The 72089-nt window shown below is 35.6% G+C and overlaps 1 protein-coding gene and 2 long non-coding RNA genes across 7 annotated transcripts; all 3 read right to left on the reverse strand.

The window, feature by feature from the left end:
• Positions 1-28793: 28793 nt before the first annotated feature.
• Positions 28794-31006, reverse strand: LOC113318871 (probable serine/threonine-protein kinase PBL7). 4 transcript variants are annotated; one of them, XM_026567153.1, is made up of 5 exons: positions 30841-31006; positions 30128-30300; positions 29823-29963; positions 29354-29745; positions 28794-29236 (listed from the first exon to the last, which is right to left on the reverse strand). In XM_026567153.1, the coding sequence occupies exons 3-5, from the start codon at positions 29941-29943 to the stop codon at positions 29018-29020; spliced, it is 732 nt and encodes a 243-aa protein (XP_026422938.1). In that variant the 5' UTR covers positions 29944-29963; positions 30128-30300; positions 30841-31006; the 3' UTR covers positions 28794-29017. The 4 variants fall into 4 exon arrangements, with proteins under 4 accessions (XP_026422938.1, XP_026422937.1, XP_026422936.1 ...); XM_026567152.1 differs by having other exon boundaries at positions 29823-30008; positions 30841-31005; XM_026567151.1 differs by having other exon boundaries at positions 29823-30012; positions 30847-31004.
• An 18869-nt stretch (positions 31007-49875) lies between these two features.
• On the reverse strand, positions 49876-52699 carry LOC113319147. Its single transcript, XR_003345160.1, has 2 exons — positions 52406-52699; positions 49876-50066 (listed from the first exon to the last, which is right to left on the reverse strand). It is a non-coding gene; the product is annotated as an uncharacterized LOC113319147 (long non-coding RNA).
• Positions 52700-67517: 14818 nt separating this feature from the next.
• Positions 67518-70366, reverse strand: LOC113316954. 2 transcript variants are annotated; one of them, XR_003343122.1, is made up of 3 exons: positions 70085-70366; positions 68216-68300; positions 67518-67632 (listed from the first exon to the last, which is right to left on the reverse strand). It is a non-coding gene; the product is annotated as an uncharacterized LOC113316954 (long non-coding RNA). The 2 variants fall into 2 exon arrangements; XR_003343121.1 differs by lacking the exon at positions 67518-67632 and having other exon boundaries at positions 68119-68300.
• Positions 70367-72089: the final 1723 nt, after the last annotated feature.

The following is a 72089-nucleotide window of genomic DNA, read 5'->3' on the forward strand; positions in this document are numbered from 1 at the left end:
AGCTTTGCTGGAGCCATTTCTCTAGATGCTAAGATTAAAGCTCTTCCAGAAGAGGAGGCTTTGAATGAAGAACAAAGAATTGCTTTGTATAGGAGTCCGTTGGGGAGTGTAGCCAAAGTATTTCTGGAAGAGGAGATTATTGCTACTGAATGGAATAAGTCATTACCTACTGTACAAGTTATTTGCAATTCACACCAGTTCATTCCTGAAACAAAGGATCATATGTTCGTTTTCAAAGTATGGAAAGAAGCATATGTGCTAAGATCATCACATGAAAAGTTGTCGTTAGTGTTTGGAATACTATGTATTCCTGGAGGTGGAATATAAGAATCTTTCTTGGACTCTAAAAAAGTAGCTAACTACACTACTGGAAGGTTCTATAAAACCTACAAATTTGTTCTACCAAAAAAGAAACTTTCTAATATAAAGAACACAGAATTGAAAGAAAAAAATCGTTGAGTTGGTTAAGAATAGAGGATCTGTTGAAGATCTTATAACCATGTATAAGCTCTTTCTATTGTTTACTATTTTTCTTACTACTGGTGATGGAGGTTCCATCCATACCAAGTACCTAGCTTTCCTAGAGTCAATTGATAGAGTATCTCTGTCGCATCTGATACACAATCATTTGATGGAAATCTTGAGAAGAGGTTCTTATGAAGATGTTGATGGTGGATTTTAATTCAGGGCTAAAATTGTAAAACCAAAATTAATATGTTGACACCCTGCAAAGGGTAAAGCCATTTGATAAACTATGAGCGTAGAAAACCTCTCGTTTTATTTATTTGAAGCAATTCAATAAATATACAAAATTCACTCAGAATGGTGCATGTAGCAACAATCCCAAATATTCTGTGTATTTATAGCATTATTAATTGATGTATGAGTTGCCTTGTATTTCCTGTGATGTTCTCAGCAAGACTCTCATTATTGGTGCGGCATGACGACTGAGTGTTTACTCTCAGCAGAGTAACACGAATATCCAAGTGTCAATGATGAGGCATGCACGAAATACCCGTAGACCCTACCATTCTCTAACAAAGAGAATCTCGTATCGTCATGCTTATATTAGCCTGATCGAGCGTGTTTAATTCCTCAAGGGAAATCTGGACTGTCCATGTCAGTCTCAAAAAACGATCACGGCCACGCAAGTTGGCCACATAATTTAACCAGCCTAGTCGAACCCTAGCAGGAGCAGGCAATCACCGCAATGACCACCAGCGGGCCCGTTTATGCCATGTCCAGTCGAATGCATGTTGCGCCCCCAAACAGCTACTGAACGCTAGCCCAAAGTAGGATGGTCGAGCTGGTATGAAGCGGCTTGGAGGAAGCTCGTACGAGCAAGATCGTCAATGGAAGTCTCAAAACTATCCATGGTCGTCCAACTTCGCCGGCATGCTTGGACGGCGTGGATTATCCCATGTCCGGTCGATCATGTATTGTTATACACTCCGGTGAGCCCATTCTCTACCTACCTGACCGACTCTCTTACGGACTAGCCATGGAGCATCCAATGCTTGCTCGAAGTATGGCCGGCGTGATGCTTAAGGGTCGCGGAAAATTTCACTAGTGTCTTAAATCGATCGCAACCATCCAACTTCATTGGCATGTTTGGATGGCTTAGATCAATCCTATGACCATGGGACAGGTACCAACACGCTCACTGCCGGCCCAATGTGGCTCCCACACAGAGGAGGATGGCCTGTCAAATCGGCCGTCCGAAGTAGCATGTGCATGACCGGTATGAAACCCTAATTAGGGTTTGCGACATGTTACATATGTCGTAAATCGATCACGAACGTCCATCTTCGCTAGCTTGGATGAAGGGTGTATATATAGACTAAAGAGGCCCATAGAGCGTCAACATGATCACTGCGGACCCACCTATGTCTATGTCTGATACACTAAAAAAAGCAGGGTCGGATGCCTCGAATCGCACGCCCTGAAGGTGGCATGTCGTGGCCCCTTTTAGAATCCTTTGCGGCATAGGATTCCTGTCGCAAATCGATCTCGGTCACTCCTCTTTGCCGGTTAAATTGAGTGTCTTAGATCGCACCTTCACGAGACAAAGATGTGCGGACATGCACATCGGCAGGCCGTCTACACGCATGCCCGGTCGGTCCCGCCAAAATTTTCTCCCATGCTTGATTTCGGTCAAGTTGAAGAGTGATGCTTGCACACCTCTTCAAAACCCTAAAACTCTACCAACGGTCGCAGATGGGCGTCATAGATCATCTTGTCCATCCAACTCTACCCGCTTGATCGGGCAGCCCAGGCTAAGAGTTAAATAGCTAATGAGGTGTCATGGTGATCACCATTCGTCACTCTACCACATGGAGTGGTAATCCAAGGGAGGTCTTGCCTATGCAGCCTCCAAACGGTCACTCGAAGATGGCTAGGCATGCAGCTGCTTTAAGAAGCTTAATCCGCGACTTACTCCGTTAAGCTTTAAAACAGCGATGCTTCATACATATTGATTATATCCGATGCATTACATAAATAAAGTACACACGATATTTCATGTATATCGATTTCCCAAATAACTCAGTTATTTGATCTAGCACCGTATGCTACTTCCTGTGGGTCCCATAATCCACACACTCGATACATCAAGCATGTCACAAACTGGGGGATACTTAATAGGGTATTGGTCTGGCGGTTTACAGCGTGCAACGTTCCATCACAAGAACGTGTCAAGAGGCATGGAGGGTTAAGATGATGAGGGAAGTGGGCTAAGACGAGATCGTGTAACCACTCACACGACTCCACTAATCCATCACTCAAATTCCTCCACTTCCTATGAGATGAAGGTTTACGCTCAATGATTTGTATAAATAGGTCCTTCACCTATTTTCAAACAACACGAACAAGCACAGAAAAACCAGGTGTTGTCATTCGTATCCATAAAACATCCAGAGATGATTGTTTATATCCTTGCAACCCAGTTCGATATTCTGATACAAGTCATAAACAGCCAACACCTTCACAATCTCAACACCTTCTTCGCTTCCCTTCCTAAGATCAACTCCATCTCTTTCACTTTGTGAACAAAGCAAGTCTGGAACGACCATTTCTTGGTTTAGGCCAGAATTGTATATATTGATCTCTTGAATCATAAAGCACTCTCGTGCAGTGCATTTGTTTAGGATTTAGATTCATTTCTCATCCACACACACCCAAAATTACCAAAACCAGCAGAAATAGTTTTCACCCATAAACATAAGGGTGTTACCTTTACTTGTTGGTGAGATGAAAGGTTGTTCATAATTATGGTTCTTCATTTTGTCATTTTGAGGTTTGATGTTGAAATGAATTCTTGTTGATAACTGACCAGTATAATTCTTCTTTTTACAACCTTGGTTTGATGAGCATTCAAATAATTTAGAACCCAAGTGGCAGGTGAAGGAAATAGTAGACTACCGTCCAAGATTTGCAAGTTGGAAAATCGATACCATTTGCAAACACCTAACGTCCAAGATGAATTTTGATGATTTTGGAGAGGTAAAAATCTAGTTTAACATGGTACCATTATATTGTATTCAATTTCACATAATGAACTATGCTACTTTAAGATAAACTGGTAATTCATTCAACAAAATGAATTCTGACTGTTAACGTCGATTCCTCTGACGTTCTGGTTCATTCTCCTTGTAATGGATACCCAGAATGAATGTTTAATGAGTATGTTGTTGTGTGCTCATTGTGTGAAATGAACTTAATTTTTTTGTGTGTGTGTGCAGATGTCAGATAAATTCTTTGAAGAATATACTGATGCTGAAAACAAGCTTATGAAAAAACAAAAATCCAAGACAAAAGCAACCTGAAGTTGATGCATTGCTAGCTCAAGGAGGAAATGTGGCGAAATTTATGGCAGACCAAGAATCAGAGTACATGCATACTAAACTTTTTCACTGATGATCATAAGAGTGCATTGTCGAGCGATCAAATAAACATCATATTGAATGAACCAGTGGAAGCTGGTGTTGGAAATGAAGATGTTGGAATGCACAGTGCTGCTGAAGATATGCAATCAGTACCAGATGCTGGCGTGGATGAATACTAGGAAGTTGGTGTTGTAAACGTGAATGATAATGTTGGAATTCCAAACCCAGATTCTGCTGGATGATGGAATGCAAGAAATACCATATGTCGTAAATGAAGCTGCTGGAGGTTCTGATCATATCTTTCCCGTCTTATCTGTTAGAGATCCTTCTGTAGAAGTTGATGCAAGTGATATTCAGCAACAACTCCTTGATGAGATGACTGGAGTAGAGTTTCCTTAAATTACAATAAATAACACCACAACTCATTTAAGTATTGTTCAATGTGTAAACCTGGGTAAGAATTCTAATTTTTTTCTTCCTTCTTCAAATATTTTAGTTTTACAGGTTGGAGTTCATTGTGTGAAATGAACTCTTACTTTTCAAGCAGATGATGGAGATTATTCTCATGGATGAACTCTGGATACAGTACATAAATTGGAGTTCACTCTGTAAATGAACTCTGACTTTTCAAGAAGAGGTTGGAGTTCATTCTCATGGATGAACTCTGGCTACAAATATAGAAGTTGGAGTTCATTCTTCTGAATGAAGGTGTATATATGTTTGATGTTTGATGAATAATACCATATTTACTTGACTTCCTTTCTAGAATGAAGTCTAGAAAAATTGTACTGAGTTTGATGAATAATACCATGATGATTGATGTTTGAGTTCATTCTTCTGAATGAAGGTGTATACCATGTTTTATGAGTTCCTTCTTTAGAGTGAAGGTGTATATCAATTTACCTCTTTTATGTTTGGTGGACTTTATTTCTAGAATGAGGTCTAGAAAATTATAAAGATCTCATTCCTACAGTGAAACATGTTTCCCCTTTGATGTTTCATGGACTTCATTTCGTAGAATAAAGTTAGTAGATATATATGATGAAGTTGAATGAAGTTAGATATATTTATGAGTTCATTCTTTAGAATGAAGGTGTATATCTGTTTGATTTATGCTTCTTTTCATTATTTTTAAAAGCATGTAACAAAGATGATATATTCATGAGAGAAGAGCATGTGAGTCTGCAGCTTATTGATGAAAAGAATGAGAAGAATGAAGATTTGAATGATGAAGAAGCTGACACCATCATCGAAGATACAGTAAAGGCGATCAAAACAATTGTAGTCCTCCTAGTTTCTCAATTTGGATGTCACAGTACCAGCCCAACCATGTGTCACAAGAAGCAACTGGAGTGGTTAATAGGTCAAAGAAAGCAAATAAAACTTCCGCAGATGTGGAGACATCTTCGCAAATAGTTTCATAACTGAATAAAACATGCCTTGGTTCATCGATGGAGCAGACTCAGCAAATACCTGTGAAAAAGTACCGGAAGAAAATAGTAGAATGGCTACTAGATCAAACAAACTAGTGAAAGGAATAGGGAATGAATTCATATCGGGATCAGATTACAGTTTAAAGAAAACAAGAATCAGACTAACGATGAACAAAGAAAGAAAGGTAGTGACAAAGAAATCACCTGAAGCTGATAGAGATAAAGAAGAGAAGAAGAAGAATGTACAGAACCCTGTTGGTAAGAGGAAAAGAGGATCCGATCCTGCAAATGTTCAGGGAGCACCACCACAGGCGCAAAAATAAGATCGAATTCAAGAAATAGCAGCACAGTCTCTTCGAAGAGTAAGACAAGAAATCAAGCCAAATCTACCAGAACTGAGAGGATCTCCTTTGTACCACATATTTGATAATGCTTCGTTGGTGGTATTTCGTGATTTCTTCTGCAAAGCTATGACTACGTATATTTCTCTTACTAACTCTTTATATGTTTCTCTTCAACAATTCTTTTTTGGTATAAACTTTTGACAGTTCATTTTTTGTTTGTATTATTGCAGTCAAGCATCTTGGAAAGAAGATAATCACAAGAAAATTCCAATTTCAGTTCAAGGTAGTGAAATCGTTTCTCTGTTGTTCAATGATTACTTGGACACCACCTTGTTGGACTACTATATATACAAAAAGTATAAAGCTGGAAACAACGATAAAATGCTCAATGATAGCGAGGACACTGGGACTCGAAGAAAGTATATAAACTTCGAGATTATGAATTCAACAGCATTCGTAAGTGTGTTCTTCCTATTTATTGATAAAAGTGAACTGTATTTAGAGAAAAATGCATGCCTATGAAGGTTAGTTGATTTTTATCTATTTGAACTGTATAATGAACTGCATAATCCAGCATGCATAAAATGAGCTGCTTATCTAATTCATTTCTCTTTTTGTTTTCAGATATTTTTTAAGCAGCACAATGAACTGAAGAGAACAGAATAAGTTGATCAGTTTATAAGAGGCATGCCTGATAAAACCGAAAAAATGCTCATTCCTATGAATACTGACCCAAACAGTGGTAATGCGAAATCAAAAAGGTCTCTAGGTGAACACTGGCATCTGCTGGTTTTTGACGCCGGCAACTACACATGGGAACATTACAACTCCATAAAAAGGGGAGATCTTGGTAAGCAATGCAAAGATGACGCAAACAGAATGGCTATGTACTGCATGAAACACATCAACTTGTGGCTACAAGCCCATGGTAGGGTGAGATGCAGCAAATTCAACTCTGAAAATCTGCCAGGAGTGCCAGATCAAGAAGCATATCCAGATTGCCTGTTGTACACCTACTATTAAATCAAGAGAAGTGTCAAGCCAACCACAAACAAGTCGCAGAGTGTGATGAAGAAAGCTGACATGATAGAGAAGATGCAAGCAAGAAGGGTTGGGATGGCCTTCAAATTTCTTACTGCATCAGGAGATGAAGAGAGCTGGGGTGAATATTCCAACTCAGAATTCCTTAGCAATTGCTTAATTGGAACAGATTAAACAGACAAACCTCTTTTTGACTATAGTATATTGTACAGTAAATCAATTCTTACAGCAACAGAAAACTCTTATGTCTAATATCACCTGAATTAGATTCTAATATAATTGATACTCTAGTACGTTTTATATTTTCATCTATCATATTTTGAATAGTAGATAACATCAATGTTATATCTTATGCCTTGTCTTAGTCTAATGGACACCTGTTCATTCCAGTAATGAACTTCTGTAGCGCCCCCCAAGCTAGCAGCTGACTAATCCAAGAGATTAACTAACTAAAGATGCACTAAGAAACTAAATCATTTACCTAACATACAATTAAGAAATATGCTACATGACTTAACCCAAAACTAACCCACTATGAAATATATATATATACAAACGCTTCTCTCATATGACAAATTAACAATAGTCATTTCGATTACAAATAGAATACACAACATAACAATCATAGCAGAAGTTAACCAATTAGCGAACTCAAGCGTTGAAGCTTTCGCTGCGCACTCTGATCTGTCTCTGAAAACTGAAAGTGGGAATAATTAACATTTAACTTCTAAGTAATCATAAGCAAGATTAAGAAAAGCAATAATGTTTTCCTAGACATTAAATAGTGACCAAGTCACTGAGATACACAAACACGAATATGGACAAGCTATTTCTTCAAACAATATATATTATTCGTGATAACCACACTCATTAGCTATTGATATAACCAAGACCATGATGACCCACTCTAAGCGTAAAAGCTGAATTCATGTAGATATAAATATGAAGGAGCGTATCCTATATACCACACGTGGAAATTCTCGTTTCCCGTAACAATTCATATGACAAAAAAAACAATTCAACTCCTTTCCAAACCATGGAAAGTTTAACAAAATCAACAGAATTATCATAATGCAATTTAAATAAAGCATGGAATGCATAGACAGACAATGCATGATTTGTTAAACATAAACTTTTGTAAAAGAAACAACAATGGTTACAAAAGAGTCGAATGTATTCCCACATCTTTTGATGACAAGCCACACCTACCTCGAAATCCACGATCCGCTGGTTCGTCCTTTGAATCGACTCGTTGTTAATATAAACTAACTGTTAACTACACAAGAAGTCTAAGAATCTATCCAAAAGCTCATATAAAAATCATACAAGTCTATCTAATGTTTCTAAGCCCATTTGTGGTTTAACACATCTTCATTATCCATCTCTTGCATATCTAAAGGTTTACCAATTCAATTAGGTTGGTTCTATAGTCGAAACACTAAGTCTTATGAATATCTATAACTTTGTAGAAGGAAACAAATGATGATTCAGACCATGAAGGTCCATTACATCAAATACGAACACTAAACCTAAGCCCAAGTACACTAAACAACCCATTAAACTAAGGTACAGTCCATCTGAGTCAATTAACAGTCACTAACAGTCAAAGAGCCAACTAACAGTCACCATCCAAGGTTAGGTCAAAGTCCAGGGTCAAACGAGTCAAGACTGAGTTAACTCAGTCACTAAGATTAACTAAATTGAGTCAGTTCATCTGACTAGGCTTAATGGCCTAAGACCATGGTTCTGTTTTAGCAGCAAAACCTTCATCAGTTGATCGCTGACCTTCTATTACAGATTTCATTTCAATAACAATATATTAATTCATTTTAAATGAACTTCAAAATCAGACTACAAATACGACAATAATTTACTTGCGAAAATGCAGTTCCAAGCTTTCACAGGGATCACTATCCCAATTCTCTCCATCTAAAACCTAATTCAACAGATAACCTTAACTCAACTTGCTCTGTTACAGTTTACATTTCCACCTGCAACAACTGTTATTCATCTCTAACTCAATTCATAAACTTGTTCCAAAATCATCACTTGTATCTCCATCTCATCTTACTTGTACAACTTAATTGTGACTCATCCAATAGTTCATCTTTAACTCATCTCTTTTCTGCAAGCTCTGCATTTCACTTTCCTTACCACCTGGAACTCAAATAACCTCAGCTCCTACATCATACTGAGTTCATCTAAAAACATACACTGTCTAAACCACTATCCAATCTGAACTTCACTAGTCTTCATCAACTCATACATGTTCAAACACAACTTCATTACAGCCATACTGCACGAGTCCATATCTCACCCAGCACATTCATCTAATCCAACTCATCATATTACAGCTCTATTCCTAATTACATCTGTTGTAGCATCTCATAACTCAATATCATCTCAGCTTATAATAACTCTGCGCCTCCACCAGTTCAACAACACCAACGACAGTTGAGCCTAGCTCAAATACACAACATTCAATTAACACCATTCACCTTATTACCAATCCAGCTCCATTTCTATACACTGAACACTAATAGTTCACTCATAATCTTCACCTGCATCAATTCAGATTCATCTCTAAACACACCCATGTTCTCTAACTCAATTTATAACTGAAATCTTAGATAACATTCATCCATGGCTCACTAGCAAGATCACCAGCTCAATTCCATTACCACTCCATAAACTCCATACGGTCAACATCAGTACCAACACCATTTCATACAGCTTCCTAACTCAAACATCACCATAACCCAGCCATCAGTAACACAACCTTTTTGTCTAACTCAACTGTGAATCCAATAACAGCACACAACTTCAAAACATGAATCAAACAACTTTATTAAATTATTGATGAAAGCAATTACCTCAGATTAGTTTCATTCCAGCAAATAAAATTCAACTCCTCTTCTTGCTTAACTGGATTATGCGATTCCTCTTAAAGTTACAACAACCCGCCAATACAGTTCATCCAACACCGCCTCAATCTTCATCCTCTTTACTGATTCTCAGAAACCCTAAAACCAATTCTCAATCCTCTATTTCCTAATTCTGAGTTCAAAATATAATTCTAACTTCTCATATCAACCATACCCAGCCTATAATTTTTCCTTAATCAACTCTACTATAATTTTCCGAAGAATTCAGAAACCCTAACTCAATTTGGGGAAAAACACGAGGAACTGGAATCGAAATTAAACTCATACAACCATTAATATTTCATACCTGATCAAAACCCATCCCAAATCTCCCCTTAAAAACCTCTATTTCGACTCCAATTTCTTCATACAATTTCTTCAAGAAACACTAACTTTAACTTCTTTTATTCTCCATCCAAAAAACTTCCAAACATCAATTGATCAACAACCCTTTTACCCTACATCCATCACCAACTCAGTTTAAATATCAATCTGTCACAAACCCTAACTTCAGATTATAACTACATCATCTCCTTCCTTTCCCGAACTCAATAAACATCAACAGCACGACAAAAAATCAATTCTTAGCATAACTCCTACGATGATCGATCTCACATACCCAGGAAACTCTCAAAATCGCCGAAGAAGAAAATAAGAGAAGGGAGAAAGAAGAAGAAGAAGAAGAAGAAGAAGAAGAAGAAGAGTTATGAGTTATCTGCTCGACACGAGTAGAGATAAGGCCAGACAAGATTGTTAAAGGCATCCAACCAACAGATAAGGGAAACCAGGTGGGTCTAAAGAATAATACAAATACCCTCGTACTAATTTGATGATATCTTCTTCCTCTCGTTGTTAGATTAATTTCTATTAATTAGCGTTCGTGTTAAGCTAATCGAGTTATTATCGGCTAATTCGTCACTTGACCATCGCTAGACCAGTCAGATAGCGTTGACGAGCTTGAGGGTCTTTACATCCTCCCCACCTTATACATTTTCATCCTCGAAAATAGAACCATCTTCTAGTCTTCAAAACTCCCCACTTTATAGAGAAATACTATCGCTCATCTAAGCGCAAAACAACATGAAAGAAAGCACAAATCTATATGGCTTTTTACAACTATCTTTTTTGGCTCTAGGTTCAATAGACTAGTTCTATAAAATAGGGAAGTCTAAGTTTCTGATACTAATTTCTATAATGGAAGCTTATAAATTTAGTCTTTATGCTCTTTACACTAATTGTTATTTTATAAAATAGGTGTCTCCAATTACAAGGAAGAATCATACAAATCTTTCTAAGTGAAATTATATCTATCGGTTTCCTAAAGAATTATACCAAGCTTCTATGATCAGTCATCTCTGAATGCATTTTCCCTGTCAAGATTGGCCAAGCCCAACAATGCCTTCCTACGAACAGAGAGAACACAACCTTCATGCTTCCCCAGTGCTGGATTAATTAACTATTAATTTATTAATGTCAATTAGTCTCTAAACTTTTATCATAATTGGTGTAAGTCTGATAAATTTACTTCGTAAAATATATAAATAGTTTACATCATTTTAAACAATTTAGTCATCTGAATTTATTTATTTTACATTATAAGTGAACTCAATTCGATTTTACTTCAATTTATAACAATTTGATAGTTTTAACTTTACAATAATACCACATATAAATTTTCCAAATATTATATGTTATAATTTTAACTCGAATACTATTACCAATTGTGTTATTATTCTCATCTTAAGTTGCTAGTCCAGTTGGTATACTTAGCCTTAATCTTCTATATAGAATTCTACATTCACGTAAAGACGATAGCATAGATTTTATTTATTCAGATTGAATCTGTATATTATACCTTGTTAAATACTGACATTGGTAATTTAATATGATTTAAATTTGAGTCTGCATAAAACTTTAATATGTCTTAGGTTTTGGTATTAATAATAAGTATTTTATTTATAAGCATTTTTTTCTCCTTTTTAGTCTTTAGATTATGTTATTAATACATAATATCCTATTGAATTTATTTTCTTCTAACTCTAATATTACACTAAGCGTCAAAATTTTATTATTACCACCTCCTGTATACTTGTTTCATTTTAAGATTTACTGAATTATTCGTTAAACTAAAAATAATTTCGGTGCAAGGTTACTAAGAAGTTGAGTCGTTTTATTCTCACCCTCTACGTCTTACGCCTGATAAGTATTATATTAACCGTCTAGTTTAAACGTAAAACTTATATTCTTAATTTGTCATTAATTTAATTTGCAAAATTTAGTCGTAGATAAGCGTTAATAATTATTATTCTTTATTGAAATTTTAGTTAAGTTCAATATGATACTAATTGATGAATACTAATCATTACTTTATTAAAATTACTATTACTATTATTTTCATCTATAATTACTATACCAGTATTTTTATTATTAACATTGATGGTTGAACTATATTATTCTAACTACTCTTACAAACATTATTAAGTCCCAACAATATTATTAACATTTATATGATTATAAAGTTGACCCTATATATAAGTCAAGGTATTCAATAATTTTTCTATGCGTCTTTCAAGATCTATCAATAATGTTAATCTCATTATTTTTCTGATATTAGATTATTCTGTGTTCATACTTTTTAGACTAATTATTCTCTAATCTTAATTAGATAAGTTATTGGTGTATCCTACAACTTTTACTTCACTACATATACAAACAAACAAATAAATGAATTAGGTAAATATTTTTTTAATTATTGATAACTTTTAGTGATTAAGATTTATCTCACAAACCCAACGCAATTCTAAATTAATCTATTTCACTAACTAGCACTGGCTATTCCTATTGTTTCCCATATAAGATCTAATAATGATCTCTTATACCAATATTGTAGCGCCCCCAAGCTAGCAGCTGACTAATCCAAGAGATTAACTAACTAAAGAGGCACTAAGAAACTAAATCATTTACCTAACATACAATTAAGAAATCTGCTACATGACTTAACCCAAAACTAACCGACTCTGAAATATATATATACAAACGCTTCTCTCATATGACAAATTAACAATAGTCATTTCGATTACAAATAGAATATACAACATAACAATCATAGCGGAAGTTGACCAATTAGCGAACTCAAGCGTTGAAGCTTTCGCTGCGCATTCTTATCTGTCTCTAAAAACTGAAAGTGGGAATAATTAACATTTAACTTCTAAGTAATCATAAGCAAGATTAAGAAAAGCAACAATGTTTTCCCAGACATTAAATAGTGACCAAGTCACTGAGATACACAAACACGAATATGGACAAACTATTTCTTCAAACAATATATATTATTCGTGATAACCACACTCATTAGCTATTGATATCACCAAGACCATGATGACCCACAATAAGCATAAAAGATGAATTCATGTAGATATAAATATGAAAGAGCATATCCTCACAAAAGTAAACAAACATGTATATGGACAAATTCCTTCTTCAAACAATGTATAATATTTGTGCTAACCACACTCATTAGCTATTGATATAACCAAGACCATGATGACCCACTCTAAGCGTAAAAGCTGAATTCATGTAGATATAAATATGAAGGAGCGTATCCTATATACCACACGTGGAAATTCTCGTTTCCCGTAACAATTCATATGACAAACAAACAATTCAACTCCTTTCCAAACCATGGAAAGTTTAACAGAATCAACAGAATTATCATAATGCAATTTAAATAAAGCATGGAATGCATAGACAGACAATGCATGATTTGTTAAACATAGACTTTTGTAAAAGAAACAACAATGGTTACAAAAGAGTCGAATGTATTCCCACATCTATTGATGACAAGCCACGTCTACCTCGAAATCCACGATCCGCTGGTTCGTCCTTTGAATCGACTCGTTGTTAATATAAACTAACTGTTAACTACACAAGAAGTCTAAGAATCTATCCAAAAGCTCATATAAGAATCATACAAGTCTATCTAATGTTTCTAAGCCCATTTGTGGTTTAACACATCTTCATTATCCATCTCTTGCATATCTAAAGGTTTACCAATTCAATTAGGTTGGTTCTATAGTCGAAACACTAAGTCTTATGAATATCTATAACTTTGTAGAAGGAAACAAATGATGATTCAGACCATGAAGGTCCATTACATCAAATACGAACACTAAACCTAAGCCCAAGTACACTAAACAACCCATTAAACTAAGGTACAGTCCATCTGAGTCAATTAACAGTCACTAACAGTCAAAGAGTCAACTAACAGTCACCGTCCAAGGTTAGGTCAAAGTCCAGGGTCAAATAGTCAAAGTCTAAAGTCTAAATATTCTGGTCAAACGAGTCAAGACTGAGTTAACTCAGTCACTAAGATTAACTAAATTGAGTCAGTTCATCTGACTAGGCTTAATGGCCTAAGACCATGGTTCTGTTTTAGCAGCAAAACCTTCATCAGTTGATCGCTGACCTTCTATTACAGATTTCATTTCAATAACAATATATTAATTCATTTTAAATGAACTTCAAAATCAGACTACAAATACGACAATAGTTTACTTGCGAAAATGCAGTTCCAAGCTTTCACAGGGATCACTATCCCAATTCTCTCCATCTAAAACCTAATTCAACAGATAACCTTAACTCAACTTGCTCTGTTACAGTTTACATTTCCACCTGCAACAACTGTTATTCATCTCTAACTCAATTCATAAACTTGTTCCAAAATCATCACTTGTATCTCCATCTCATCTTACTTGTACAACTTAATTGTGACTCATCCAATAGTTCATCTTTAACTCATCTCTTTTCTGCAAGCTCTGCATTTCACTTTCCTTACCACCTGGAACTCAAATAACCTCAGCTCCTACATCATACTGAGTTCATCTAAAAACATACACTGTCTAAACCACTATCCAATCTGAACTTCACTAGTCTTCATCAACTCATACATGTTCAAACACAACTTCATTACAGCCATACTGCACGAGTCCATATCTCACCCAGCACATTCATCTAATCCAACTCATCATATTACAGCTCTATTCCTAATTACATCTGTTGTAGCATCTCATAACTCAATATCATCTCAGCTTATAATAACTCTGCGCCTCCACCAGTTCAACAACACCAACGACAGTTGAGCCTAGCTCAAATACACAACATTCAATTAACACCATTCACCTTATTACCAATCCAGCTCCATTTCTATACACTGAACACTAATAGTTCACTCATAATCTTCACCTGCATCAATTCAGATTCATCTCTAAACACACCCATGTTCTCTAACTCAATTTATAACTGAAATCTTAGATAACATTCATCAATGGCTCACTAGCAAGATCACCAGCTCAATTCAATTACCACTCCATAAACTCCATACGGTCAACATCAGTACCAACACCATTTCATACAGCTTCCTAACTCAAACATCACCATAACCCAGCCATCAGTAACACAACCTTTTTGTCTAACTCAACTGTGAATCCAATAACAGCACACAACTTCAAAACATGAATCAAACAACTTTATTAAATTATTGATGAAAGCAATTACCTCAGATTAGTTTCATTCCAGCAAATAAAATTCAACTCCTCTTCTTGCTTAACTGGATTATGCGATTCCTCTTAAAGTTACAACAACCCGCCAATACAGTTCATCCATCACCGCCTCAATCTTCATCCTCTTTACTGATTCTCAGAAACCCTAAAACCAATTCTCAATCCTCTATTTCCTAATTCTGAGTTCAAAATATAATTCTAACTTCTCATATCAACCATACCCAGCCTATAATTTTTCCTTAATCAACTCTACTATAATTTTCCGAAGAATTCAGAAACCCTAACTCAATTTGGGGAAAAACACGAGGAACTGGAATCGAAATTAAACTCATACAACCATTAATATTTCATACCTGATCAAAACCCATCCCAAATCTCCCCTTAAAAACCTCTATTTCGACTCCAATTTCTTCATACAATTTCTTCAAGAAACACTAACTTTAACTTCTTTTATTCTCCATCCAAAAAACTTCCAAACATCAATTAATCAACAAACCTTTTACCCTACATCTATCACCAACTCAGTTTAAATATCAATCTGTCACAAACCCTAACTTCAGATTATAACTACATCATCTCCTTCCTTTCCGGAACTCAATAAACATCAACAGCACGACAAAAAATCAATTCTTAGCATAACTCCTACGATGATCGATCTCACATACCCAGGAAACTCTCAAAATCGCCGAAGAAGAAAATAAGAGAAGGGATGAAGAAGAATGAAGAAGAAGAAGAGTTATGAGTTATCTGCTCGACACGAGTAGAGATAAGGCCAGACAAGATTGTTAAAGGCATCCAACCAACAGATAAGGGAAACCAGGTGGGTCTAAAGAATAATACAAATACCCTCGTATTAATTTGATGATATCTTCTTCCTCTCGTTGTTAGATTAATTTCTATTAATTAACGTTCGTGTTAAGCTAATCGAGTTATTATCGGCTAATTCGTCACTTGACCATCGCTAGACCAGTCAGATAGCGTTGACGAGCTTGAGGGTCTTTACATCCTCCCCACCTTATACATTTTCATCCTCGAAAATAGAAACCATCTTCTAGTCTTCAAAAACTTCCACTTTATAGAGAATACTATCGCTCATCTAAGCGCAAAACAACATGAAAGAAAGCACAAATCTATATGGCTTTTACAACTATCTTTTTTGGCTCTAGGTTCAATAGACGTTCTATAAAATAGGGAAGTCTAAGTTTCTGATACTAATTATAATGGAAGCTTATAAATTTAGTATTTATGCTCTTTACACTAATTGTTATTTATAAAATAGGTGTCTCCAATTACAAGGAAGAATCATAAAATCTTTCTAAGTGAAAATTATCTATCGGTTTCCTAAAGAATTATACCAAGCTTCTATGATCAGTCATCTCTGAATGCATTTTCCCTGTCAAGATTGGCCAAGCCCAACAATGCCTTCCTACGAACAGAGAGAAACAACCTTCATGCTTCCCCAGTGCTGGATTAATTAACTATTAATTTATTAATGTCAATTAGTCTCTAAACTTTTATCATAATTGGTGTAAGTCTGATATAAATTTACTTCGTAAATATTATAAATAGTTTACATCATTTTAAAAATTTAGTCATCTGAATTTATTTTTTTACATTATAAGTGAACTCAATTCGATTTACTTCAATTTATAAAAATTTGATAGTTTTAACTTTACAATAATACCACATATAAATTTCCAATATTATATGTTATAATTTAACTCGAATACTATTACCAATTGTGTTATTATTCATCTTAAGTTGCTAGTCAGTTGGTATACTTAGCCTTAATCTTCTATATAGAATTCTACATTCACGTAAAGACGATAGCATAGATTTTATTTATTCAGATTGAATCTGTATACTATACCTTGTTAAATACTGACATTGGTAATATATGATTTAAATTTGAGTCTGCATAAAACTTTAATATGTCTTAGGTTTGGTATTAATAATAAGTATTTTATTATAAGCATTTTTTTCTCCTTTTTAGTCTTTAGATTATGTTATTAATACATAATATCCTATTGAATTTTCTTCTAACTCTAATATTACACTAAGCGTCAAAATTTTATTATTACACCTCTGTATACTTGTTTCATTTTAAGATTTACTGAATTATTCGTTAAACTAAAAATAATTTCGGTGCAAGGTTACTAAGAAGTTGAGTCGTTTTATTCTCACCCTCTACGTCTAACGCCTGATAAGTATTATATAAACCGTCTAGTTTAAACGAAAACTTATATTCTTAATTTTTCATTAATTAATTTGCAAAATTTAGTCGTAGATAAGCGTTAATAATTATTATTCTTTATTGAAATTTTAGTTAAGTTCATATGATACTAATTGATGAATACTAATTACTTTATAAAAATACTATTACATTATTTTCATCTATAATACTATACCAGTATTTTATTATTAACATTGATGGTTGAACTATATTATTTTAACTACTCTTACAAACATTATTGTCCCAACAAATTATTAACATTTATGATTATAAAGTTGACCCTATATATAAGTCAAGGTATTTAATAATTTTTCTATGCGTCTTTCAAGATCTATCAATAATGTTAATCTCATTATTTTTCTGATATTAGATTATTCTGTGTTCATACTTTTTAGACTAATTATTCTCTAATCTTAATTAGATAAGTTATTGGTGTATCCTACAACTTTACTTCACTACATATACAAACAAACAAATAAATGAATTAGGTAAATATTTTTTTAATTATTGATAACTTTTAGTGATTAAGATTTATCTCACAAACCCAACGCAATTCTAAATTAATCTATTTCACTAACTAGCACTGGCTATTCCTATTGTTTCCCATATAAGATCTAATAATGATCTCTTATACCAATATTGTAGCGCCCCCAAGCTAGCAGCTGACTAATCCAAGAGATTAACTAACTAAAGAGGCACTAAGAAACTAAATCATTTACCTAACATACAATTAAGAAATCTGCTACATGACTTAACCCAAAACTAACCGACTCTGAAATATATATACAAACGCTTCTCTCATATGACAAATTAACAATAGTCATTTCGATTACAAATAGAATATACAACATAACAATCATAGCGGAAGTTGACCAATTAGCGAACTCAAGCGTTGAAGCTTTCGCTGCGCATTCTTATCTGTCTCTAAAAACTGAAAGTGGGAATAATTAACATTTAACTTCTAAGTAATCATAAGCAAGATTAAGAAAAGCAACAATGTTTTCCCAGACATTAAATAGTGACCAAGTCACTGAGATACACAAACACGAATATGGACAAACTATTTCTTCAAACAATATTATATTCGTGATAACCACACTCATTAGCTATTGATATCACCAAGACCATGATGACCCACAATAAGCATAAAAGCTGAATTCATGTAGATATAAATATGAAAGAGCATATCCTCACAAAAGTAAACAAACATGTATATGGACAAATTCCTTCTTCAAACAATGTATAATATTTGTGCTAACCACACTCATTAGCTATTGATATAACCAAGACCATGATGACCCACTCTAAGCGTAAAAGCTGAATTCATGTAGATATAAATATGAAGGAGTGTATCCTATATACCACACGTGGAAATTCTCGTTTCCCGTAACAATTCATATGACAAACAAACAATTCAACTCCTTTCCAAACCATGGAAAGTTTAACAGAATCAACAGAATTATCATAATGCAATTTAAATAAAGCATGGAATGCATAGACAGACAATGCATGATTTGTTAAACATAAACTTTTGTAAAAGAAACAACAATGGTTACAAAAGAGTCGAATGTATTCCCACATCTTTTGATGACAAGCCACGTCTACCTCGAAATCCACGATCCGCTGGTTCGTCCTTTGAATCGACTCGTTGTTAATATAAACTAACTGTTAACTACACAAGAAGTCTAAGAATCTATCCAAAAGCTCATATAAGAATCATACAAGTCTATCCAATGTTTCTAAGCCCATTTGTGGTTTAACACATCTTCATTATCCATCTCTTGCATATCTAAAGGTTTACCAATTCAATTAGGTTGGTTCTATAGTCGAAACATTAAGTCTTATGAATATCTATAACTTTGTAGAAGGAAACAAATGATGATTCAGACCATGAAGGTCCATTACATCAAATACGAACACTAAACCTAAGCCCAAGTACACTAAACAACCCATTAAACTAAGGTACAGTCCATCTGAGTCAATTAACAGTCACTAACAGTCAAAGAGTCAAAGAGTCAACTAACAGTCACCGTCCAAGGTTAGGTCAAAGTCCAGGGTCAAATAGTCAAAGTCTAAAGTCTAAATATTCTGGTCAAACGAGTCAAGACTGAGTTAACTCAGTCACTAAGATTAACTAAATTGAGTCAGTTCACCTGACTAGGCTTAATGGCCTAAGACCATGGTTCTGTTTTAGCAGCAAAACCTTCATCAGTTGATCGCTGACCTTCTAATACAGATTTCATTTCAATAACAATATATTAATTCATTTTAAATGAACTTCAAAATCAGACTACAAATACGACAATAGTTTACTTGCGAAAATGCAGTTCCAAGCTTTCACAGGGATCACTATCCCAATTCTCTCCATCTAAAACCTAATTCAACAGATAACCTTAACTCAACTTGCTCTGTTACAGTTTACATTTCCACCTGCAACAACTGTTATTCATCTCTAACTCAATTCATAAACTTGTTCCAAAATCATCACTTGTATCTCCATCTCATCTTACTTGTACAACTTAATTGTGACTCATCCAATAGTTCATCTTTAACTCATCTCTTTTCTGCAAGCTCTGCATTTCACTTTCCTTACCACCTGGAACTCAAATAACCTCAGCTCCTACATCATACTGAGTTCATCTAAAAACATACACTGTCTAAACCACTATCCAATCTGAACTTCACTAGTCTTCATCAACTCATACATGTTCAAACACAACTTCATTACAGCCATACTGCACGAGTCCATATCTCACCCAGCACATTCATCTAATCCAACTCATCATATTACAGCTCTATTCCTAATTACATCTGTTGTAGCATCTCATAACTCAATATCATCTCAGCTTATAATAACTCTGCGCCTCCACCAGTTCAACAACACCAACGACAGTTGAGCCTAGCTCAAATACACAACATTCAATTAACACCATTCACCTTATTACCAATCCAGCTCCATTTCTATACACTGAACACTAATAGTTCACTCATAATCTTCACCTGCATCAATTCAGATTCATCTCTAAACACACCCATGTTCTCTAACTCAATTTATAACTGAAATCTTAGATAACATTCATCCATGGCTCACTAGCAAGATCACCAGCTCAATTCCATTACCACTCCATAAACTCCATACGGTCAACATCAGTACCAACACCATTTCATACAGCTTCCTAACTCAAACATCACCATAACCCAGCCATCAGTAACACAACCTTTTTGTCTAACTCAACTGTGAATCCAATAACAGTACACAACTTCAAAACATGAATCAAACAACTTTATTAAATTATTGATGAAAGCAATTACCTCAGATTAGTTTCATTCCAGCAAATATAATTCAACTCCTCTTCTTGCTTAACTGGATTATGCGATTCCTCTTAAAGTTACAACAACCCGCCAATACAGTTCATCCAACACCGCCTCAATCTTCATCCTCTTTACTGATTCTCAGAAACCCTAAAACCAATTCTCAATCCTCTATTTCCTAATTCTGAGTTCAAAATATAACTCTAACTTCTCATATCAACCATACCCAGCCTATAATTTTTCCTTAATCAACTCTACTATAATTTTCCGAAGAATTCAGAAACCCTAACTCAATTTGGGGAAAAACACGAGGAACTGGAATCGAAATTAAACTCATGCAACCATTAATATTTCATACCTGATCAAAACCCATCCCAAATCTCCCCTTAAAAACCTCTATTTCGACTCCAATTTCTTCAAGAAACACTAACTTTAACTTCTTTTATTCTCCATCCAAAAAACTTCCAAACATCAATTAATCAACAACCCTTTTACCCTACATCCATCACCAACTCAGTTTAATTATCAATCTGTCACAAACCCTAACTTCAGATTATAACTACATCATCTCCTTCCTTTCCCGAACACAATAAACATCAACAGCACGACAAAAAATCAATTCTTAGCATAACTCCTACGATGATCGATCTCACATACCCAGGAAACTCTCAAAATCGCCGAAGAAGAAAATAAGAGAAGGGATGAAGAAGAATGAAGAAGAAAGAAAATGAAAGAAGAACAGTTATGAGTTATCTGCTCGACACGTGTAGAGATAAGGCCAGCCAGGATTGTTAAAGGCATCCAACCAACAGATAAGGGAATCCAGGTGGGTCTAAAGAGTAATTTTTTTAAAAATTGGGTCAAAGCCCAAAGGTTATATTAAAGTTTAAACCTCAAAGAGGTTTACTACCTACAAGCCCCAGTAGTTAGGAAAAGAAAGAAGAAAAATCCCTCCACCCCGATGCTGACGAGTTTCAAACTCAGGTCGTTGGTATCATCGCCAAACGACTTTACTACTGTACCACAATGACATCTGCATCTAAAGAGTAATACAAATACCCTTCATATTAATTCGATTATATCTTCTTCCTCTGGTATCCGATTGACACATTCGAGTAGTCTGTTCTTCGCAACTTTTCGAGATCTATCTAATGATACTAGTTTCGTATATATATCGTTGTTAGATTAATTCCTATTACTTGACGTTCGTGTTAAGCTAATCGAGTTATTATCGGCTAATTCGTCACTTGACTATCGCTAGACCAGTCAGATAGCATTGACGAGCTTTAGGGTCTTTACAAGTTCATTCCAGAAATGAAGTGGTTTTCATTCCAGCACTTCAGTGTTTTGTCTTGTTGTCTTATTTATACCAATTCATTTACCAAATGAACTATATGGAATGCAAGTTCATTCCAGTGAAAAACCTGATTCAAAAATCAGTACACATCCCATTGAATAAACATTATCATTTCAGTAAAAGTTCTAGGAAAAGTTGTGTTCATTCCGGAAAATAAAGTTCATTTCAGTAAATGAACTGATAGAGTGGCAGTTCATTCCAGATAATGAAATACATATCCCAAAGAAAATCACATTTAAAAAGGTAAGAAAAATACCATAACCTGCTACAAAAATATCAGTACAAACATATCCCATTATACCATCAACATTTCAGTAGCATATTCATTACATAAAATAATATAAACTAGAAATAAAAATTCAGGCATACTACTGCAGCATTAATACACGACAAGTATCTTTGTTGTGGTTCCCAATTTCCTGCAATTTGAGCACTCCATTGGCCTCCTCTCCTTCTCATAGGCACTGCGAATATGCTTATTTGGTGGTCTCCCTAGAGGTGTCCTTGGAATACCAGGAAGGACTTTCTCTTCAGGTTCATACACTTCTGGCCTATCGTAGTTGGGAATGGGTCGAATTGCAGGAGCATAAGAATTGCGAAAATTGTTCGACCCAAAGTAAGGCTGAATAAACCTCAACATATCAGTACCATTCATAGTAATAGCAGCAGTGGCGTGAGCACGGGGGAAACCAAACACTTTTCATCTTTGGAAAGTGCACGTCATCTGCCTCAGATCAACAACATGAGAGCTGGGAGAGTGAACCTTATATATATCATTTCCTGACTCGGTAACATTCCATGGACGACCTATATCGACATGTGAATTGAGTGAAGCTTTATATATGGGAGTCAAACTATCATGATAATTTCTACCGAGCTCACGCCTTTCTGCACTCATCCTCATAATCTTTATCCTAATCTCATCAACTGAAGAGCAGCTGGAGGAAGATCCCTTTCACTATAAATCCAGTTATTTATGAGTGTGTCCCATACCTACATCCTATGAAAAAAGCATTTTCCCAGTGCTTTGGATCGATATTTCTAAGGTAATTGACAACCCAACCACATCCTATGATGCACATCTCATTCAAAGCAGACTCATATTTGGAAACGCTGTAGCAGTATGCAGCTTTATGGAGAAAATACAAAACTTGTTTATAATTTTCATGTGATTTCTTGATGGGGAGGTTATTCTTCAAATGATAGAAACACTAACTATGATAAGATTTGGGAACACTTTATTTTAGACCTTCATGACGATCAGTGATAAAGGTGATAGAACGAGAGTCGACACACAAGTTTTCCATGAACCACTCCCACCCTTCAATGTCTTCTCCAGGAACTAAAGCATGCGCAAAAGGAAAAAATCCAACAGAATGAAAAGAACACAAAAAAAACTAAAAGTGTCAGTTTATTAAGAAATCAATGCATAGAAAAACTTAAACAAAAAAATGAAGGTTTTATTCCAGAAATGAAGACCTTCTTCTTAACAAAATAAAAAAGTAACAGATAAGCAAACAACATGAATACATCTTAAAAATCAAGACCTTGACAAAAGTAAAAGATAACACAAAGCAGCAGGAGTTCATTCCCACTTATGAACAGCTAAAAACTTAACAAAAAAAGGGTTCATTCTTAAAATGAAGACCTTCTTCTTAACAAAATAACAAAGTAACTGATAGGAAATACTTATTCTTTAACAGAAAATGAGTTTATCCTAAAAAGTGAAAGCCTTAATAGAGAAACTTCATTCGTTCACATTGCTCTTAAAAATCAAACAACAAACTAATATGAGTTACACAGAAAAGAAAGGAAATTTATCTTGGTTTCCATTCACACCAGTGACAGCCATCAATGTTCCCTTGAATCTCCCAGTGGGAAATGTTGCATCACAGTAAAACATAGGGCGCATGAACTGGTATCCTTCCATACAGGCAACAAAACATATGAAAATCCTCTGAAAACGTTTAGTCTATTTATCATACTCAAACTTAATATAACTGCCAGTATTGGTAGCTTTTATTGCTTCAACATACCAAACAAGATCTGTAAAAGTTTTTACATCATCACCATATATATCTGCCTTAGATGATTCCTTCCCTTTATAAGCATGATGGTATTGTATGTCAATATCGTAACAACTCTTCACCTGAGCAACCATATCATTAGGCTTTCTCGACGGATTTGACTATATTTGCTCCTTGAATAGATGTTTAATCAATTTCTTATTCACAGGGGGGTCCTTCAGTTTATAAGCACCACCACATTTATGCTCCCCATTGAATTCCTTGATAGCAAAGACACTTTTAGCGATATCGATTGGAATACAATGCAGATACCAAGGACATTTTGTATCCCTACCGCACCTGCCTGTAAACCGAAGTCTGTCATTCTTAACCTTTGCAACAGTATAACCAGACTTAATGCAATATTTGTTGATAGCTAAGGGAACCTCATCAACACCACCATGAAAAACTTGACCAACACCTTTAAAAATATCCTCTCAACCTTCAGATAAAAGAGGTTTCAATTTCTCATGACCTTCCGTCAGGTATTTGATTTTTGAAGTCTCAGTGAACCTAGTATATGATTCATCGTCACTGAGCGACTACGTTGAAATACCAGAAGAATAGCTAGAAGAAACACCATTACAAGCCTCCTCAACAAACAGATCAAAACTTGACAAATTTCTCGAACAAGTAACATCAATTAGACCCTGAAGAGAATAATCACAATTGATGAGAGTTTTATCACAACCTTTGCCACTAATAAATCTTATTCTCCGAGGAGTCAAGTTTCTCCAATAATCACAAACATAGATTTTAAAGTCACGAATCATAGTATCTAAAGAAACTTTCAACGGAATACCATCCCCTTTGTAGTACACAACAACATAACAACTGGAGAGGGCCATACTGAACCTGAAAAATGAACACACACACAAAAATAGTTCATTATTGGAATGAAGCTGAAACAAGATATCTTCATTCAATAACATTCTAACAGATAAACAAAGCATCAACACTACTTTTTCCTTAACAAAATAAAGAGTTCATTCCACGAATGAAGCCATAACAGAATGCCTTCATTTATTAACATCCTAACAGATAAACAAAGCAACAACAATACTTCTTCCTTAACAAAATAAAGAGTTCATTTTCGGAATGAAGCCTAAACAAAATGATTTTATTCGTTAACATCCTAACAGATAAACAAAGCACTAACAATACTTCTTCCATGACAAAAGAAGAGTTCATTCTCGGAGTGAAGCCATAACAGAACAACACTAATAGCTTTTTCCTTAACAAAATAAAGAGTTCATTCCAAGAAATGAAGCCTTAACATAATGACTTCATTCATTAACATCCTAAAAAAGATAAAAAAAAATCACCAACAAATACTTATTCTATGATAAAAGAAGAGTTCATTCTTGGAATGAAGCCGTAACCTATTAATAGCTTCTTCCTTAACAAAATAAAGAGTTCATTCTAACAAATGAAGCCTTACAGAACCACTTCATTCGTTTTAATCAAAGAAAAACTTAGCTGATCTGTAATTCAAGGAAATGATTAGCGTGAAAACTCACCAGCAATAAGAAGAATACAAATCAAACTCCAAAAAAACACCGATCTACGAATCTGTAATTCCAAAAAATCAACTCCAACCGAATCAATCTTCAAAAATCCTCAATCAATCTTCAAAAATTCTCGAATCAAATCTCCAAAAAGCCTCGAATCAATCTTCAAAAACCCTCGAATCAAATATTCAAAAAGCCTCTAATTAACTCCAAATCGAACTCCGTAATCAAGTTCACTATGTAATCAAATCAACCTTCATAACCAAGTTAATCTGATGTAAATCGACTCGATCTTGGTATCAAAAACGAAATCGAGGAAGATTTCGTAAACCCTAGAAGAAGAAAAAAAATGCAGCAAAAGAAGAAAATCGACAGATCAGAGTAGGAGAGAGAAAATTTTCTGAAACTGATTCTTGCTATTTCTTGTTTATATATGTCGGTAAAAGGACCAAATAATAAAATTTAGACCAAACGATAATTTTTTTGCACGTGCAGAGGTGTTTTGGTAACAGAAAAAGAATATTCTGTGTGGGTGGACAAAACCCTAGGACTAAATGATATTTTCTAGGACCAAACTATAATTTATATTACCAAATAAGACCAAACGGACAATTGACTAGTTCAATTGGACTAGACTGTCTCTAATATATTATTTGTAGGACCAATTGGTATTTCCTACTAATATTATTTTCTTTTTTAGAAAATCTTAAATATGGTTCACCAAATATTCATTCCCTCGGTCTCTCTTGTTTTCACCAAATATTTTCGTTCTCATCTCAGAGAGTTTTTCTTCCGAAAGAAAAACGAATGAAACCCAATTTTTCTCTCAGAATCGAAGCCCAGGGATCTTTTTATCTTTACTAACCAAATCAAAATCTTACACTTAGTAATCAAAACCCAGAAAACTCGATATATTCTCTAAGAGCAACTGCAATGGTGCGCTCAAAACCAAAGATCAAAGAAGAAAAACGACCAAATTTGAGTTTAGTCTGTGGTGCTACGCTACGGTACCAGAGTATATTTGGTCGAGCGTGGATATAACGTTGATTTTCTAGTGAAGCGTGGATATAATGCTCGTCTGAAATGGGCGTACATATAACCAACGTCTTTCATAGGGCGTGGATTAAACGAACGTCTGTTATGGGGCGAACATATAGCTCACGCCCGATAACAGACGGATATATAGTTAACGCCTGGTGGCGCGGAGGTGAAACATACGCCTGATTTCAGGCGAACATATTAGACTATCCCAAAATCACACACGTACATCACACGTGTTCTTCTATTCTCAAACATGACAAAGCAATAAAAAATTAACCCTGCTATTTCGTTCAATGAGAGGTATGAATGGTTAATTTAACAAGTTCAAAGAATCCAATTACTGGGACAAATGAATAAGAAAATATCTTACAGTAGCTATGATTGTTTCTTACTTGTCTTCATCGACGAATCAGGTCATTTCCGCCTTAGATGCAGATCATGATGTAGCTATATTAGAAAGCTAAAAGATAGAGGGTGAGAGATAGCAGCTAGTTGTAGGTCGGACCTGGTCACCAAGTGTTGGAAAAAATTGGGTTTCACAAAGGATGAATGAATCAGAGAAGAAAGTGTTGCACTCCAAAACTTTCAAGGCTTGTATAAATTTCTTTTAGACAAATATTTCTACCCTCCCAATAACAATTGGCGATTACAACAGGTATGCGAAATATTGCCTTCAGGATACAATGAAAGCCCTGCAACGAAAACTGAATTCAAGGTTTGTACCCCTTGATTCAATCAAGAACACACAAAGAGATTTCTGATTTCTGATGATGCTTTTTGAAACAGAGAAAACAGATTGATTTTTCTTATATGTTAAACGAAACTGGGAGAAGCTATTTATAAAGGGTTTTGCACCTGTTGGGAATAGGTTTTTATTCGCCAACAGGTTTCTATTCACGAAACGTCAGGTTCCTTCATCAACAGACATCAATGGTGTCTTTTGGATTCGAAATTTTCGAACAGGCTTTTATCGACCAAATAAAACCGTCAGTTCAAAAAATTCTTCCGGGGGCGTTGCCCCCTTGAAACCCCCACCAGGGGCGGTCTCCCCTGGACCCCCACGACCTGACCTGTCAGGTCGACCACAGCCTGGGGGGCGATGCCCCCCAGGACCCCCTTTGGTTAGCGGCGTTGAAAATATTCCAACATACAATAGTTCACATACTACAGGAATCCTTTTGGGTTGGACTTTGTAGCCTTAGTTATATGTATGTACTGATATTATGGATTATTTATATGGATTATGGAAAAAGATTTATCATGGATTTTGGATGCCGAGATGCATCAGCGTTAAGACACCAGGAAATACGATCGACGAATCTTTGAGAATTGTCCCAAGGTTTTAATTTTTCTCTTTCATCCTTCAACGAGGTCCTGAAGACACAGTATATAACGATGAGATGGGAGACCCTTCTACTTTACTTTATGGTCGGATGAAAAATTGTTTTGATGATCACCTTGGGACATACCTCGGTGATGTCGAGAAAAAAGACCCCAAAATGGTGCCAATCACTGTCAGAAGTTGGTTGATTGTCCATTGCCAATAATAGAGAAAACCCTAGGCCTCGCTGTAGTGCCATGTTTAAGAATATGCACCACGAAGCATTTGTGGGAATATATTCATCGTCTAAAATTTCCTGTAGTTATGTGTCTACAAGTTTCTGTTCTTAGGTGAATCACATTTTTTTACTATAACCATACAAAGTCTTTTACGGATTAAGTTGGGAAATCCTGTCTTCCTGGATTTTTTTTTCTTCATACGAATACACCATAAGAATTACCCAAACAGTTGCATCCTACATTCCTACGTGTATACAAGATCCTCAAACTTTATTTTGGGTTGCCCAAGTACAGACTACAATGGCCAATGAAACATCCTTCTGTCTCTGATAATATATGACTACTTCTTTCTTTACACAAGGTCAGGCCAAACAGCATCCCAGCTAAGGAAAATGAATTGAGTCTATCTTAGATCTGAGGTGACTTGGTTGACTGTATGCAGTCTGGAACTTGGAGATGGATCAGCCATTTACAATGGCGTTCAGCCAGCTTAATGTTTATGCTAGAACAAAAGAGTATTACTATGCGATGATTCAAACTCCTTCAGTAAGCTATAAAACTTCAGGAAACATTCCCATTCACCAACCCAGCCAGACCGAGTTCAATCCGAGTGTATCAAAAAACAAAAAAAAGAAGTATTTATCTAAAACATAAAAAGTACTGATTACCTACAGAAAACCTTCCAGCATACCGTTATGACCGGATGAGAAAAAAGATGAGCAAATTTACTACAGGAAAGGATGTTTGAATGTATCAAGCTTCTTTTTTATCCCATGATTCACCTTCATCTTTTGAGAGTACATCTGAAAGAAGAGTCACAATTTTTGCTATAGGAGGTCTCTTGCTAGCATCTTCTTGTATACACATTTCGGCGACAGTAAGAGCTGCAGCAAGTCCTTCTCTTGGATAACATCCTCCCAAGACTGGGTCAGCAATCTGTGAGAAGTTTTTAGTCTCAAGAAATGGTCGTGCCTGCAAAGTCAACAAGGTGATAAATTAAAGAAATGCAGAAGAACAAACATGTGTTCCACTTTTTAAAAATTTGAAAATGAAATAAATGAATAGTGGACAAAGGGTGAGAAAAGTTACCCATAAAACAACAGCGCGCTCTCGAGAAGCCAGGTTTTTTTGAATTGCCTTCCGCCCAGTGATCAATTCGAGCAAAACAACACCTAATCTGTAGATATCACATTCCCTAGTGAGCATGCCGGTCATAACGTGTTCTGGAGGACCATAACCTAATGTGCCCATCACCTTTCCAGAAGCACCGCGGCAATTCCAAGCAGGACCAGGTTTTGCAGTACTAAAATTGGACAGCTTCGGATTAAATTTTTCATCGATTAAAATATTAGATGGTCTAAGGTCTCCATAGATTATAGGAGGATCCTTTTGATCATGCAAATACTTTAAAGCCTTGGCAACACCCTCTGCTATCTTCATCCTGGTCTTCCAGTCTAGAGGCTTCTTGCCGATTTCATGCTCTACAACCCAGAAGATCAAGTTAGTTAATATAATTGTTTTACCATGTCATTATGCATAAGACGGTGAGAAACCTAACCATATAAATGAAGATCCAGCGACTGTGACGGCATTAGCTCATAAACGATAAATAGAACGCTCCCTTTATCATGGTAGCCAATCTGCTTGCCGATGTTAGAATGCTCAAGTCCGCTGAGCATTTGAATCTCAGCTCGAAATTCTGCACGTCCTTGTTGGGTATTCTTTGTAAGCTTTTTCACAGCAACTTTCTAAAAGGGCAGTTTACCAGATAATAAACAACCATGTATGTACTAATTCTTCTCTTTTCTTATTTTTCTTATGAATATAGTATAAATATGCAATTAAGAGGTGGTGACGACTCACCTGGCCGTCTTCGAGAATACCCTTATACACATGTCCCAATCTTCCTTCCCCTAAAAAATGCTCTTGATTGAAGTTATCAGTGGCAGCAATTAGCTCTCTTAATTTGAATTTACGAGCATTGGCAACAACATATTGAGGAGATTCCGGTTGGTCTGCCCTAACACCTTGAGTTCCTGAAAGCAAAATATATACACAGGAAACATCTTAAGATTTTCACCATTCCATTGTTGACGATTAGCTGCTCCATAACTATCAATCTTGTCATAGAACAAATTTTCCCACAACAACACTGACTTATTACCCTTAATTACCCATGATTTAATTGAGAAAATAAGAACAAAAGACGTTAATGGCCAACCTTTCTACAATGTTTACTTACAACCGAACCACAAAGTCATCACAGAAACAAAGGTGTACATTTTTTTCCTAACTACCCTTAAACCAAAATTTTCAAACAATAAAAACCCATTTCAAGATTTCTACAAGCTCAATTTTGTTATAAGCATCCTTTAATTTACAAATAAAAACTAGTTCGACGTAATCATACAAAGTGAGTCCCCAGATCTTCTGAGACAAAATCTAAAATACCAAGAAGATGGAAAATCTTCTATCGAAAGAGGCCAATACGAGAACAAAGGTATGCGACTGATCAAGACTGAAAAATTAGAGAAATATCGGAACCATTTAAACTATGAATATAGAAGATAGAGCACCTGTACCATCAGCACCTAGCCATACCCAGAGAAAAAGAAGAGCAATGAAATTGGGGGAAGTTTCTTATTTTAGACCGCGTCTGAGCATTTCTACATGAATATGAACAGTCGCGTGACCAGAAACTGCTTTTTTCTTCTGTCCTGTAACAAGGGCTCAACCCGTGCCGGGGATTATATTTGTTGGTATAATCGTAAGATTTGACTTTCGCCTACCAGAAATACGGGCTTTTCTTGAAATTTCTGTTTAGTAGGGGCTTGGTGAGGGAGTGGTAACATCTTTTTTATTTTTTATTTTTTTTATTTTTTAAGAACTACAAATAAAGATTAACTAACTAAAACGATGCCATCATCAAACTAAAATCAAGAACACCAGATTACATGCAAACTACTTGCAAAACCTGTAATAGACCACATCAGGCATTTCAATACGTTTCAAAAAGCGAGATCTCCCAATATGAATTTGTCTTTCACCAGGTCCGTTTATCAATTCCTTGATAGTTCGTGTATCCTGATCTTACTTTTATGTTATTGAGGTTTTCGTAACCTCTTTCAGGCAAGATAGACAGTAATCACAAAGTTTTTTTCACTCGGACTTTGTGATTCCTCAAGATAGATATCTGAAAACTGATCTTGATTGATCTTTTAAAGATTTTTCTTGAGAGGTGGTTAAGAATCTAGGCTGCTGTCGGGAGTTGTAAGTTCCGGATTTGTGAGGTTTGCTAGCTTTGTCTATAGCAAACAGATTTCCATACCCTGATCTTTGATCTAAACGGAAATCAAATAGACTTATCTGTTAGAGGCAGATTGGTATCAAAAGTCTTCACTTAGGTTGAAGCAACTTTTAGGATGTAAAGGACGTCAGCTAAGGGAATTAATAATGTAGAGCCTTGCGAGGTTCAAGAGATGTAAATATCGCGACTCTAACTGAATCTTTTGGTGGGTGGATTCGGTCTCAACTACATTCCATTCCGAAGTGTGATAGTAGGCTAGTGTTAGTAGCGGCTTAATACAGTTTGGTGTTCAAATGTGGACGAGTTCCCGAGGTATTTCTGCTATTGCGGTTTCCTCGTTAACAAAACTCTTGTATGTGTGTATGCTTTTACTTTTCCACATCTTTTGATTGTTAAAAATACTATACGAGTTCATACTCTTATCAAAACGAAAAAGTTGGGTGTGTACTTGGTACCCCTGCGTTTTTAGGCCTAAAGTGTTGGGGTCTACTAGATTCATGTCCTTTTGGAATCAAGCTGATGAAAGAACAATTCATATTCCAGCCTGTGCAATCAAAATACTAACATCCCAAACATCCGCCATTAAATCTTTTTTGATGATATGCCAAGTTGTCTTGAAAAACTCCATAGGATTCCCATCAGGTCCCGGAGATTTGAAATTTTTGCAACTCATAGCGCAAATTCCATGGGTAGTGTCACTCCTTAAAAACGAATAAGAGAATACCAATTAGCTCAAATTAGGTCCTAGTATACACTCTTTCACCCACCCACGCCGCCTCCCCCGCCCAGAAGTCTTTCATACACTCCTTTGGTTAAACATTTTTACTCCAACTCAATATTAATGAATATTATATCTCTAACCAAATGAAGGAATTAATTCATTATGTGTTTCTCAGTATCCATGAAATATCAATAAAAAAAATAAGTGTGCAAACTCTAGAATTTGTAAAGATAAACTTTGAACTCCCAACCTTAGCTCAGTATTCTCTTTATGTTGTAAAGTATGTTTTGATTCTTCTGAAGGCTCAGGACGTCTTCGTTGTGTCGAAACCCATTCCTTTGATTCCTAATGAGACCATGTTTTCGATAACCTTGAACCAATAATGGTAGTCCGGACGTCCCTATCATGAGTACTTTAAGGTTTTACTATCCAAACATAAAGTCCACATGGCTTACGCTAGCAAAGATAACATTATTTGAAAACAATATAAGAAAAAAAAATATCATTCTCATATTAATGGATATTGAATTCAGAAAATGAAACAAGTTTTATCAATGTTTCAACTTGAAAATCTTCGCAAAATAATACTCAAAACAAACTCTCATTAAGGTGATCAAAGAACCAGTGTCTCTCTGTAGTAACCTTACTGAGAATAAGGGGAAAAAATATGTAAAAATAAATCACGACAAGGAAGATATCCTACTTCTTTTCACACTCTGCAGCGATAACTTTGGAAAGACTCTAACTAACTCAATATTTACTCTATTACCTGAAAGGAAAATCAACACAAGGTTAGATCCTTGGAATCGCAGGTTCATTTTTAAACCATAAATTTACTGTTAAGTAAAAGAGTTCAAATTATTTTTAAGTTTTTTTCTTTAAAGTTTATTCTTGAACATCAACAACCGCTACCAAATCGTTTTTGATAATATTCCGAGTTGTCTGGAAAAACTCCATAGGATTCCCATCAGGTCCTGAAGATTTGAAAATTTTCCAACTCTTATAGCAAATTCCATGGATAGTGTGTCACTCCTTCAAAACGAATAAGAGACTACCAATTAGCTCAAATTAGGTCCTAGTATACACTCCTCCACTCACCCACGCGGCCTCCCCTCCCCGAAGTCTTTCATTTACTCCTTTGGGTGAAAGAGCGGTTGATAGTCTTCACTACCCGACAGACTGTTTAATTGGGCTAATCCAAGTATAAACTATTGAAATCATTAATCTCTTAAATTAGGATAGTCCGAGCGATCTAACATAAGAGCCACTCCAATTTTACCTAGGTTGCGCTTCTACTCATAGTCGCGTGGCAACATCTTGTCGTTAAAGAAAATGCCATGCTAGTACTTGTAATAAGGATCTTTCGGAATTTTTGTATGTCAAATCTTAATCTTGATGTCGATATAAACATATGCTTAACTAATTCCCTACTTAAACAACTGATCATTCAATCATACTTGGTGATATTACTAGTAGAGCATAAACAACATGCATTAAAGAGATCATGAATATCAAGAAAGAATACATCAATTGATAAACATTTTTGAGATTTTGGATTATATCTCTAACCAATAAGAAGGAATTAATTCATTATGTGTTTCTCAATATCCATGAAATATGAATAAAAAAAACAAGTGTGCAAACTCTATAAATTATGAAGATAAATTTTGAAATCCCAACCTTAGCTCAGTATTCTCTTTGTGTTGTAAAGTATGTTTTGATTCTTCTGAAGGCTCAGGAAGTCTCCGTTCTGCCGAAACCCATTCCTTTGATTCCTAATGAGACCATGTTTGCGACAACCCTGAACCGGTAATGGTAGTCCGGCCGTTCCTATCATTAGTAATTTAAGGTTATATTATCCAAACATAAAGTCCACATAGTTCACGCTAGCAAAGATAACATTTATTTGAAAACAATAAAAGGAAAAAAAACATCATTCTCATATTAATGAATATTGAGTTTGACTAAAAACATTTAGCCAAAAAAAGAAACAAGTTTTATCAAGGTTTCGACATGAAAATCTTTGCAAAATAATACTCAAAAAAAACTCTCATTAAGGTGATCAAAGCACCAGTGTCTCTCTGTGATAACATTACTGAGAATAAGGAAAAAAAAACATATGTAAAAAGAAACCACGACAAGGAAGATATCCTACTTCTTTCCACACTATGCAGCGACAACTCGGGAAAGACTCTAACTAACTTAATATTTACTCTATTACCTGAAAGGAAAATGAACACAAGGTCAGAGCTTTGGAATCTCTAGTTCATTCTAAACCATCAACTTACTGTTAAGTAAAAGAGTATCAAAGTGTTTTTAACAATATCAAGGAAGGTTACGAGAGTATATAAGAATGGCTCAAACGCCCAGTAAAATTACCGCTTACCTTTAGTCGTTAACACTTTGGGAAAGACACACACACATAAATGATAAACATTCACATTTATCTACCCACGTCACTCACAAGCGTAATTGCTATTATGTCCATGTTCACAGGTGCTCTCAAGCATGATAGCTATGGGGGACTTGACCTCTCAACAAACAATTCAACGCGGAATAACTTCGACGAATAACAAACACTCAAATAGAAATTCATCTATTAAATAACTATTACTTGTAATACTATCTTGGAGAGGAGAGTAACCTACTTAGGCGAAATCTCTTACATTCGCTAGTTTAAAGACTTCTTTGGGATCAAGATGCGTCTACTAATACCATTGGTGGGAATCTAGAATCTGCATTTTTTTTTTAGTTTTGACTAATGGTTGTTAACTCTTGATTGCACCTAGTTTGATTATTCTTGAGAGCCTTCTCTTCTAACATAAGGTCACTGATATAACTTTTACGTGGGTGGTTGCGTCCCATTGGTTTCTAGCTGATTAACTGATATGAGATGTGATTATAAAGGGAACTCAGGTTGGAAATTTATGATTTTCAACCGATGTGGGATTATACAAACACGGTTTTCACTAACTTAAAAAAAGCAATATCTTACCTAAAACAGAAACAATTCGCCTTTTCCTTCTGGAAGTAAAGTAAATACTGCTCGAACCCTAATTTCCAATTTCAAAACAGAAACCCTAATTTATTTCCAATCTTCATTCAAGTCTGTAATTGAACTACTAATTATTCTTTTTCATACTGTGTTCTCCAAACCCATCTCTAATTACTCAATTTCCTAATCGATTCACAATAAATCAATCATCAATTTAAAGAAACCCTATATTATACTCTCTGAATCTTCTCTTTTAATCAATCAAATCAACACCTCCTTCGTCAACCACTCCTTGATCTTTCCCTACCTCACTTGATCTCAGATTTGTTCCTCTCTAATCATACACAGGTGACGAACATGAAATGAAAGAGGAGAAGAAAAAAGAATGGGTTTCAGGTGACCAGCCAGAATTCATGAAGGCACACATTCGTCAGGATATGCTGGCTCTTGGTTGCCTTAAAGCGCTTGTATATACAGAATGACTATTATGCCCTTTATGTAGATTGAGTAACTTTTTCTTCGTCGAGTATCCAAATGACACGTTTAAGTAGTCCATTTGGCGTAACTTTCTAAAATCTATCGAATGATGCTAATTCCATGGCTAAATGATACATGTGTATCTTTCCTCATTTAGGAATTTAGTAATCCTCAAATTAGATTGAGGGTAGAATTGTACTTTATGTCATATTCATACCATTATAATCATTATATGCAAAATCCTAAATGGTTGTCTCAATATATAAATGGATCACCTAGCCAGTTGAGGGAACAAAAGATAAATTCTTCTCGGTGAGAATAAAAAGTCTATGAAGATCCGCTTGTGTGAATTTGGGGAGATGAGTTTGTTTCAAGTAAGAAATATGGTATAGCTATAAACAACATGCATCAAAGAGATCATGAATATCAAGAAAGAATACATAAATTAACAAGCATTTATTAGACTTGGGGTTATATGTCTAACCAATAAGAAGGAATTAATTGATTATGGGTTTCTCAATATCCATGAAATATTATCAATTAAAAAAAAGTATGCAAGTCCAGGAAATCGTGAAGATCAACTTTGAACTCTTAACCTTAACTATGTGTTCTCTTACGTTGTTAAGTATGTTGTCTTTCTTCTTAAGGCTCAAGAAGTCTTCTTATATAGTTCTCTCAAAACCGATGTCTTTGATTCTCAATAGGACTATGTTTTCTCAATTTAGATGTTGGAAACGTTCTAACACGAACTGCAGAAGTTTTCCACAATCGTCCGGGTCGATTTCCACACCCTTGATGACTCTAAAGACCCATATATAACCCAAGTGTTTGTCTGAAAAAGTCCAACAGTGACCATGGTTCATGACTCTACCGACTCTAAACTTGAGCAACCTTATTTTTTGTTTATTAGTTATTTTTCTCATAATTTATTCCTCCGATCTCGTAATGACCTCATTTCGTCCCCATATTTTTATTATCTTTATTCTTTAAGATAAAAGTGGAGAAATTAGGATTTTAGTTCATATCCTTTATTTTGTCCTCGCTTAATTTTTCACTATTTTTTTGCTTCTTGTTATCGTATTTATTTGACTTCTCTTTGCTCTAAGCACTTATATAGGTGCTTCATACTTTGCTTCCTATATGTTTTTGATCCACTTTTACTTTTTTTGGGATGATACTTATGATCTTTATACCTTGCTGACCATTATCACAGAGGCAGAATTCTGAATAATAATAGAGAGAAACTTAGAAAACCGAACACAATGGAAGTAATTCGAAGAAATATATCTTCTTTAGATTATTAACAAGAAAACGATTACAATTATCCTTTAGTTACGCTCATAATCTCTCTAAACAGTGGATATACCTTAAACTGTTTTCTAAGCTTGCAGAAGTATTTGTTCTACAAGTTTTCTTCAGGTTTTCTGTCCTTAGCCTTCAGCCAAAGCTCCGTATTTATAGAATTTCATCGTACTCAACCGATCAAGGACTTTTATTAGGAATCTATTTCCTAAACTAAGAGTATTGCTTAAAACAATACTCTTTCCAAATTAAATATTCTGCTTAAATAAGGATCCCTTCCTAATATAGGATTCTTCCCTCAACTTAGCTTAAGGTTTATTAAGTTATCTAAAGGAGTACAAATACACTTGTATCATGGGAACTTGAACTCCTGTGAAAGATAAAAATGAAGGTTAGGGAACTCGAGAGTCCCTTTTTCCTTGTTAAACCACTTGGCCTTGCTGGGAAATTGACATTTGCATCCAATTAGAAAAGCTTCTTTCTCTCCTTGTCGTGTTTTGATCACTCTTTGCTCCAATATGCAGTCTTCCTTGACTGGTTCCTCTTTATCAAACCATAAGTATTTTACTCGTGGTAAGATCATAGTGTCGTCGCCGTCATCATCTAGTAACGGTGGTTCAAATAACTTCAAGTATTCGGTATTTATAAACGAGTACATTCCTAGATAAGGTGGTAAATCCAGACGAAAGGCATTGTCACCAATCTAATCGAGAACACGAAACGGTTCATATCTCAATGGCTTCAAATTCTTACCTTCCCCCTTCAATCGTTCCTTACCTAATTTTAACAATACCAAGTTACCAATACCTAAATTACAAGGAAAAAGATGCTTGTCATGTTTTGCTTTGTATATGGCTTGTGACTTGTTTAATTGTGCTTCGACAGTTGCGTGAATCTGAGATATCTTCTTCAAGAACTTATGTGTTTTTTGTCGTTTACTTCCTTCCTTCCCCCCCGTTGAGGTGTCACTAGAAAATACTAGATCGAAAGCGCTAGGTAGTAAGTAACCATAGCACGTCTCGAAAGGAGATTTCCCCGAAGAACTGTGAACTTCTCTATTGAAAATATGGTAAACTCTCATCTCAAGTTTTAGGATGCTTGGAATTGTATCCCCTTAACATGTGAACCATAGTCTCGTTTACCACTTCTGTCTGTCCTTCTTGTTTGTATGTGGATGAAAAGATGTACTCTTCTTCAACCTAATGTCCATCATCTTCCATAAAGAATCTCAAAAATGACCGACTGACTATCCCTATCAGAAATAATCGAAGTAGGTAACCCAAAATGCTTCCACGCATACTCAAAGAAAAGCTTTGTTGCACCAGCTCCCGTTACCGTCCTTGTACATGGAGTTAATGCGATCATCTTGCTGAATCGGTCGACCACAACGAACATATAATCATAACCAGACTTGGTATTTGGTAACCCTCCAAGAAAATCCATAGAAATACTCTCCCAAGTCCTTGATGGTATTGGTAATGGTAGATATAACCCATGTTTTCTGTTGGAAGGTTTAAATGTGCTACACAACTTACACCCTCTAACTAACTTAGCAACATCATCTTGCATCTTTGGCCAAAAGACATAACAACGAAGGTTAAGCTGAGTTTTATTCATCCCAAAGTGTTCAACAACTCGGGACGTGCGTGCTCTGTAATGCAAAGTAATTGACCTTTGTATAACAATCCATCTCGGAGGTCAAACTCGCATTTTAAACCACTCTTTGTACCTTCTTACACCTTCTTGAAATCTTTGTTCGATGCGTATGACTCTGCATACTCTTGAGGAACAATCGACTGAATTCTCATGGCCATCAATAATGCTCGGACTGGTAGACGAGACAACATATCTGCCAATTTGTTTGTTAATCCCTTCTTGTACCTAATAAGAATGTTGAAAGTCATCAAGTAAGACATCCACTTCATGTGCCATACTTTTTGTAATTTCTTCTGTGCGTGTAGATAATCCAATGGTTTGTGATATGAATGTACCACTACTTCTTTACCTAATATATACACTCTCCAATGCTTGAAACATTGATATAAAACATAAAATTCTTTGTCATAAGGCGCATAATTCTTAATAGCACCTGAAAATAATTCTAAATGGTACTCTACTGGTTTACCATCCTGCAACAACACTCCTCCCATTGCATAGTTAGAGGCGTCGATTTCAACTTCAAAAGTACGTTGTAAGTTAGGCAATGACAATACCGGTGCTTCTGAAAATCTTCTTCTTTAGTAAATGAAAAGCGTCTTCATGGGTTTGTTGCCATTCAAACTATGCTTTAGCTCCCATCAAACTATGTAGTGGTCCTGCAATAGTCGAAAAGTGCCAGATAAACTTACACAAATATGTGCAAGCTCCTAAGAAACTCCTGATTTTAGTTATCGTGCTAGGTCTAGGACACTTAGTGATCACTTCAACCTTACTATGATCAATCTTCCGTTGTCCACCACCAACAATGAATCCAAGATACACGAACTCCTGTTTTCCAAACTCACACTTATTTACGTTCAATTTCAGCTGGCCTTCATGTAATACATTAAATACCTTCTCCATATGAAAAAGATGCTTTTACCAAGTTCTGTTGTATACAAGGATATCATCCAAGTATAAAATCACAAAATCTTCTATAAAAGGCCGTAATAAATCCTTCATCAAACACATAAACGTCGTTGGAGCATTACACAAACCAGAAGGCATCACCAACCATTCGAACAAGCCTTGTTTGGCTTTGAAAGCGATTTTCCATGTATCATCTTGTCGGACTATCACTTGATGGTATCCGGATTTGAGATCTAACTTTGTAAAGACTCGAGATTTTACCAACAGATCTATCATGTCTTCTATCCTAGGTAAAGGGTAACAATTCTTGATTGTGATCTTATTCAATTTTCTAAAATCAATACACATACGCCAACCTCCATATTTCTTTGGTACCATAACACTGTTGAACTACAAGGTGAAGCACTTGGCACTACCTAGACTTGGTAAGGACTACCTAGTACCTCATGTGAAGAGTTGCATCTCTATCCCATAGGTAAGGACTACCTAGTACCACTTGAAAAACATCCAAAGGAACTACGTTGCATGTAACTTCGTAAATGTAGGAATCATCAAAATCAAACTTGAATGTACACTCCTCCGAATCTGTAGCCCTCCTTCCTTTTGAAGTCACCCTAAAGGATAAGGTTTCAGTTGTTTGAAAGTATTCAAACCCAAGTTCTGTACGAAAGAATGTGAAAGTAAATTCTTCTGACTTCCCCGGTCAATAACAATATCAACTAATGATGTATTAATCTGCATCTACATTGTGAACAGTAGTTTGATAAGCACGTAAGCGCGACGCATTTTCACCCATAACTATATTAGCTATGACTCATTTTATCACTAATAAACATTTTTTAATTCTTTTCAAGGAAATAAGCTCTTGTGGAGAAATCGGCTCGAAAAGTTGTTAAAGGCACCCCCCGGAGGAAAACTGCTAAATGGACCCCGATTTTGGATAAGGGACACCTCAATTACCAAGGGGCACATCAACTGATAAGGGGCACCTTCTTCTTCATTTAAAAAAAATCAGTTTTGGCAGGAAATTGTGCAGACACGCATGCAAATTTTTGTTCGAAGTTTGGATGTGTTTGGGTTAGACTGAACGACTGAAATCGTTTGGGTAGGTTTGATTGAGTTAAACAAGCGCGGTAGAGTCGTTTTAATGGATCAAGTTGGGCTGGATAATCGTTTGAAAGCAAAACAGGGAGTGAGTAAAAACTTGAGTTTTCCTGCAATTAAGCTGTGAAGATTTTTGGAGATATTTGGCGAGAACTGGATTAGTATTGATCCTTGATATAGGGAAGGCTTGCGTCCCGGAATTGAAGAATAAGGGAAGAATTCTTGTGCAAACGATGAAACAGAGCTGGAGAGTTTTTCGAGATTCTGTGGAGATATTTTTGGTAGTTAGCGTGAGTTTCTCAGAGTTTTGACACTTTCTAAACTATGCCTTCACGTGTTTGGAGAGTGTAAATGCGAGTTAGCAGCAAGATAAGATAAAATAGGGAAGAAATTCACGTATCCTGCATGGAGATTAGAAGAAGATATTTTTATTGATTGCTGAAATATTTGGAACCCAGTCGAGTATAAAAAGGATGCTAGAGGAATCGAAAGTTAGGGGAAAAAACATAGCGTAGAATAGGAAGTTGTAGATTTTTCTCTACTGTTGCATGAAGAAGAAAACACGAAGAACATCATTGTACTATCCAAGACAATCGTAAAAACACTGTCGTATTTTCCCTTCAGTTGCAACAGTTTTTCAGCGAATGTACAACAGTGACTGTTGCCCTTATCCTTTATCGTTCTTGGTAACAGTTTGATTTGCAACGTTAATTTCCGTTGCAATCTTTTGTTTCATTATATATTCACCTCTTGTAAGCACTTTTGAGCAATGACAGATTCTTTTGAGCGTGTTTCCAACATGAGGAGTTAAACCCCATCACTGGGACGATGGAGGAAACCAAATTTCACGAATGTGGTAATTCTATCCAAGATAATCGTAAAAACATTGTCGTATTTTCCCTTCAGTTGCAAAAGTTTTTCAGCGAATGTACAACAGTGACTTCTGCACTTATCCTTTATCGTTCCTGGTCACAATTTGATTTGCAACGTTATATTCACCTCTTGTAAGCACTTTTGAGAAACGAAAGATTCTTTTGAGCGTGTTTCCAATATGAGTAGTTAAACCCCATCACTGGGACGATGGATGAAACTAAATTTCACGAATGTGGTAATTCTATCAAATATTTTTATGACTATTTTCACTAGTATTTAATTGAATTATGATTATCGTTGAATTGAATTGTAACGATTTCAATTGAAGGGTCATGCTTAGCTTAAATGTTTTGATGTTCCATGCTCTAGATTTACATCCATTACTTTCGAAATCTAAATTAGGCAACAAATTATAGTCAATGAAACTTTATTTTATGAGCTCTTATTGTTTAGAATTGATATTTGAACTACAAGAAATTGGAGTTTGGTGGAATCCTGAGTCCTGGTCATCTCTTCATCCTGTGACCATATTTTGTATATATTTTCTTTATTTCTAGCATTTTCTATTATTTAAGTCTAAAATCAATCACATCAAGCCCGAGTGAACGACTATTTACCACTATCTAAAATTTGATCAATTTTTGGCGCCGCCGACACGAACTTGTTTTTAGATTTTTTTATTTTTGTTCTACGCATTTTGGTATTTTTTTTGTTTGCTTTCAGATTTGGAGCGGAGCTAAAGAAAAAGAGAGTGCTGAAAAGAAAAGAAAATCCAAAGAAAGAAAGAAAAGAGGAACCCAAAAAGAGTGAAGAAGAAGATTTTGTATATAGTTTATTTTTATTAGACTTTTTTTTTTAGATTTTATTTCTTTTTATTTTTGGACACTGTAGTTAAGATTTATTTTTGTAATCTTTTATTTTTGGATACATTTTGAACTTTATTTTTATAAAATCTTAAGGAAAGGTTAGTTTAAATATAAACCGCATAGGGAAGGACGACGGCTACGATACTGTCTCTGCCCCTCGGGTTCGTACACTGATATAGGAGTCGGCGGCCCGAGTCGACTTCAATGGTTCATCCCTCGTCTGGAACGGGAGGTAATTAGTTTTTCTAAATATCCGTGAATCCCCTGTCAGCGGGTTTACTAGAGTTTTCATATATGTTGTGGACCTGAATACGTTTTAATTTCTAGTAAAGGGAAAGGTCGGTCCAATACAAGATAAGGACTCGGAATTCATCACAATTTCCTTCTTGCCAGCCTTAGGAACACGTAACCTATGCGAACCTAAGCCTTAAAATTTTGACTAGAACGAGACCGATAAGGTAACGATCTTAATAGGAAAGTCGTTCAAAAGACATATTGGTTGTTCTATTAAGCGCATCTCGAAGTTCAAGATGATTATTGTAAGTTGGGCGTGCCTCCTTGTAACCCAAGGAAATGTTGCCGGTGAGGCTAGGGGTATTCAAGCTCCCTTGAGATTCTCCTTCTCTATTTAACTTACTTTAATCTAGATTGATTCCAGAGAGGTTTGCTGAAATTCTAACGAATTGCATTTCGCAAAAAGAGAAGCTTGTCTAGAAACAATCTAAGGGAGCCATCATGCTTTTTGTTTGCTGGATTAAATAGGCTTGTTTTGGTCGAGTTAGCCTTATTTGTGCTCGTGTAGAATTCCCTTGCAGTTAAGATGTCAAACTGGTATTACAGTAGCCAGTACAATGAATATCCAAATGAGCAACATGGGCATTATTATTCTTATGACCATAGTGTGAACAGTGGTTGGGAACACCGAACTTTTGAAGGTTATGGTCCATACCATGGTGAGCACAATTACTATCCACACGCCCACTGGTCATACGAGCAAAATTCTTCTACTTCCTCTCTACTAGTGTCGACTCGTAAGTTAGCTGAGTCGACACGTAAATTACTTGAGTCAACACGTAGTTCAGCTGAAATGAATAACTTAGTTATAGAGGAAAGAACTACAACCATGAGTGAACCTTTTTTCTTAGATACAATCAGAAAGTCATGTGAGTCGACTCATAAAATTTTGTTAGAGGCCCAGAAAAAAAATGCTCGAAATAATCTTAATTTCCAATGTTACCCTTGAGAATGAAGATAGTTATTCACATAATCAAGATGACGATGTTAGAATTGGTAACACTACTTGTTTAGATAAGGTTCAACCATTTTCATGTTATGATGATTGTGATGAGGATAGTGTTGATGAAGAATCTGAAATAGGTAGGGATAGTGATCAGGAAATTGTCACTCCGGATGATCTTTATAATGATAGTGTTATTTCTGGTTCAAATCCAAATAATTTTAATGATTATTCACCTAATCAAAAAGATGGAGATTTGAATAGAGATATCACTATTTTAGATGATATAGTAATTCCTAGTTACGAAGCCGATAATAGTTTAGAAAAACGGGTTTATTCTGAATATATTGTTTTAGAGTTTAGAGATATAGAAACAATAGTCCTAGACAAAGAAGATGAACCCTTAGAGATGAGTAAGGATGCACTACCTGATAACAACTTAGAAGAATCAATTGACCATTTGCAGGAATGTGATGATCTCGAAATTAGGGAAATTGTGACTAGTCTATCTAGAGACACTGAAAACTCTAAGTTTGGGGGTGATTATCACTTTCCTAGTGCCTTACCTTTAACTTTTAAAAGTTCCCTCACTTGGGACTTGATATTTGTGCCTCAACCATTTTACAAGATTATCTTCATACACGTTTTCCCAAACCTCATGATGTCTAGAAAGAATCTCAGTTATTAGAAACCCATCCTCTGGTTGATGTGGTTAACCCAGGCTATGATACCAAGATTGTATTTGTTTTCCCAAGAAAAACTTTTCTTTCAATTGTGGGAACATATGAGTTACAAATGTTTCAGTTATTAAGTTTTGATACTAAACCTAATTACTTTAGGAGATTAGGGTCGACACATTTGCTTAAGAATGACCACCACTGTGGTTAACTGTGTGAGTCACATATGATTGACTTAGAGGATCCCTAATTATTCAAGTTATTGTTATGTGCCTCTAAGTTTTTATTTGAGTATTTTCAGACTCTACAACTCGATCTTCGGGATCTTACCTTTGAGGACATCCAGTCCAAGAAAACATTTTATCAAGACTTTTATAGAGCCTAAACCTGAACCACAACTAGATGTAGTCGTCTTACACAAAAAATTAGATAAGGGTATGTTCGATATCTTCTTGGTCTGTTGCAATTTCCTCTTCTTTTGGGTAACACTTATTGATTCAGATGACCCACATTTATTCAGGTAACTGCTTTATGATTCTACAAGGTGACTAATCCTTTCCTAGTCTGGCTGAAGACTTTAAACTTAGCACTTGCTGGGAGGTAACCCATGTTTTCGACATTCTAATAATATCCTTCCTCACTTCCTTTAAGTAGTAACTGTTTCTCCTTGTTCATCTTTTTTAATCTCATCTTTAGAACATTGAAGACAATATTAGATTTAAGTGTTGGGGAGTGGTTAACTTTTTATTTTATTTTTTCAGGAAAATTATGATCAGCTGTTGAGTAGGTCTATTTTTGGGAATTTTCTTATCATTTTATGATCAGCTATTGAGCGGGTCTTTGTAAAAATAAAATAAATAAATTATTATGATCAGCTGTTGAGCGGGTCTATTGTAGGGCATTTGGGAATTTTCTTATCATTTTATGATCAACTGTTGAGCGGGTCTATTTTCTTTTTAATCATATTATGACCAGTTGTTGAGCGGGTCTACAAAAAAAAAATTATGATCAGCTGTTGAGCGAGTCTATTTTTTGTTTTGCTCGAGGACTAGCATAATGTAAGTGTGGGGAAATTTGATAAGCACGTAAGCGCAATGCATTTTCACGCATAACTATATTAGCTAAGACTCATTTTATCTGTAATAAACTTGTTTTTAGTCTTCTTATGGGCTGGGCCACACTACAATGGCAATTACAGTGGGAACGAGCTCTCAAGGATGTTCAAGTAAGTAACCCCATAAGATCAACTCCATTCAACAAATTAGAAAAAGTAGTTAAAGAGGGGGTCTTTCTTGTACTTAAAAGTTATATCTTAAAAACGAACGACGATAAAGTGATCACATCAAGGAAATAAACTCTTGTGGAGAAATCTGATCGAAAAGTTGTTAAAGGCACCCCCAGAGGACAATGTTAAATGGACCCCAATTTTGGATAAGGGGCACATCAATTACTAAGGGGCACCTCAACTGATAAAGGGCACCTTCTTTACTATTTACACCCACTGGTTATTTGGTACCACTGATTTTGTCAAGGGGCACCTTCTTCTTCATTTAAAAAAAAAAAGTTTTGCCGGGAAATTTTGCAGACACACAACCAGATTTTGGTTCGAAGTTTGGATGCGTTTGGGTTAGACTCAATGACTGAAATCGTTTGGGTAGGTTTGATTGAGCTAAGAAGGCGTGGTAGAGTCGTTCTGATGGATCCAGTAGGGCTGAATAACCGTTTCGAAGCAAAACAAGGAGTGAGGAAAAACTCGGGTTTTCCTGCAATTAAGCTGTGAATATTTTTGGAGATATTTTGCGAAATATTTGGCTTGAACTTGATTAGTATTGATCCTTGATGACTATATAGGGGAGGCTTGTGTCCCGGAATCAAAGAATAAGGAAAAATTCTTGTGCAGACGATGAAACAGAGTTGGAGAATTTTTCGAGATTTTGTGGAGATATTTTTGGTAGTTGCGTGAGTTTCTCACAATTTTGACCCTTTCTAAACGGGTGAACTTTCTATCCCTTTTTGTTTTTGTTTTTTATGAGTAGTACACCGTTAAGATTCATAATATGTGAAATCCAAATCAATACTAGTTCACTAAATTAACCTTTTAGAGTCCTATTGTGACAAGGTCACCCTCGTGACAACTATTGTAAAAGTGCGCTTCCTGGCCCTTAGTTATTACATCTTAGATGTGCGCATATCCCAAGACAAATTTTAGAAAATAATTTATTTTTTATTATATTTATTATCTACTTTTTTATTATGTAAAATGATAATCATACAAAGCTTTTTGTTGGTAACCTAGCAACAAGCTGGGCTCCAACTCCCCTTTGAATAGCAACACCTAATATATAAAAAAATAAAACTTCCTAAGCCGCTACTAGCATCATTGCTAACTAGACAATTCTTCAGACGCTTGAAAAAAACCAAAGTATCCTCGTCAAGTTCCCTAAGGTAGAGAATTGCTCTTTAATCCCTATATTTTATGATAATTGCTCTTAAATCCCTCTGGTACTTACTTTTTGGCCGTGAGTAGAAAACCCACATCTTTCTTCTTCTTTTTGCTTCCTAAAACCAAGAATCGCGATTTATTTATTTTTCTTCTCAACTTTGATATGACGGTTTAAAGGGATTTGGGGAGAGATTGAATGGTGCAATAGATTAATGATTCTGAAACACTAGTGGGGTTTTATCCCTTTCTACATGACATATTGTCATTTTTCTTTGATCTGGTAAACGATAATAATTAGGGGATGATTATGCACACCCCGAACAATTTTCATGGTAGTCTTGCTTTCTGTTTTGATTTCTTTCTAGTTTTTATTTTTGGTTGAAGATGTTGATCATATAACAAGAGGAAGGAATAAAAGTAGAACTTAATTGATTATGTTGAAGATGTTGATTATGCATGGATTCATTGATTCTCTATCACACAATTCATGATCGTGTTGACGGAATTGATCATATTTCATGTTCAAGTTTAGCAAAAACAAGTACTAATTAAAGGGCTTTATTATACTTCGTTTTTTTTTTCCAATCACTGTTATTGTAAAGCCCTTAGGATCCAAATATATCAAATTTTTTTCCGTATTTTGAGGGGGAAAAAAAGAAGAAGCCGGTCTAGAAAAATAAAAATTATTCCCAATGTTAAAATTTCATTGATTTATTTCATGGACTAACTTAAAAATATAATGAAATTTTGAAAGATAAAAAAAAATATTTTAAATTATAAGTTTTGTCTTAAGATGTGTGTACATCTAAGATGTAATATCCAAGGGCAAAAAAAGCGCATCCTTATAATAGTTTCCACGAGGGTGACCTTGTTACAACATGATCCTAACTTTTTATCCTATTAACTAATTTATTATTTGACATTTTTTTTCCCTATCAAACTAACCTAGATTAACTCCATCTGTTATTTACTTGTTTGACTTTTTCCTAAAACAACTCACTAATTAATTCCTTAAAATTCTCATCGCCAACTATTATCAATATTAAAAGCCTAGTTATAATTCAAATTAAGTTTAATGGTAAATAATGCTTAAATTAGCTCTTTAAAAGTCTCCGTAAAATTTTCTTTACTTCTTTTGTTTACCATGCCGGTTAACATGAAATTTTTTGTTTTCACGATTTAATTAGTGATAACTGAGTGTGAAAATTCTGGTTTTCATAATTTAGCGATAACAACAATTTTAACTTGTTGGAAGTATTATTTATGAATATTCCAATTATAAAAAATTCCGCATGTCAAATTTTAGTGATAATTACAAATTTCCACCCATTATAATCAGTTTGGTTTTGTGAAAATCACAATTATAAACGGGTCTTTGATTGATAGATGGAATTATCACAGTTTATTGATGTGAAACGTGTACTTATCATCAGTGAAAATCAGAGTTATCACTAGCTGAGATAATTGCACTTATCACCATTATCAAGACAAACTCAAAAAGAAAAAAAATTAAGAGAGAAGAAGAATCCATAATCAAGATCTAAAATTTCTTTAAACATCTTCGCATCATCCGAACCACTCATATTCCAGTAAAGAAAAATCACAAATAATATGAAGCAAAGCATGCCATGTAGCATATATGTACAAAAATTTTATAGTGTAGTGACTCTGCAAGAAAAGACAAAAACCAAAACCGAGATGTCCCTATTTGTTTCCAAACACAACTATATGCAAGTAGTTGTGCTTCTCTCCCGAGCCAATAGCGTTTCATAGTGTAGCGCCTTATAATATGATGATTCAAACTAAGTATGTGAAGAGTGAATAATTTGAGAAGAAAAAAAACATCTGTAACAAAAACAAACCAGTTGAAAATGGAGATGAGTAGAGACTAACAACGGAGTCGTGTAGCTAAAGAATAAAAAAGCGGACGGAAGAAAAGGTAACGTGGAATTCAAAGATCTAACAAAATTTAAACTGACTTTAAATAATGGTAACACATTTTATATTTCCCATAAGAATAGCCCATGACGAATCAACCCGTATTTTATGGAATTTTTCTTAAAATCTTTTCATCTAATTTGGTCTTCCTAAAAAATATGAAAATACAAATTCAATCTAAATCTATTAATCTTAGCCGTACATCTAATCTTTTGGGATACATATATATGCCATCTTAATAGTGGGTTTTTGGAAGAGAGAGTAATCAAACTTGGGTTCCTTAGATATTTCCAGCTTTCCAAACTATGCCTGCACATGTTTGAAGAGTGTAAACGCGAGTTAGCAGCAAGAGAAGATAAAATATGGAAGAATTCTCGTATCCCGCATGGAGAGTAAAGGAGGATATTTTCATTGATTGCTGAAATATTTGGAACCTTGTCGAGTATAAAAAGGATGCTAGAGGTCATAGAGACGGGGATGGAGAGTTAGCGGAAGAAACAGAACGCAGAACAGGAATTTGCAGAGTTTTGTCTGCTACTGTGTGAAGAAGAAAACACGAAGAACATTGTACTATCCAAGACAGTCATAAAAACACTATCGTATTTTCCCTTCAGTTGCAACAGTTTTTCAGCGATTGTACAACAGTGACTGTTGCACTTATCCTTTATCATTCTTGGTAACAGTTTGATTTGCAACGTTAATTTCCGTTGCAATTTTCTGTTTCATTATATTTTCACCTCTTGTAAGCACTTTTGAGCAATGAAGAATTCTTTTGAGCGTGTTTCCAACATGAGGAGTTAAACCCCATCACTAGGACGATGGAGGAAACCAAATTTCGCGAATGTGGTAATTCTATCAATTCTTTTTATGACTATTTGCACTAGTATTTAATTGAATTATGATTATCATTGAATGATTGCGATTTCAATTGATAAGTCATGCATAGCTTAAATGTTTTGATGTCCCATGCTCTATATTTACATCCATTACTGTGACGCCCCAAATACTAAACCTGCTTATCTGATAGGATTACAACCTAATTGAAGCATCCAAACTAGATTACCGATTTTAAGAATCATAACTATAGAAAGTGCTAAACAACAAAACCCAAACTCTCTGATATTGTATAAATGAAAGTCTTTCAAGTTCTAAGAATAAATAAGTGTGTTGTTTGCAGAGTAAGAAAGAATACATATAGTAAAAGATGCACAACAACACTAGATTTAATAAAGTTCATAGCTACGAAACGAATATCTTCGAGCGCTCCATTCCTTCAGATTACTGGGAAAAAAAACTGATGTGGGAACAAGTCAGCACATCGTCCCAAGGGGTACCCAATGGAAAAAAATAACTCTCAAGTAATCATTAACATGCTCCACGACTTTAAAGATAAAACAGTAATTTAAAAGAGACAAAGGTGAAAGGAAACATTTAACAATTCACGTATCAAGAAGCAAAGGTTAGTCAAACAAGCATAACATGCACACGAGTGATTTCCCTTAAATAAAATAGTATATATAATATCCTGACGGATGGCATACCACCCTACTAATACTATTGTCGACGGATGGCATACCGCCCTACTTAACTTAGCAAGGAGCTGTGGGGAGACACAGACACTCCTCGCGAGGGAAACCACATAATGCACATCACACGCATATAATTACATTCAGTACAAAACATCGTTCAATGCAATTACATTATACATTCATATAAATAGTAAAAGCACATCATGCTCGCAAAGGAAAGAATCTCAATGATTACAAGAAGGTTACAAAGTTCCCATCTGAATTGATGACAAGCGATGCCTACTTCGAGATCCACAATCCACTGGTTCATCCTTTGCATCGATCGTTGTTAAAAAGGACTAACTGTTAATCAAACAAGCACTCCAAGAGTTTAGCCAAAGGCTCAAAGTTCATAACAAATCTATCCAATGGTTCTAAACTCATTTAAGACAACTCAGTCTCTATCCTTAGCATAACTAAGAGTTTTACTAATCAGATTAACTTGATTCTACAGTCCATCAGACAAGTCCTAAGAAGGTCTACAACTTTGTAAAAGGAATCAAAGGCTAATTCGGACCATAAAGGTCCAAAATATCAAAATAGGGATACTATGACTAACCCCAATGTCCACTAACCTCAGCCCATTAACACAAGGCTAAGTCCACTCGGTCAACTAATAGACTCTAACAGTTTAAGGTGTCAACTAACAGTCAACGTAAGTCAAGTCCAGGGTCAAAGTTCAAGTCAAAGGTCAACATAATCAATGGAAAGGTCCAACTCGGTCCACTGAGTCGAACCGATTCAACTCAGTCAGATACTCTGAGTCAGCTGAGCTGACTGGGCTGACTAATAGGCCTAAAACACAAGTCCAAATCCTTAACACAAGCAAGAGCCATTGCTCAGGACAAAGAACACTAACGCACAACCATTGTGCAACACAACAACAACACACAACATTACAAAACTCCAATACAGACGTCATTCATCTCTTATTCTAAACAAGAACAACACCAATAACAATTCGGTTCTACTACTATCAACTCATACATTCCATACTTCTCATTCTCGGGCACAAAACCACATATTCTTACTCAGAATCTATGAACCTCTTGAAACAGACTAGTTTATCTTAACTACAACTTCTCTATCTAAACCGCTAGTTACAGCTACAATTTCCATGTCACGCATTCATCCAACTCTTATAATCTGTGAAATCCAGCCTCATGACTTAGATTCTTCAAATTCAAACATACATTCTTCCATATCCTCTTAATATCACAGTTAAACTAACATCCATATAAACTAACCATGATCATACACAAAACAGTCATAACAAAACTACCAATTGCACTGCCAGTTCAGCTCAAAGACATCTGAGCTGCAATCTAAACCATCTCCACTTCTAAATGCAGTCTCAAACTCATATTAACATTAGCAACACCATCACACCCAACAAGATCCAGATGAAGATTCAAATCAACATTTTTTCTAACATACATTTGGAATACTCATTCAACACCAATTCCAGTTCCATACTTTACTCTTAACACAAACCTCACTCTCGGCTCCTCATTGCTCTCACCAGTTCGGAATCAACAACTTCACTTATGTTACCCACTCAATATCCATCAATACTTCCTATCTTCATGTCTGCAATAACAGCATCATCAATACCTTTCTTGCAACTTCAACAACTCCAGTTCCAAACTCATCTCCACCTCAACTGCCACTGCAAACCACCACTTATAAATCTACTATCTAATTCATCTTCAATCACAGACATACCCTTCATTAACAATACCAAAAGCACAACACAATACTCCTCTATAGAATCTCTGTCATAAACTTGTTCTTCTAATTCACACAAACCCTTCACATGGATTCCAATTCATTCATCATAGACCAGATTCCCAATTCTTCTTCATCAGTAATTCTCATCTCAGAAAAACTAATCCGCAATTTCAATTTATCAAAACCCTAACTTGAAACTCAATTATCTTAAGGAAACTAAAATTAAATCCTATAGAATCATATAGACCTCAATCAAACACAAACCCATCATAATAGTTCGACCAAACAATCAAATTAAATAATAAACTCCTGAAATAATAAAACCCTAAATTACCTGATTTCGATTCATCATCAGAATAGCCTCATCTCATCAAATCAACAAGAACCCCTCTTCTCTTCATCCATCAACGACCCAGTTCACCTTTCAATTTCTTTCCAAACCCTAATTTCGATCTTCTCAAACCTATCCCGAATCTGTAAAAATCTTCAATTGTTCTTCTTCCTAAATCAGAACCACACCATCTTCATCATCGTTTGTACTACAATAACAAATGATTCTCTCGATCGAAACACACAGAAATTTAGCAGGGAAAAAGAACAGAGAAGAAGAGCAGGAAAAGAAGAAAGAAGAAAAAAGAAGAAACGAAAAGAAGAAAATGAATTCTTCTCGGTGGCACTGGGGATAAGATCGACCAAAATCACTTAGACACCCAGCGTCCTGGATAAGGGCAGCCACAAGGATAAGATCCGAAATTTACGATTTTTTCCCTCCGCAAACAAATTGATAAAACTTCTTCATCTAGTATCTGAATGACACGTTCGAGCAGTCTATTTCAGCTGACTTTTCGAGATCTATCTGATGATACTAATTTCGTCTCTAAATTATTGTTAGATTATTTTCTAATAATTTAAATCTATATAAATTAATCGAGTTATTAGAGGCTAAACGTCTCTTGACTGGTCTAATAGCGTTGACGAGCTTGAGTGTCGTTACATTCTCCCTACCTTATACAATTTCGTCCTCGAAAATCGAGTTGTTCTTCTGGTCTTCAAAAATTCCCCACCTTATAGAGAAATACTATCTCTCGATTAAATGAAAGTATTGATCATACTTACAAACGCGCGAATAAAAAAAAAAAAACTAACTCATTTCAAGTGAGTTCGAAAAAACATGAAATGGAACACAACCATGTATATTTTTCTATAGCTAATCTTTAAAATTTGAAGCTCTAGGTTCAACTATACTGATTTTAAATTCTATCCAAGAGGAAATCTACACAAATTTCTATTTCAATAAGTTATTGGTTCAAAGTACATTACAAACTACTCCATAATAAAGCTTATATAAGTTACTAATATGGATCTTGCAGATATTTAAACAAAATCTATAATCCTTGGCTCTAGATTTAACTACACCAATTTAAATTCTAACAGTTGACTAGGTCTATATTTGTCACACTAATTTTCTACTCTAATAAATTAATGGTTCTAATTACGAGAGAAGATACTCCATTAGTTTCTAGGTAAAATTTGGGATCTATCAGTTCACTAAACAAACACACCAGAATTACAAACCTTACTATTTCTCAGTGCTGAATTAACTAAGTGTTCGTTAATTAACACTAATCAATCTCTAAACTTATATTGAAATTTCTAAACTATGATGTAATTTGGTTTCCACCTATGAGTTTTATTTCATATTATAAAATAACATACATACACAAAACAAAGAACAAACAAATAAACATGTTATTCAAATCAACCAGATCAAAAATATTTTAATTATTGATTGTTTTTAGTGATTAAGATTTATCTCACAGACCCAACCAAGTTCTAAACTAGTCTAACAATCTATCTAACACTAGCTATTATCTATTGTTTCCCATGTAAGATCTAATAGTGAGCTCTGATACCAACTTGTGACGCCCCAAATACTAAACCTGCTTATCTGATAGGATTACAACCTAATTGAAGCATCAAAACTAGATTACTGATTTTAAGAATCATAACTATAGAAAGTGCTAAACAATAAAACCCGAACTCTCTGATATTGTATAAATGAAAGTCTTTCGAGTTCTAAGAATAAATAAGTGTGTTGTTTGCAGAGTAAGAAAGAATACATATAGAAAAAGATGCACAACAACACTAGATTTAATAAAGTTCATAGCTACGAAACGAATATCTTCGAGTGCTCCATTCCTTCATATTAATGGAAAAAAACTGATGTGGGAACAAGTGAGCACATCATCCCAAGGGGTGCCTAATGGAAACAAATAACTCTCAAGTAATCACTAACATACTCCACGGTTTTAAGGATAAAACAGTAATTTAAAAGAGACAAAGGTGAAAGGAAACATTTAACAATTCACGTATCAAGAAGCAAAGGTTAGTCAAACAAGCATAACATGCACACGAGTGATTTCCCTTAAATAAAATAGTATATATAATATCCTGACGGATGGCATACCGCCCTACTTAACTTAGCAAGGAGACACTCCTCGCGAGGGAAACCACATAATGCATATCACACACATATAATTACATTCAGTACAAAACATCTTTCAATGCAATTACATTATACATTTATATAAATAGTAAAAGCACATCATGCTCGCAAAGGAAAGAAACTCAATGATTACAAGAAGGTTACAAAGTTCCCACCTGAATTGATGACAAGCGATGTCTACTTCGAGATCCACAATCCACTGGTTCATCCTTTGCATCGATCGTTGTTAAAAAGGACTAATTTTTAATCACACAAGTACTCCAAGAGTTTATCCAAAGGCTCAAAGTTCATAACAAATCTATCCAATGGTTCTAAACTCATTTAAGACAACTCAGTCTCTATCCTTAGCATAACTAAGAGTTTTACTAATCCGATTAAATTGATTCTATAGTCCATTAGACAAGTCTTAAGAAGGTCTACAACTTTGTAAAAGGAACCAAAGACTAATTCGGACCATAAAGGTCCAAAATATCAAAATACGGATACTAGGTCTAAGCCCAATGTAGTTGCAGGAATTCCTACACTACACCACTCATAATATTTCATTAACATTCAACTCATTTTTGGATTAACAATCTTAATTTTATTGATGAATCTTTGAAAAATATTACAAGAAAAGATAAAGGAATCAAGAATAACCACTGCTCTAGATTTTCTCTCTCCTATTTACTTGCTCTCACTCAGAAAATATCTCTCTCCTTTCCTTTACAACTGAACGGCTTTTTATAGGGAATTACATAGTGGATGACAGCTAATTTGTCTTTTATTTTCGGATATGACTTGCGACATTCTCGCAATCTTATAAATATCAATCTCTCAAATTTCCTTATTTTCGCAGGATCGTCACACTTTTCTCATGATTTGGTTGATGTCGTTTCTGAAGTTGTTCTGCGACACTGTCGTGTTATGTTGTTAATAATTTTGCTGAGGCATTATTGTTGAGAGATTCTGATCCTACATCTTTCCTCTTCTCATATCTTCTCTGCGAAGTAGAGAATGATGTGAGAAATGTCGCATCTATCCATCACTTCATATTCTGCATTTATCACACGTATCTTTTCTCCCATCTGTTTCTTGACACGTCTTCTGTAACTACTGCGTTTTAACCGCTCACGTCTTTTCGCGTTAATTGTGTTTATCTTCTCGAAAATCTGCTCTATATATACTCTTCTTACTCTCCCTTTTCTTCTTTCTTACTCTCTTTTTCATCTTCTCTGCAACTTCATCATTTTCTCCATAAATTCCTCTGCTGTAATTTTTCTTCTATCTTCCTTCTTCAATCTTCTTAATTCTTCGTCCATTCCATACTGTTCCCTCTGTAGATCTTCACTGTTCGTAATTTTCTTCTTTTTTAACTTTTACGAATTAATCTTCCTGCTGGTGTTTTCCATGGATTCATCGAGGTTAGTTTTCTTTTTTTCTTTCTTATGGGTTTTGCTGAAATTGATCTTGCTTACCGCCTTATTTTATGTTGTTTATGTGATTCTCATACTGTTGTTATTTCAGCAAAAACGCCTCTAATACCAAATTTACAGTTCAGAACCCTAATATTCCCAAATCGCAGCATAAGGTTGTTGTAAACAAAAGAAAGTCTGCGGATCATAAGGTAATAAGAAACATTATTCTTTTCTAATATCAATATTGTTGCCTCTGTTTCTTACCTGGATTGTGATTCGCAGGGTGATAAGGATGCCGACAAACCTCTCAAGAAATCTCGCCACCTCAAAACCGTTGAAACCTGTGTTCCCTTTCACTTACTTATCCCTTCAAAATCTCCTGCGACATCTTCGCAAGTTAAACCATTATCTCCAATTCGCAAAAAGGTTGCCTTAGATTTCATCCCTTCAACTGACCTTTCAATGATTGAAACTCCCCTTATTAATCCTTCTGTGAATGAAACTTCTTCTCCTCCTATTGATAATGTTTCCCAATCTTCTATCATTGCCAGTTCTCTACCTGAGCCTCTTCCTTTAAATATTGCTTTCAAAGTTTTGTCTGAGGTTCTGGATGATGTTAAGAAGTCTCCCATTGATCCTGTCAAGTTTGGTGTTTGCGAAATTCTGAGTAAGTATTTTGACCCTGACAGAGCTGCTTCGCAAATAGCTTTGGAAAAAGAGGTTGAAACCTTGAATAAAAATCTCCAAATGATGACTTTAGAGTGTAATGCTCTTTGTCTCGAAAATCAAAAGCTCCAGAATGTTTCGTTGGATCGCGACAATCTTCGCAAAAAGAATGATGAACTGAGGGGTATGATTTCCTTATCTGTGTCTTCAATTTGCCTTTTTAATGATTTTATCCTTTCCATATGTAATTGTCCTTGAAATCCCTTTTTCGCATGTTAAGCCTTAAACCAGAAACGAATAATTGAGAGATATCAATTTGAATCTGTTGTTGAAGAAGCCCGTGTTGATAAAGAGATTTTGATGGATCAATATAACCAATTAGATAACCTCTATTCATATTCTGTTGATCATATAAATAATCTTATCAATGAAAATACCCAATTAGTTCAGAGGCAAAATTTATTAAATAATGAAATATCTCGCCTCTCTTATTCTTTAACTAAAGCTAATCTATGGATGGAAACTTTATCAGATGAGAATAAAACTCTGTCTCAAGAGAAGCGAACTTGTTTAAACAAGATGGCGATATCTTCGCAACAACTTAGCATCCTTCAGAAAGTATGTGATGACCAAGAACAATATCTTCGCTCTTTGAGAAACGAGCTTAAAGAAGTAACAGAGTCATCTATCGCTGAGAGAGATACACTCATTCAAGGTAGAATAGCTTTAAGTATAAAGGAGAACCAACTTAAAGAACAATATTCCAAATTAGAAGAATCTTATTCTTCACTTGCAAAGAAAAATGCCTTTCTTATTTCTAAAGAGAAAAATCTTCAGTCTCGACTTAAAGGTTTAGTTGGAGATAAATTTGATGATGCGATGGACCGTTGGGAGAATAGTTGTTTGACCTTGATTCAACACCTTATTTCGCAAAAGGAAGGTAGTCATAACAGTTTGACTGCCTTAACTATCTTTTCTTTGTCATACCTTTTTGAGTTCTTCATCTTACTGAAATTTTGTATTCTACTTTTCGCAGAGTCTGAGAAAAATCTTCATTCCTCCATTTCTGTTTTGGAGGCTAAATATGCCAAAATTCGCAAAGAAAATGCACTACTCGTCTCTGTCCTTACTGGTTCTCGCGACCGAGCAGAAAGAAGACTTGATTATCTTGCTTACTTTAAGGATATTCAAGATAGGAATCATCAGAGAGCACTTCTTCGTCAAGTTCATCTCCGGGCTGAAGTTCTTGTGAATGATATTTTATTGTCCAAATCTCTTCCTCCTACATCAATCGAACCTTGGAAGGAGATGATGATGAAATTCCTCGTCCTGCTGACAGTGATTATGATTATGAAAGTGGTGGAGAGAATAATCTTTTGGAAGATGAAGAAGAGATCCCTTCTAAGGAAGCAACTGCTGGTGCTAATCAAGATGGAAGCGAAAAAATCCCTTCTAAAGAAGTAATTGCTGGCGATAATCAAGATGGCGGCGAAAAAGAAGTCCCTCTCAAAGAAATTATTGTTGGTGAAGATCAGAATCGAAATGAAGAAAAGGCTGGCGATAATGAGAACATTGGCGAAGAGTTTCTTATCTAGTTCTATCTTCTTGAACTGTTTCATCTTTATTATTTCTTGCGAATAATATTCTTCAACCAACTTTGGAATTAATTTTCTCTTTTAATATTTTGCTGGCGAGAAAGATAATGCCTCTTGTTTACTGATTCCCATACTTGCCTCTCATTATCTTTCTTGCGAGAAATGATCTGTTAATACTTATAAATATTTTGTTTTGTCATGTGGTCTTATTTTTCCTTCCTAATTAAAGGTCTTATTATGCCACCTCTTGTTTGCGACAAAATCGCAGGACGTCCTTGCATTTTCATGCAAAAACCCATTGATCTTGCCTTAACTTTTTCTTTTGTATTATTGCCTCTTCAGGATTGTTGCGACAATATGACAGGCCTAAATATTCTTGCGAAAATAAAGCCCCATGACATTGTCGTCGTGCGACGAAATCGCAGGACGTCTTCGCACTTTCATGCGAAAACCCATTGATCTCGTCTTATCTTTCTCTTTAGTATTATTGCCTCTTCAGGATTGTCGCACAAATATGACAAGCCTTAATACCCTTGCGAGTAAAAAGCCTCATGACATTTGCGTCTTAAGACACTTATCAGCTCCCTAATGGAGGGTGCCGCCCTTATCTCCCCCTGGTTGCCCCTTCAAGGAGGCGTACCTCTACCACCATACAAGGTTGGCTCCTCCCATCCGGTCTTAACAACAACCAGTTGTTTTCGCAGCCTCTTATCCCTTTTACCTATAGGGTTTATGGTTACGAGACTGCACCCTAAGTGGGGTTTTCTTCGGGCCGAGTGCAGTATAAGCCAAGACTTGTCAAGAATGGCAAGGTACGCTCCAGACGCCCCTGGCACTCTTGACTCAACCGTGTACCTCGGCGCCTTGGTCAGATTCTGCACTCCTTGGGAGAGTCCTTATTACCTTAGTCGCCCAACCTAAGTCATATGCTTAAGCTGAGAATCCAAGGTGCCTCTCCCGGATGGGCTTTATTGACCCCAAATCTCCATGACTCAGGTTCCGGGGGGGTAGCCTTTCCCTGAGCCATGCAACAGGTACCCCCTTATATGACGTACTTTAGGTCTTACATTTGCCTCTTGCGAAATTTATTCACGAACTAGGGTGTACGCCATAAAGGTTCGCCCCTTTCTCTTTTGTCATTGTTCTCTGATTATCTCTGCGAAAGTTTCGCATATCATGATCTTGTTTTGATATGAATAATCTCGCAACTATTCTTTCATTGAATGTTTATTCGCAATCGTTTTGTTGTCATACATAACTTCTCAAAGCTTCTTATGGATAATATCTCTTTAAGTACAATCTGTTCCATGGTCTGTCAAGTCTATGACCAACATCTCTACCTTCTGGATCCATTAATTTATAAGCTCCTGTCCCAACTATCTCCTTAATGATGTAAGGTCCATCCCATTTTTTCGCTAACTTTCCACCATTTTCTCGCTGATATATTGGTGTCTCTCGCAGAACTAAATCTCCTGGTTGAAATTCGCGTACTTTGACACGTTTATTATATTCTCGGGCTAATCTTCGCTGATAATTCTCCATATGTTAAAGCTCTTTCTCTTTTTCTTCTAACTCATCAAGTTTGCTTAAGATCAAACCCGCACTAAGATTTTTCTCCCAAGCTTCTCTCTTTGTCGTCGGAATAACAACTTCTGTTGGTAACACCGCTTCAACTCCGTATGTTAAACAAAAAGGTGACATTCCAGTAGCTTCTCTCCTAGTTGTGTTATAAGCCCATACTGCATTATGTACTTGTTCGCACCATGCTCTATGATGTCCTTCTAATTTTTTCTTTAATATATCTGCAATTGTTTTGTTTGTTGCTCTGCCTGTCCATTAGCTTGTGGATACAGAGGAGTAGACTTTCCACATTTTATCTTAAATGCATTAAGTAACATTTCTATGTTCTGTCCTTCAAACTGTTTCCCATTATCAGATACCAACTGCGCGGGAATTCCGAATCTGCAAATGATATTTTCGAATATGAATGTAAAGATATCTTTGTCGCGAATATGTTGTACTGCCTTTACTTCTGTCCATTTTGTGAAATAATCTGTTGCGACTATTAAGTATCTTCTTTGTCCAGATCCTGGTAAAAATGGCCCCACAATATCTAAGCCCCACTTTCCAAAAGGCCATACACTGGTTGAAGATGACAATGGTGCTCCAGGTGCATGTATTTTCTTTCCGTGCCGCTGACAATCTTCGCAACGTCTTGATATTTTTTTGCATCTTCGTGCATGTATGGCCAGTAATAGCCTTGCATTTTTGCTCTATGTGCCAAAGATCTTCCCCGCTATGATTGCCAGCATCCCCACTATGTAACATTTTTAGCACCTTTTCTCCTTCTTCTCGTGTCAAACATCTGAGTGATGGTCCATTAAAGGATTTTCGGTATAGCAGCCCATCTCTTAATTCATAATTTGTTGCGCTTTTTACTTGTGTGCTTCCAATCTGTTTCTTGGTGTTTCTCCTTTCGCCAAATATGCATGAAGTTTTTCTCCAATCTGCGATATTGTTCGTTTGTTCTTCTTCTCCACCTTCTATCATCATTACGTTCTCTTCTTCTTCTTTATTGATTGATGGTGACAGAAGTGTCTGTATTTTTATGCATCTCGCAGTTGGATCTGTCATCATGCTTGAGATGAAAGCAAAAGCGTCTGCGAGTCTGTTATCCTTCCTTGAAATGTGCCTCCATTTTATCTTTGGGATTTTCGCTGACAATTCTTCAACGAGCTTCTTGTATTTCTTCAAGGATGGTTCATTTGTAGTGTACTCTCCCTTTATTTGGCGAATAACTAGCTGCGAATCACTAGTGATCCTGGCATTTTCTAGTTTCATTTCTATTGCGAACTTTAAGGCATGTACCACAGCTTCATATTCCGTTTCGTTATTAGTGGATGCGAATTCCAATCTGAATGAAAAAGCCATCTTCGCTCCTTCTGGTGAAATTAAAACAATTCCAACCCATTGCCTTCCCCATTTGATGATCCATCTACCAATATCTCCCATCTATTTGGTTCTGTTAATAAGTCTTTTGGATCTCCATGTTCTTCTTCTATATCCATCATCTCTCCCACCGCTTCATCATCTTCTAAAGGAAATTCTGCTAAGAAATCTGCGACAACTTGTGATTTTGGTGAAGATAATATTTCATACTTGATTTCGAAATGTCCTACTTGTGCATTCCATCTCTCCACCCTACCTGATCTTTTTGAATTCTTCATCACTGATTCAATTGGTACTTTTTTAGCACCCTTATTTTGTGTGCTTGAAAATATATGCGAAGTTTAAATGCGGCGTATACTAATGCTAAAATTAGCTTCTCAATCTTTGAATAATTCCTCTCTGCAGCATTAAATGTTTTGCTGATGTAATAAATGGGCTTTTCCACTCCTGCGTCCGTTCGCAATAACACAACGCTTAAAGCATGTGATGTTGTCGCAAGATAGATCAATAGTTCTTCTCCTGGTTCTGCCTTTTGTAAATAGATGTATTCATAAGGTGTTCTTTGATCCCTTGAAAAGCTTTTTCACATTCATCAGTCCATTTGAATTTCGCACCCTTGAGTATATTGAAAAAATGTTTACATTTGTCTGATGATCGCGAAATGAATCTTCCTAGCGAAGCTAAAAGTCCGTTCAATTTTTGTACATCCTTTATCGTTGCTGGTGTTGGCATGTCACGAATGCTTGTACCTTTTCTGGATCAACTTGTATTCCTTCTTTTGATACAATGTAGCCTAAAATTTTCCCGATGCAACCCCAAAAATGCATTTTTCAGGGTTCAGTTTAATGTTATGATGCCGCATCTGTTCAAAAATCTCCCTCAAATCTTGTACATGATCTTTGGCTTCTTTACTCTTCACCAACATGTCATCCACGTACACCTCTAATGTTTTGTGTATCCATTTCGCGAACACCTTCTCTACCATTCTTTGATACGTTGCTCCTGCATTTCGCAAACCAAACGGCATTTTTGTATAACAGTATAAACCTCTTGGAGCGAAAAAAGCAGTATGCTCTTGATCTTCTTCAGCGAGAGGGATTTGGTTATAACCTTTGTACCCATCTAAAGAAGACACTCTATCATTTCCCGCTGCTGATTCAACCATTTGAGGAATATCCGGCAATGGAAAACTATCTTTAGGGCAAGCCTTGTTTAAATCAGTGAAATCTATGCAAATTCTTATCCCTTTATTTTCTTTGGAACAACAACCATGTTTGCTATCCACTCTGGGTATTTAGCTTCTCTTATAATTCCCGCCTCAAGCATTTTCTGTAATTCTTCTTCTATTTGAGGATGGTAGGTCGTTGCGATTTTTCTTATTCTCTGTTTAAATGGTCTCACATTCTTGTTAATCTCCAACTTATGACATGCAATTGACGGATCTATTCCAGGTATCTCATCCATGCTCCCCGCGAAAATATCTTTATATTCCCGCAAAAGATTACAGTTCTTTCTTCCTCTTCTGCATCCATCTTGGTTCCAATCCTCAGTATTAGGGGTTCTTCTATAGTCCCAACATTTACTTCTTTTGTTGGTTCTGCCGCAGTGTAACTGGCCTTGGGTTCTCCCATTGGTGTTGGCTCTTTTATCATCTTCGCAGGTCCATCTCCTTCCTCCGAAATTTCGCTGGGTATTCCTTTACCTTCTTTTGCTCTTATCATGTACACTCTAAATTCTTCTTCTTTCTTTGCCTCCTTTGCTATTTTTCCGAAATTGTCGCTTTTTTGCTCGTCCTTCATAATGCTTTACTTCAATTTGATAACATAATTTCGCATTGTCAATATCTCCTCTAATTTCACCTACTCCATTTGGCATGGGGAACCTGATGCATTGATGCAACGTTGATGCTACAGCTTTAATTGCGTGTATCCATGGCCTCCCCAACAACATGTTATATGGTGATTCCATATCCACTACGCATAGTGTCACTTGTGTTTCGATCTCCTAGTGGAATTCGCACCACTATTTCTCCTTTAGGTTTTGTTGTGGATTTTCCAAAGCCATGAACAAGATATGTTGAACAAGACATTTCTTCATCTTTGAATCCCATTCCTTTGAACGCATGATAGAATATTATATCCACTGAACTTCCTGTATCGACTAAAGTTCTGTTCAATATCCATTCTTCCATGGATTTTGTTGTTGTCCCCTTCTCTTTTCGTGTAATAGGTACTGTAATAACCAATGGAGATGTGTGGCTCAAATTTTCTTTTGGTATTTCTGCTGCCATGAATGTGATTTTTTGCTTTTCCCAATCTTTCAAGGGTGATGTTTTTTTACCGCCATAACCTTCCTTCCTTCAAAATCTCGTTTATGTATCCTTCCTTTGATGTTTTCATGGAATTCATTAACCATTGTTTTTCTTATCATATTACACTCCAATCTTTTGTCATCTTCATTGACTCTAATCATTTTTCTTTTAACTGGTTCACTGATTTGTTTAATCACTTTCTTGATTTGAACAATCTCAACAACAATCTTCAACTTTCAATCTTCAGTCCCTGTTTCTAGCGCCATTATGTAGTTGCAGGAAATCCTACACTACACCCCTCACAAGATTTCATTAACATTCAACTCATTTTTGGATTAACAATCTTAATTTTATTGATGAATCTTTGAACAATCTTACAAGAAAAGATAAAGGAATCAAGAATAGCCACTGCTCTAGATTTTCTCTCTCCTATTTACTTGCTTCTCACTCAGAAAAGATCACCCTCCTTTCCTTTACAACTGAACGACTATTTATAGAGAATTACATAGTGGATGACAGCTAATCTGTCCTTTATTTTCGGATATGACTTGCGACATTCTCGCAATCTTATAAATATCAATCTCGCAAATTCCTTATGTTCGCAGGATCGTCACACTTTTCTCATGATTTGGTTGATGTCGTTTCTGAAGTTGTTCTGCGACACTGTCGTGTTATGTTGTTAATAATTTCGCAGAGGCATTATTATTGCGAGATTCTGATCCTACATCCAATGTCCACTAACCTCAGCCCATTAACACAAGGCTAAGTCCACTCGGTCAACTAATAGACTCTAACAGTTTAAGGTGTCAACTAACAGTCAACGTAAGTCAAGTACAGTGTCAAAGTCAAGTCAAAGATCAAGTCAAAGGTCAACATAGTCAATGGAAAGGTCCAACTCGGTCCACTGAGTCTGTTCTGAGTCGAACCGATTCAACTCACTCAGATACTCTGAATCAGCTGAGCTGATCGGGATGACTAATAGGCCTAAAACACAAGGCCAAATCCTTAACACAAGCAAGATCCATTGCTCAGGACAAAGAACACTAATGCACAATCATTGTGCAACACAACAACAACACACAACACTACAAAACTCCAATACAGACTTCATTCATCTCTTATTCTAAACAAGAACAACACCAATAACAATTCAGTTCCACTACTATCAACTCATACATTCCATACTTCTCATTCTCGGGAACAAAATCACATATCCTTACTCAGAATCTATGAACCTCTTGAAACAGACTAGTTTATCTTAACTACAACTTCTCTATCTAAACCGCTAGTTACAGATACAATTTCCATGTCACGCATTCATCCAACTCTTACAATTTGTGAAATCCAGCCCCATGACTTAGCTTCTTCAAATTCAAACATACATTCTTCCATATCCTCTTAATATCACAGTTAAACTAACATCCATATAAACTAACCATGATCATACACAAAATAGTCATAACAAAACCACCAATTGCACTGCCAGTTCAGCTCAAAGACATCTGAGCTGCAATCTAAACCATCTCCACTTCTAAATGCAGTCTCAAGATCATATTAACATTAGCAACACCATCACACCCAACAAGATCCAGTTGCAGATTCAAATAAACATTTGTCCTAACATACATCAAGAATACTCATTCAATACCAATTTCGGTTCCATACTTTACTCCTAACACAAACCTCACTCTCGGCTCCTCATTGCTCTCACCAGTTCAGCATCAACAGCTCCACTTATGTTACCAACTCAATATCCATCCATACTTCCGATCTTCATGTCTGCGATAACAGCATCATCAATAACTTTCTTGCAACTTCAGCAACTCCAGTTCCAAACTCATCTCCACCTCAACTGCCACTGCAAACCACCACTTATAAATCTACTATCTAATTCATCTTCACTCACAGACATACCCTTCATTAACAATACCAAAAGCACCACAGAATACTCCTCTACAGAATCTCTGTCATAAACTTGTTCTTCTAATTCACACAAACCCTTCACATGGATTCCAATTCATTCATCATAGATCCGATTCCTAATTCTTCTTCATCAGTAATTCACATCTCAGAAAAACTAATCCTCAACTTCAACTTATCAAAACCCTAACTTGAAACTCAATTATCTTAAGGAAACTAAAAATAAATCCTATAGAATCATATAGACCTCAATCAAACACAAACCCATTATAATAATTCGACCAAACAATCAAATTAAATAATAAACTTCTGAAATAATAAAACCCTAAGTTACCTAATTTCGATTCATCATCAGAATAGCCTCATCTCATCAAATCAACAACAACCCCTCTTCTCTTCATCCATTAACGACCCAGTTCACCTTTCAATTTCTTTCCAAACCCTAATTTCGATCTTCTCAAACCTATCCCGAATCTGTAACAATCTTCAATTGTTCTTCTTCCTAAATCAGAACCACACCATCTTCATCATCGTTTGTACTACAATAACAAATGATTCTCTCGATCGAAACACACAGAAATTTAGCAGGGAAGAAGAACAGAGAAGAAGAACAGGAAAAGAAAAAAGAAGAAAAAAGAAGAAAAGAAAAGAAGAAAAGAAAAGAAGAAAATGAATTCTTCTCGGTGGCACTGGGGATAAGATCGACCACAATCACTGAGACACCCAGCGTCCTGGAAAAGGGCAGCCACAAGGATAAGATCCGAAATTTACGATTTTTTTCCCTTCGCAAACAAATTGATAAAACTTCTTCATCTAGTATCTGAATGACACGTTCGAGCAGTCCATTTCGGCTGACTTTTCGAGATCTATCTGATGATACTAATTTCGTCTCTAAATTGTTGTTAGATTATTTTCTAATAATTTGAATCTATATAAACTAATCGAGTTATTAGCGGTTAAACGTCTCTTGACTGGTCTAATAGCGTTGACGAGCTTGAGTGTCGTTACATTCTCCCTACCTTATACATTTTCGTCCTCGAAATCGAGTTGTTCTTCGGGTCTTCAAAAACTCCCCACCTTATTGAGAAATACTATCTCTCGATTAAATGCAAGTATTGCTCATACTTACAAACGTGCGAATAAAAAAAATAAAACTAACTCATTTCAAGTGAGTTCGAAACAACATGAAATGGAACACAACCATGTATATTTTTCTATAGCTAATCTTTAAAATTTGAAGCTCTAGGTTCAACTATACTGATTTTAAATTCTATCGAAGAGGAAATATACACAAATTTCTATTTCAATAAGTTACTGGTTCAAAGTACATTACAAACTACTCCATAATAAAGCTTCTATAAGTTACTAATATGGATCTTGCAGAGATTTAAACAAAATCTATAATCCTTGGCTCCAGATTTAACTACACCAATTTAAAATCTAACAGTTGACTAGGTCTATATTTGTCACACTAATTTTCTACTCTAATTACGAGAGAAGATACTCCATTAGTTTGTAGGTAAAATTTGGGATCTATCAGTTCACTAAACAAACACACCAGAATTACAAACCTTACTATTTCCCAGTGCTGAATTAACTAAGTGTTCGTTAATTAACATTAATCAATCTCTAAACTTATATTGAAATTTCTAAACTATGATGTAATTTGGTTTCCACCTATAAGTTTTATTTCATATTATAAAATAACATACATACACAAAACAAAGAACAAACAAATAAACATGTTATTCAAATCAACCAAATCAAAAATATTTTAATTATTGATTGTTTTTAGTGATTAAGATTTATCTCACAGACCCAACCAAGTTCTAAACTAGTCTAACAATCTATCTAACACTAGCTATTATCTATTGTTTCCCATGTAAGATCTAATAGTGAGCTCTGATACCAACTTGTGACGCCCCAAATACTAAACTTGCTTATCTGATAGGATTATAACCTAATTGAAGCATCAAAACTAGATTACTGATTTTAAGAATCATAACTATAGAAAGTGCTAAACAATAAAACCCAAACTCTTTGATATTGTATAAATGAAAGTCTTTCGAGTTCTAAGAATAAATAAGTGTGTTGTTTGCAGAGTAAGAAAGAATACATATAGAAAAAGATGCACAACAACACTAGATTTAATAACGTTCATAGCTACGAAACGAATATCTTCGAGTGCTCCATTCCTTCAGATTACTGGAAAAAAAACTGATGTGGAAACAAGTGAGCACATCATCCCAAGGGATGCCCAATGGAAACAAATAACTCTCAAGTAATCACTAACATGCTCCACGGTTTTAAAGATAAAACAGTAATTTAAAAGAGACAAAGGTGAAAGGAAACATTTAACAATTCACGTATCAAGAAGCAAAGGTTAGTCAAACAAGCATAACATGCACACGAGTTATTTCCCTTAAATAAAATAGTATATATAATATCCTGACGGATGGCGTACCGCCGTACTAATACTATTGCCGACGGATGGCATACCGCCCTACTATCTTAATAAGCAGAAAATATAATATTATTGCCGACGGATGGCGTACCGCTCTACTAATACTATTGTCGACGGATGGCATACCGCCCTACTTAACTTAGCAATGAGTTGTGGGGAGACACAGACACTCCTCGCGAGGGAAACCACATAATGCATATCACACACATATAATTACATTCAATACAAAACATCGTTCAATGCAATTACATTATACATTCATATAAATAGTAAAAGCACATCATGCTCCCAAAGGAAAGAAACTCAATGATTACAAGAAGGTTACAAAGTTCCCACCTGAATTGATGACAAGCGATGCCTACTTAGAGATCCACAATCCATTGGTTCATCCTTTGCATGGATCGTTGTTAAAAAGGACTAACTGTTAATCACACAAGCACTCCAAGAGTTTAGCCAAAGGCTCAAAGTTCATAACAAATTTATCAAATGGTTCTAAACTCATTTAAGACAACTCAGTCTCTATCCTTAGCATAACTAAGAGTTTTACTAATCCGATTAAATTGATTCTATAGTCCATTAGACAAGTCTTAAGAAGGTCTACAACTTTGTAAAAGGAACCACAGGCTAATTCAGACCATAAAACTCCAAAATATCAAAATAGGGATACTAGGCCTAAGCCCAATGTCCACTAACCTCAGCCCATTAACACAAGGCTAAGTCCACTCGGTCAACTAATAGACTCTAACAGTTTAAGGTGTCAACTAACAGTCAACGTAAGTCAAGTCTAGGGTCAAAGTCCAGGAAAAGGTCAAGTCAAAGGTCAACATAGTCAATGGAAAGGTCCAACTCGGTCCACTGAGTCTGTTCTAAGTCGAACCGATTCAACTCAGTCAGATACTCTGAGTCAGCTGAGCTGACTGGGCTGACTAATAGGCCTAAAACACAAGGCAAAATCCTTAACACAAGCAAGAGCCATTGCTCAGGACAAAGAACACTAACGCACAATCATTGTGCAACACAACAACAACACACAACACTGCAAAACTCCAATACAGACTTCATTCTTCTCTTATTCTAAACAAGAACAACACCAATAACAATTCAGTTCCACTACTATCAACTCATACATTCCATACTTCTCATTCTCAGGCACAAAACAACATATTCTTACTCAGAATCTATGAACCTCTTGAAACAGACTAGTTTATCTTAACTACAGCTTCTCTATCTAAACCGCTAGTTACAGCTACAATTTCCATGTCACGCATTCATCCAACTCTTACAATCTGTGAAATCCAGCCCCATGACTTAGCTTCTTCAAATTGAAAGATACATTCTTCCATATCCTCTTAATATCACAGTTAAACTAACATCCATATAAACTAACCATGATCATACACAAAATAGTCATAACAAAACCACCAATTGCACTGCCAGCTCAGCTCAAAGACATCTGAGCTGCAATTTAAACCATCTCCACTTCTAAATGCAGTCTCAAGATCATATTAACATTAGCAACACCATCACACCCAACAAGATCCAGTTGCAGATTCAAATAAACATTTGTCCTAACATACATCAAGAATACTCATTCGATACCAATTTCGGTTCCATACTTTACTCTTAACACAAACCCCACTCTCGGCTCCTCATTGCTCTCACCAGTTCAGCATCAACATCTCCACTTATGTTACCAACTCAATATCCATCCATACTTCCGATCTTCATGTCTGCGATAACAGCATCATCAATAAGTTTCTTGCAACTTCAGCAACTCCAGTTCCAAACTCATCTCCACCTCAACTGCCACTGCAAACCACCACTTATAAATCTACTATCTAATTCATCTTCACTCACAGACATACCCTTCATTAACAATACCAAAAGCACCACAGAATACTCCTCTACAGAATCTCTGTCATAAACTTGTTCTTCTAATTCACACAAACCCTTCACATGGATTCCAATTCATTCATCACAGATCCGATTCCCAATTCTTCTTCATCAGTAATTCTCATCTCAGAAAAACTAATCCTCAACTTCAATTTATCAAAACCCTAACTTGAAACTCAATTATCTTAAGGAAACTAAAAATAAATCCTATAGAATCATATAGACCTCAATCAAACACAAACCCATTATAATAATTCGACCAAACAATCAAATTAAATAATAAACTTCCGAAATAATAAAACCCTAAGTTACCTGATTTCGATTCATCATCAGAATAGCCTCATCTCATCAAATCAACAACAACCCCTCTTCTCTTCATCCATTAACGACCCAGTTCACCTTTCAATTTCTTTCCAAACCCTAATTTCGATCTTCTCAAACCTATCCCGAATCTGTAACAATCTTCAATTATTTTTCTTCCTAAATCAGAACCACACCATCTTCATCATCGTTTGTACTACAATAATAAATGATTCTCTCGATTGAAACACATAGATATTTAGCAGGGAAGAAGAACAGAGAAGAAGAGCAGGAAAAGAAGAAAAAAAAAGAAAAGAAAAGGAATTCTTCTCGGTGGCACTGGGATAAGATCGACCAAAATCACTGAGACACCCAGCGTCCTGGATAAGGGCAGCCACAAGGATAAGATCCGAAATTTATGATTTTTTCCCTCCGCAAACAAATTGATAAAACTTCTTCATCTAGTATCTGAATGACACGTTCGAGCAGTCCATTTCGGCTGACTTTTCGAGATCTATCTGATGATACTAATTTCGTCTCTAAATTGTTGTTAGATTATTTTCTAATAATTTAAATCTATATAAACTAATCGAGTTATTAGCGGCTAAACGCCTCTTGACTGGTCTAATAGCGTTGACGAGCTTGAGTGTCGTTACAATTACTTTCAAAATCCACATTAGGCAACGAATTAGAGTCAATGAAACTTTATTATATGAGTTCTTATTGTTTAGAATTGGTATCTGAACTACATGAAATTGGATTTCGGTGGATCCTGAGTCCTGGTTACCTCTTCATCCCGTGACCATATTTTGTATATATTTTATTTATTTCTAGTATTTTCTATCATTTAAGTCTAAAATCAATCTCATCAAATCCGAGTGAACAACAATCCTATTTACCACTATTTAAAATTTGATCATCGTTCCTTAGGGTCATCTTTTAAAGGTCTTTATTTTGCTACTTACATAAGAGAGAGCTTTGAATTGGGCTCAGTTAGTCCTTAGAATACTTTCGGTGCTTGAGCGACTAGGACTGCCTTCTTGGCTTCTTTCTTCTGTAACCTTTTTGGTTTTAGATGAGGATTCTTTAACCAACACTTGTCGATAACGTGGCCCATTTGTTGCAATGTATACAAGTTAAATCTTCTTTTTCACTAGACTTTCCTTTTTCTTTGCTCATTGTTAGATAATAACTTAGGTGAACCCATAAAGCGTTGGAATGTCAAGTTTGGTTGTCATATTTTAGTATCAAAAATCATCTAGTGTCGCTTGATTATTTACTAGAGTCAACTTCGTTTAGGTTAGATTAGAAAGTATATGAATGTTGATGCGTACAAGTATTACTCTGAAGACCTGAAGAAAGTGAAGAAGTAACGACTGCAATGAAGACATAATCCTTCCACTTGAGATTAGTAATACTGACTTGACTTGTTTCTATTCCTAATATATCTTTTAAGTCGTATTATATTGAAAACATAACATGTGAAGTTGTATATATAATACTCTAGTGATTATACTTGATCATATCATTAAGATCAAAGTGTCAAGGGATTATATTGAATTACGAAGTATAACGCTTATCTTTGGAACTTCGTAAATACGACATCAACATAATCTAGGTATTTAGTTACTTGATTATGTGTAGGATATATGTGTGGTTTCATCCTAGAAAACTATGTATTATTACATTGGTTTAAGGAAGTAGATGTATGAACTTGTTTCATAATCGAAAGGGAAATCATGAGTGTGTTGGTCTGATTCTTTATTGAATATCTGTTGGATGACCAATACTAGATGAAAAGATAGAAACTATCTTAACTTATGTTAAGAATTAAGGTATAACCGGTCATATATCCTATAATGTGTAGCATGTTGTAATCGGTCACAAGCTACTTTGTGAAGCAAAGTGTAACCCGTCACAATCTACACTAGGAAGTTAGTTGTAATCGGTCACAAGTTACTTTGGGAAGCAAGATGTTACAGATCACAATCTAATTTGGAAAGTAAGGTGTAACCGA

The sequence above is a fragment of the Papaver somniferum genome, chromosome 10 (genome assembly GCF_003573695.1).
Source record: "Papaver somniferum cultivar HN1 chromosome 10, ASM357369v1, whole genome shotgun sequence".
NCBI lineage: Eukaryota > Viridiplantae > Streptophyta > Magnoliopsida > Ranunculales > Papaveraceae > Papaver > Papaver somniferum.

What these genes read in the sequence shown, in the direction of transcription:
- LOC113318871 (XM_026567153.1), bottom strand. Translation starts at nt 29,943, where the DNA reads ATGCTCAGCGGACTTGAGCATTCTAACATCGGCAAGCAGATTGGCTAC. An exon ending in GCTGGATCTTCATTTATATG is followed by an intron (nt 29,746 to 29,822) that starts GTTAGGTTTCTC and finishes TCTGGGTTGTAG; the next exon opens with AGCATGAAATCGGCAAGAAG. An exon ending in AGCGCGCTGTTGTTTTATGG is followed by an intron (nt 29,237 to 29,353) that starts GTAACTTTTCTC and finishes TTGACTTTGCAG; the next exon opens with GCACGACCATTTCTTGAGAC.